The 72,089-nt window shown below is 33.4% G+C and overlaps 2 protein-coding genes across 2 annotated transcripts in view; both read right to left on the bottom strand.

The window, feature by feature from the left end:
* Positions 1 to 18,811: 18,811 nt before the first annotated feature.
* LOC113559153 (protein Wnt-1) lies at positions 18,812 to 44,765 on the bottom strand. The gene is made up of 4 exons (XM_026964772.1): positions 44,257 to 44,765; positions 35,484 to 35,746; positions 26,570 to 26,862; positions 18,812 to 19,904 (listed from the first exon to the last, which is right to left on the bottom strand). Exons 1-4 carry the CDS (start codon positions 44,367 to 44,369, stop codon positions 19,260 to 19,262), a joined length of 1,314 nt encoding a protein of 437 aa, XP_026820573.1. The 5' UTR covers positions 44,370 to 44,765; the 3' UTR covers positions 18,812 to 19,259.
* Positions 44,766 to 62,881: 18,116 nt separating this feature from the next.
* The window catches only part of LOC113557245 (protein FAM3C-like), a 10,022-nt gene continuing 814 nt past the window's right edge, over positions 62,882 to 72,089 (bottom strand). Inside the window, exons 2-8 of the mRNA XM_026962657.2 lie at positions 68,286 to 68,431; positions 68,043 to 68,192; positions 67,321 to 67,471; positions 66,679 to 66,914; positions 66,078 to 66,233; positions 65,901 to 65,996; positions 62,882 to 64,568 (exon numbers count right to left, since the gene is read on the bottom strand). Of these exons, the coding sequence (XP_026818458.1) occupies positions 64,465 to 64,568; positions 65,901 to 65,996; positions 66,078 to 66,233; positions 66,679 to 66,914; positions 67,321 to 67,471; positions 68,043 to 68,192; positions 68,286 to 68,431 (1,039 nt within the window). The 3' untranslated portion in view covers positions 62,882 to 64,464. The remainder of the gene's footprint in view (positions 64,569 to 65,900; positions 65,997 to 66,077; positions 66,234 to 66,678; positions 66,915 to 67,320; positions 67,472 to 68,042; positions 68,193 to 68,285; positions 68,432 to 72,089) is intronic.

Raw genomic sequence — 72,089 nt, forward strand, 5'->3', positions numbered from 1 at the left:
ATGTACCTCGGACGTGCATATGAATTCCGCGGGGTAGCTGGCCCGGCCGTTGACATATATACGCGCGTATACAATGCTCGCGGCCTTATTATGCGTTATATTATATTATTGTTATTAACGCGAAACGTTTCGTGCATGTGCCGCGTCCGCGTAGCCGATTCGCTTTCCGGTAATGCAGTTTTCGAGCGGTCGCGGGTCGAAGGGCCCCGCACCGCCCGCCAAATAGGGGTCGGGGCGCGGCGAAAACTGATCGCGGGACGAGCGTGACGTGCGCGGTGGCATGAACAAGCACAATGCACGTACAGGCACACAATCGCTGCAGCACACTCGGCCGCCGGCGAGAAGAAAAAGAAGTAGAAGACGGACACGATACGACGAATAATAATAATAACGACGACGACAACAATAAAGGAAATCGCGCGGGGCGAACGCGCTGAGAGAGAACGACGACGACGACGACGGTGGTGGCATAATAATATAATAATGTATAATACTATGTGTGTGTGTGTGTGTATGTATGGAGAAGAAGACCGCGCGCGCCATCCGTCCGGCGTGTGTTTGGGGTTGGTGGCGAGGAGCAGGGAAAAAATTAGATAGTCCTTTTAACAGTCGAAGGATTAGTATTGATCGAAATACATTTACGTTATTAACAACAGCATTGCTTTGTGGGCGCCCATTGTGGAGATTTATAAACCGAAAAGAAGAAGAGAAGAACCCGATCGTTTACTCTCGCGCGGCAGCTGCAGCTACGTACGCGTACATACATGCCACAACGACTGCTGCTGATGCTGCTGCGACGACGACGACGGTGACGACGACGAGAGGTAGGTACACGATATTGTTATTATACATATAAACACGAACACGACGACCACTACCACGGTAGTACATATAAATAATATTATAAATATCGCGCGCGCGCGCGCGTGTGTGTGTGTGTGTGTGTGTGAATGTGTGTAGTTATATTCAAAACGCGTCGATGCCGTGCGGACCTCCTACTATCCTTTTGTCGAAAACTGCGTTCCCCGGCGTACGACGGGTATAATATTTTAGTGGGTAGAGCACGTATGCGATACAGAGTGGAGGGATGTATTTTATTATATTATTTTATTTCATTATTTCGGGGCACCGGTATCTCATCTCTTCCGTTTCACGTACCCCGCTCCCGCTCGCTAGGTATACGCACATTTTGTTATAGGTAGGTATACATAATAATAATAATGTGTTGTATACGCGGACGCGCGCGCACGCCACACACAAATACAAATACACTCACACACGCACACAAACTCACGCTCACGGGCTAATCCGTATTGATCAGTGTAACTGTCGACAACTTTACATTGTTGGCGAGTACCTGTATATATGTATATACATATATAATACACACACACACACACACACGCGCGCACACCCGACATCATTGTCGATATGTGCATATGCATTGAGTATATATATATATATGAATACACACCGCGGCGCTCTATTCAACGTGCTCGATGTCAACAACATATTATACATATACATATATATGAATGATGCCCCGCCGAATAATACGATATCGAGCTGTTGTTTGTGTGTGTGTGTGTGTGTGTATGCGCGCGAGGTTCAAACACGCGGTATAAATGGTCTAATGGAATATGTGTGTATAATATATACGCCGTACTTACATCCGACTAATTTCTTATACTTAACAATATATTTTATACGTGCAGTATGCCTAAATACTTCTTATATTATACATTATACATCGCACACAACATCATCGCTGTATAGTGTCCTAAACGATAAGCGTATATAGTACACCTCGACAAAGCATTCGAAATCTAACCGATATAGTGTTCGCCGCTCCGATGTTATTGATATTATTGACAATACATCCACGCCACCCGCGTTAATACGTCATATAGGTAGTGGTATCATCCCTCGGAGCCGATCTAGACTCGTGACGGAACACTGCGACAGTTATGATAATATGACTCACGAAGAGCTGGTAGGAATTGACTCGCGCTATATATGTTACTTTGGACGGCATAAACACACGATTTTACTATTTAGAGACGCTCGCAGCTACATGGAGATTGTACATCGTATCAACTGTATAGTTTATTCTCGTTTAATCGAAATAACTGCAGCTGTTCTATTTATGAATGAAATTGAAAAAATGAGTCCAAAATTAAATCTACAACATACTATATAATTAATATTATTGTGAAAAAAAAACCAACTCTCCAATTAGCCATGAACGAGATCTATAATGACATCTAATGTAATAATTTGTTAAATGATATGAAATTATTTGACATTTTTATTTTTTTATACCTTAAATATAAGAATATTTAGAATATTTAGAATACGTAAAAAAATGAACGAAACTTAAAAAATAATAGATTGATATTATGGAAAAACCAAGAAACAGAATTAATCAATATTACAAGTATGAATCATACAATGCGTCATCTATAGTCTACACAAACCTGCAGTTAGTGAATAATCAATAATTAATAATGACGAAATACTCGTACAATATTACACGGTGAAATACTAAAATGCAAGTACATTATTTGATTTGAACTAATTTGAATAATTTTCGCAAAACACAACTTTTTATAAATTATAATCTGTTGGTTTATAAATTAATATGTCTAAAAATCATATTCACCGCATCGTTTTAATAATGACTTCAATCGCACTACCCGTCATCCGAGTAATCTATATTCGCGTGTTTTGTGTCCATCATATACTGCAGTATAACGATTACTGTCAATCGACATTGTACATTGCTCCTTAAGTAGGGCACGACTAATATGCTGAGTGTGATAAATGACGAGTGGAGCCGACCGCTGAATTAAGGTTTTCCATCACACGTCGTGATATATATAATAATGACCGATAAGCGTGTTTGGCGGGAGCGTGCGACACGAACAGAAATACGATAGCGGAGAAGACTTCGGGACTTTTAGCGAACACCTACACCGAGTACACTGCCCACACTCGTTTCACGTCGGCATACCTACCCAGATCGGTAATTATATTATTATGTCTTGTATTTTTTAACATATGCAAGCTAAATCTATATAATATTTATATATATCGAGAATCGAGTACTTTACTTTTAGATAAGGTAATCCCGATCTCTAGCTTTAAAATTATACACCGAGGTCAAATCCTCGAGACCTCGTTAATATAAACATAACTTTGCAAACAGAGAACACGTCGAACGGTAGCGTCTTTCGTAGCGACCGGCGAAGACTACAATACTATGCCGGAACTCGATAGTTTTAATCTTCTACGGGGGTTCGTGGTATTCGACTCATTCATTTGATAAGGTCATACTGTAATTGAATATTGACCCGCTGCATAGAGAAGAAGCAACGTCGTAAAACAAATCTCACATTTTATGTTCTCCGGCCGCGAAGTTACGATGACGGTAAAGTTATTAAACCATTGCGGGATGCCGACAAACTTCGGGGGAATATCGATATCTTAGCGGTTCGAATGGATTTAAATACCGGTGAATGATCGTTTCGTTTTTTGCACTGGAGAAATCCAATAATACTTTACGACTCAGCTATGGAAGTATTATACGTTTGCAAGATATGCGCATGTCGCTTTACGGCTCCATCGTATACATAATAATACTCGTGCATATTCATATATTATGATACTTTGCAGGAGTAATATATAAGTAGGTGCCCTGTGCAATAATAGTATTGATTGGTTGTACAATATTGTATATTTGTATCATCGTTTTTACCATTTATATACATATTTTATGTCATTACGATGGTTGATTATTATTTATTAATAACTATGGATATAATAATAGTACCTATATTATACATAGAAATAAATGCACTACGTAGGGGGTAAAAATCTTTACAGGAACAGCAGAAAAAAATGTGAGATCGTATTAATTCACAAACGATGTAAAGATTGTGATATTTTTCACCACCCTAAAATTTTTTTTTTCTGCATCCGCCATTGATATAATATAATATATATATATAAGGACATAAAGCTTAGGTACTCCTATAATACGAGTGAATTTGAAAAAAATCTGTACTTATACGTCTAATAACTTACTATGGGTATTTTTTTTTTGCGATCCACCTTTCTTCTTATTCACCCTATACGTATACAGATATCTCATCACATGCATATGGGTTGTGCAAGACCCGTCTGTGAAGAAAAAGGGCTGTTATTGCGATATGATTTCGTGGGGATTTATGTTGAGAATGTGTTTTTGTTATTACACGAGCGCACACATAGCGTTTGGTTGTATACATATATATATATATATATATATATAGTATATACGGTATTAAGTATATATATATATATATATATATACATATTATGTATACTCTGTGTTGCACCAGTCAGTGACGTGAATAGTTCTAAAAACGATAAATTCACTTGGGGCGTAAAAACGTAATAGTTTATTCTCATTGCTAATTTCACAATCTTAAGACCACACACTTCAGTGTTATGATGCCGTTATATACATATATATATATATATAGGTACATAGTAATTTATTCGCGTTTAGTCGATTAATTTTATCGCTATAATATACTGAAGTGTGTCTTTTATTTTTATTTTTTTGTTCGTAAATCAAAGTATTATTTAATTTACATCTTAAAAGTATATGACATCGTTTTTTATTGTTATGCGCATATCACATAAAATCAGAACACTGCACGATCCTCTAATCATAAAAATGTCTAGTATATAAATTTAATTAACAACAATATTATAACGAAAATCCTTCAAGTGTTGTATAATATTATAAACATAATTAAAATATTAATATATAGGCAATGCAATATACGTTTTAGAAACGCCTAGCCAGCTGCAGTACAAATTAAGTACGTGTCAGTTTTTAACTTGACGTCGCTGAAACCCATAACCTACGGTTATTATTATAATCCGGAAATTGACCTTATTTTAAACACATTTTTTTTATACAAATCTGACGTTAAATATTCTAATAAAAAAATATTTAAAATATGTACATAATATGCCTGTACACCTTGTACGTCACATTAATAGTCGTATCGTGACGAAAGTCTATACAACAATATACTTGGTTCGTAATAATATTATTATTATTACGAACGATTTATTTTCGTAACAGGCGATAATTGAACGAAACGCGTTTCGTCGTGGACGTCGACAGGCTGGCGGACTGCTGGGGCCCGCAGCGCCGTGCGAAATATTAAATTTCAACGGCGGTTCACGCCGCAAGGAAAAAAGAGAGAAATGTCATTCGACCGCTGCAGCTTTCGAAAACCGTATACATCTCGGGTTTTTTTTATCCACAGATTTTTGATCTAATAATATTTTTTCATCCGAAGGCCAGATACGCGCGCGCGCACCACTCCGTACCGCGCGAGACGACTGCTTACATAAGTGCACAATTGTAGACGGAGAGAGGGTACAAGAACGCGGTTGCCGACGACGAAAAATATACGCAGTTCAAGTATTTTATCCCACGCTTTGGACGGACAATATAAAACGGCTAAAACGAATGGTCGCAGTTATATATATTGTGTGCGCGCGCCTATATATATATATACATATATATATATTTGAAGCGGACGAGTAGCAGCGACGACGGCAGCGGCTTCCCACAGTTAAAAGATATTATTGAGTTCAGTATTTGTGTTTTTTTTTCCATTTCATTTCTGTTTCGTCCTACCGCTCGCCTTATATATTTTCCGGTCGTCGCGCGCCGCGTCTAATAGAGAAGATTGCGCGGCCAGCGCGAGCGCGCGCGCGCACGCCGGCCAGCTCTCGTCGGACGCTGCAGCGACGACCGGACCGGTGATGACGGAGAAGATGAGGAAATCGAGAGAGAGCGAGAGAAGACATCACGAGAGAAGCCAGTCGTTGGGAACAGAGACAGAGAGAGAGAGAAAGAGAGAGACAGAAAGACGGAATGAGCCGGTGCGTATGTGATGATGTGTATATGTGTGTAAGTGTGTGCGTGTAAGTGTGCTTATGTATATCTATATATAATAAATAAATTAAATAAAAAAACAGTAAACAATGTGACATTTTCGAACCGTTCCAGGAATTTCGAAACGTCTCTCGCGCGAGCTCCAGTCCGACTGATTAGCAAATATGTCTCGGGGGGGGTTATGCGTGCACACGGCCGCGAAGGAAACCACAGAGCGACGCACATATTTCGGCTCGCTATTGACTGGCAGAGAGCGGCGGCGGCGGTGGCGGCCTAACAGCAGCGGCAGCAAAGGCAACGGGCATCGGTGGCGGCGGGAGCCATTGTAAATTTCAAAGTTATTTTCACACGCTTCATTTATATATACGTAGTTATATGTCTACGTATATAGGTATTATATACACACACACACACACACACGCATATATATATATTATATCTGCCGAAGTCACCGAAGACGACCCCTTTCTATCCCTCTCTCTCTCTCTCTCTCTCTCTCTCACTGTTTATATACATATCTCACTCTCTCTCTCTCTCTCTCTTCTCTATTATTATATGCTGTCCGCTCTTCAATTATTATCATTATTATGTCAATTTCGCGCATGCGCAAAACGGAGATGAATTTTTCCCCCTACCCCGCCAGGCCCACATAAGAACCCTGGAACCGACCACTTGTCATGTATATGTACCGCCATTTATAAATTTCGCATTATTATTTATATACATATAGGCATACGATTTCTCTATGACGGCCGTCTGGTATATTATATATATACGCGTAACGTATATGTATATACGCAGATACCTCCCCCGTGATGTCCGCACATCACGATTGCTTTTATTCGCTCGCATATTTCTGGCCAGCCCGACCAATTACGTTATTCGTATAAATTTTTTATTTTTTTGCAAGCGTGAAAAATTCGGTGTATCACAGGAGACCTTAACGCGTTTTTTTCGTGTCTACCGACGGCGGCGGCGGCGGCGGCGGAGATGAGAACGACCAGCATTCAAAGAGCACCCGTGAGAAAAATTGCGACTGCCCTTTATTTCGACCGCTTGTATATTATTGTACGTTTTATATATACATACTCGACCGTCACTGTTAGTTTTTTTTTAACATTATATTAATCAACTGACATAATTATCGAAGTATTCTGTCTTTTTGATATTATTACTATCGCTATTACTATTATTATTATTATTATTATTATTTTTTTTTTGTACATTTCAAATCGGAAACAAATGTTTTGAATTGCGAACTAAATGCTGCTGTTATATATACGTATACACACACACACACACACACACACACGTCTGATACAGCGGTGTAGCCATACACTGTGCTACAGATACGAATTCGGGTCCAGTCACCCAACTCGATTACAATGAACATTGTTCGACTCGTATATTATTATAATATGTATATTAATATATAGTCGAGCTTGTATATAATACGCGTATAGTAAATGACGTCGACCGAATAACATAACGTCGCCAACGGACCATATCTGAAAAGTGCGAGTACACATTATTATAATAAACAGTGTGCCCATGCCTATGTGTATACTTTTACCCGGTCTGAACGTATTCTAAACTGCGATGACACGCTCGTCGAATACGAATACATATTATAATATTATTATAAACATGCATTTATCCGGACGGATCGTCGTCGCGCCGGACGACTACCTATGTATACCTATATTATGTATGGCGTACGACATATTATACGACGACGACTTTCCGGGGACGTCAGTTAACACACACACACACACACGTGGATATATATAGGTACACATTGTAAGCGTATATTACAGACCCGACAATGAATTCCGAGTTTCCACTGTGTGTGTGTGCGCGCGCACGTATACTATTGCTACTATATACTAATACGGACGTTTATCCGGGTGACCGATCTCCGGGCGAGAGACTATATATTATCGTAATATATACACACACACGCGCGAGCGCGCGCGCAAACGAATATTATAACGCTCCCAGAAAAGACGAAACGCGTGTGCCCCTCCACCGGTTTGATCTCTCTCTCTGATCGGCGGTTGCACACACTCGTCGGACACACGTTTATATATGATAAATATTTATATATATTAAACGTTTAAAATATTAACGATTCGAGCGAAGAATTTTTCGATCTAAATGAAATATAATCCGGCACACGAATACGCGGCATTCCGCGCGCATTAAAGGTTATACTCTGTTATAACGGCGGCGGGAACTGTGAAGGAATACGCCTATACGTGGTATACTGCCACCGCCACCGCTACCACCTATACCACTGTTTATATACCTATGACACGGTGAAGGGAAGCTGCGACGACATGTCCGATGTGCGTACATAATATTTAAAGGAGTAGCGATTTTCAACGATGTCTCGAGTAGTCGAATCCAATCCGGTTTTTCGGCGTCTCGGTCGACATTTCCACGACAAGCTGCGATGGTATTGAATAAGACGTGCGCCTATCATAATTCTCGTGTACCTACTCAGTAAGTATTAGTTATACATATATACACATACACTTATTAATAGGTGTATCCGTTATGTGCGAGTATACGATGATCCCGCAGGTCTGTATCGTTCGAATAACTCCGCTCATTGATGATTTGATCGTAATTGTATACATATTATTACGTATGGTGCACAAAAATGTGATTTAATTTTTATGTAAGTTAATATATACTCGTACGATGACGCTCGTAAACACAATTAATATATTTGATATAACGGTTGACAGAAAATTACACAGTTATAATATGTCTTTCTAGTAAATTATAAGACGAACAAATTGTGATAAATTTGAAAATATTACGCGGTACTCGAATATTAACGATCTGCAAAAAATGTTCATAAAATATCAAATTGTATACCAGCATTTTATGTTTAATGTACATAATAATGATATTAATACTATACTTTTACTGACTGTTTTCTATACTTAGAGAACTGATGGTGAAACATCACACTTGTTAATAATTATTCCGAAGTAGTGTAAACAGACAAGTCACGGAGAAAAAATAGAAAAATTTGTTTCATAGTGTTTACAAATCGTTCGAATGCAGAAAAAAATAATTTCGTTATGCTAACTAAATCGGTTGTTGGACGAAATACAATTTGTATAAAATATAAATGAGTGAATAATATAATACACTATTATAAAGTTGTAGAAGGTGTATTGTGAAAAAAAGAGGTGAACGAGAGAGACGCGGAAACGAATAAAAATCAATGACGGAAAAAAATCGATCGAAACTATATGGAAACGTCATGTAAGATTCGCGACTACACATCGAAAAGCTGAAGTTTAAGTTTGTTTCTTGAAATACGTTCATGTTGTATCTATAAATTTTTTTTGCAAACAAAATGCAGTTAAATCGACCTGCATACAATACTAAAAAATGCATGGCCTAAACTTCGTCACCCACCCCCCTCCCCCGAACGATCGATGTTGAAATCGGTTGTACATGCAGTTGCTGTATTCCATAGTGATTGACACGTTAACTGTAATAACGAGAAGTAATGCACAATGCACCTATATCAACAAAATATCTGATCACTAAATTCGATAATTTCGTTAAGAGTGACGTTACCGTATACATAATAATATGTATATAAGCGAACGATATGTTTTGTTGACGATAAGGTGTAATAAAAGGGTTTAGTTTTTATGTAAACGTTCCCACAGCATATAACACGCTTTTATTTTGAACTTTATCATCAGATCTTAAGTACTGTGGTGCGTCCCTTTGCCATTACTACTCGTTTCCAGTCTCAGGCTTTATCACATATACAATATAATACTATATGCGTATTATAATACACAACACGACTCGTCAGTCTCCCGAGAGTTCTACACTCGGTCACTGCAGTGCACAAGTGCATGTGCAACGTGCGGGTACCTATAATACCTATTATATACCTAACTATCTATATCTGCATATACTGTGTACGTATTTATAATATATGTGCGCATGTAATATATTAACACTTATAATATATAACGAGGGTATCTCGACGGCGACGACATATTTGCGCATTGTAAGCTCTCTGCAGGCGGAAAAAACTTCTCACCCGCCACCGCCACCCCAGGAATGTCGTAAACAGCAGTACTACACTGCAACCTTGAAACGGACACGGCACAAGGCTGCGTTTAACGCGTATGTATAATATATTTGTGCGTGTGTGCGTCTATACGCGACTACAAATTTATGCGCGGAAACGGCGTCTTCGTCCGCTGAGACATGCGACAGAAAAGCTCGACGGACTCTTGCGTATGTTTTTGAGTTTGTTTTCTCTTTCAAATATCAATTTTTTCCATTAGATGACGGTCTTCCTTTTTAAATTCTTCCCAGAGTGCGCTCAGACTTAGCCACCTATCTATATACACGCCCTGCGGCGTATGCTAATTACGCACGCAAAACGCACCGCGGACACGTGATTCACGGCAACACGGTTTTACGATTTCAGTAATGACTATTAAACCCATAAACATATAATCTTTTATTCGTAATATATATTTTTTTTAAATATGTTATTCATTTTAACCTCATACAGTCAGTCTAGTGTATGTCAATTTGAAAATATGTGTACGAGCTTTAACGTATTATTGGAAAATTACAACTCAAATACAGTCATAAGTAATTAAATAATAGTATATTTATTCCATTTTTTTTTATGAATATTTTCTGTTCACAATAATATACAATAGCTCGTGAGATAAAATCATTGTATTATACAAAATGCATTAACTTATTAGGTGCAATTAAACAATACATAATTTGGTATAATTACCAGCTGCACTAGCTGTAATGCATTTTTATATATGTGTATACAACAATACTGTAGTAGGTATACCTAATGGTGGAACAATGTTTTTATGTGTTTTGCATTTCACTATTCAAAAACAAGATTGTGTATTTTAAAATATTATCCATAAATTAGACCGTTAACTAAAGTAATTTATAAATTTCACTAACGACCATCAATAATTAACGCAACGCTTTTTGGAATACGTTTATATGGTTATAATTGGATTGTGCTACAGCCAGTGCTATAGCGACAAAATCTGCAGCAATACGTTCTAAAACAACTTATTATATTATGAAAACGATTTCGAATCTCGCTGAACGATGATCCGTAAATGGTCATCTCAGCCGCCGACATAATGTGTATAGGATTAAAATTAATAATAATGAATTGAAATAAACTCCATTTGGCCTAAATATCGGATATAAGTCACAATCGCGTCTATTTAACTGGACATTCGTATCGAGTAGAGATATCTACTAATCTATACAATTTAATAATGATTTATATTACGGTGAACGTATGCGTGTAAGTGTATATATATATATGTATTTATAAATGTATATTGTATATGTATATTTATAATTGGGACGTGTGCGTATTACGGTTAACTGACTGTCGGAAAATGTTCTTACAATCAACCGAAGTGAAAGAATGTTAATAGAGAAGTAGTAAGTATATATTATAGTGAATCGTATAGATTAGAAGAATTTGTTAACTATATGGTCGTTAATATCTCTCGCGCCAACCTATATAGCGGCGTACTAACCATTATTGGAATTTTAAGTTATTTAGTAGTCGCCGTTCAAGACTATATCGTTTGCGCAATTCAATTTAAAAAGTATAAACAGAGTGAAAACTTATGTTTGAAATCATTTGGTTGGGTTCAAATTCATTCTTCCTATTGACATCACATCAATTTACTATAATATGTTCCGTAATAACGCCTCATTAAAATAATGATATACTGCACTCGCACGTGATGATCGGGAAACTTATCGACCGAGTAATGGATACTTGAGTATTTGCCTGGCAATCTAAATAATTCAATACACGACTTCTCGCTGAATTTTAATTCGTTTCTAGTATAATTATTATACATTTTTATCAATATTCTTCACGTTGTATTTGACTCGAATCCTATATATATATATATTATAGGTATTTAATGCCATTAAAAACTGAAAAAAAAACAATATGAAAAATATGAGGCAACAGGAAGGGGTAATCTTAAATAAATATTAGCCGAGAACAATAAACATTCAATAACCCGTAATGTGTGATGTACACTCGAACACTCGACATAATTTAATATATTATCTATGTATCCGTAACCGTTGATATTTTCAAACAATTATTCTTTAATAACTTAACTTTCGGGCACGGTGCGTGGTTACGTTTAAATAATATGGCTTAACCTATAGCCCACGCGTTTCAATTTTGTATAGAATTTCGACCGATTAAAACGATTGCATATATGATTATAGTGTAATATAAAGTGTGCGGTTTTGATTCAGCTGTATAATAATGATTATATATGAAAGAAACGCTTCATCTACGCTTTGCAATGATATAAAACAATTATTTACGTATTTAAAAAATGAATTTTATATTTATTACAGATCTGAATTATTAATTGCAGTTTGTATATTTAGTATGCAGTATGTACCCATGTAAAATATACTAATATTAATAAACCAATAAAAATAAAAATATAATATCGTTATATAACTGATGGCGATTACTTCAACCAAAAGCCTGTTTACGGTGTATAACGGTTTGGTGATGCGTTTGATTTATTCAATTAGATTATATTATAATGTCATATGTATAATAATATGTAGTTAAGTTCATGACACTTATTATGTACAATTTACTTACGAATTCACATTTTAACGGACTCGAGATTCATTGAATACTGCGCCGAAGACGAAAAACATCACTACACAATATAATATAACATAATATAATCGCGACGCACTGTACTATACCTCTATTTGTATAATAATAATAATATAATGTATACCAAATGCGATCATTATTGTTGTTAACCGAGTGCGCGCATTACTCGTACACGAGGTTGTACGGTAGCGTTTGTGCGACCAGATGAAGACGAGCATGTATATAATAATAATAAATAATAATAATATAATAATAAACTTGCGTACAAAAACGGAGACACAGTAATATATCTTAACAATCGCCGTCTCTTTATGTGCGCGCGTATACCTACATAATATAATGTATAATGCGCATGTACGTGTATTTATTTCTTCTGTACGCGTTCTCCGCGGAACATAATAATAATAATAATATAATAATAGAAATAATATGTCATATCGTGCTCTCGTCGGTATAATATGGGCACCACATTACTGTATCACATTATATATCATACATTGTATAACACCGAAAACGGATACCGGCGGCAGTGCGGCCACTGCTGGTGCACCTGTTGAGTTTGACACCGGTCAGTGGCGGCGGAATTTTCGCATGTCGCATCCGCGTGGATATACGTATATAATATAATATGGTATGTCGTATATATATATATATATATATATATATAGTGCATATGCGTAGGCGTACTCAACATTATAATATATGCTTCGATATATCGTTACAGTATTATATGCGCATGTACATATGTATAGCTATATAGGTATCCCGAGTGTATGTATGTGTGTGTGCACTCGCCGTAGAGAGACGGGGTCGTCAATCACCCAACAGGTCCCCGCCGCCGCCGACCCGCGAGATCACGTCGTATTGTGTACACGCAAAATACAGCCCGGACACGACATAATAATATATATATATATAATCGCATATACAGAGCGCGTTGTGTTATATTATATTAAGGTTGTTTCTGCAGCGCGTGTTTGCCGCGATGAATTTACGTTTATTTTTTTGTTTGGACAAATTGTTTGCAGTCTCTATACACGTCGAGCCCGAAAAGAGATGAAAAAAAAAACGGTAAGCGATGCGTGTATATTGCACAACAGTGATGAATCGACAGACGATCGCGATGCAAATTCGTGCAGTGTACCTACGAGTAAAATAGTATTTCTCTATTATAATATACACAGCGACCACTATACTGTCTGGCATTTACGATACTATTATTGTGAGGTGATGTTCCTCCCGAAAATTATGAACGAAAACGACGATGGGGAAGTGAAGAGTGTCATCGTCACTGAAAATGACTTAAGGGTGGGATTAGATAATTTTAATATTCAGATATGATTTTTATAAGAGACTTTAACGCGGACGAGTATCGTTTATGGTGATTCCCAATACTAAATAAGTGTTTATACATTTATTATTATAATGTAATTTTGGGGCTCCAACAAATCAATAAATGCATTTTCTTAGATTATGCTGTAAAATGTTCTCATATTGATTAATATAACGGATGACATTGTTAAGATCTAGTTAAAAAAAAATTTAACCTGTAATTAATCATTATAAAGAGCCAACATAAAAAAAACTAATCATATCACCTATACACAATTCCATATGGATCCATTGTTAAATAAAGTCATAGGCAAGTTAAAAAATAATTAGGCCCTATACGAGTTGACATTTCGTGTAATTTTATTAAAATATTACAATGTGAGTTCGTCCCCTACTCAAATACAATAATTGAACAAATTTTCTTAATGTTTTATCGTAATATATTAGTATTATTTTAGGTGTCTATGTACTAAAATACTGTACCATTTCACGAGGTCTTTTTAGAGAGAAAATTGTCTGGCAGAAATATTTTATAAAATGTACGGTGACCGCGTGAGACGTGATTTCCAGCAATAGAATATTAATTCAACATTATATATACATAATATTATATATATAATACCCGTGTTGTGCGTTAGAGTAACTAACAATAGAATAAACGTTTGTGTTTCAATGTCAATGTAAAATAAGCCCGACAACACAGTGATCTGCATTTATTTATATAATGAGTGTTTAACGATATACAATTTTATTTCTCGATGTCCGTGTTTCAGACAAAGAATGCTGTTTAAATGGTATAGCTGCCTAACTTGGATTTTCCGTCGTCCGACGTTTATCCGCGTTCGCACGACGGACACAGCCGTGATTATGATTGATCAATGATCAATATAAAAGTGAAAAAATAACACCGGCGAGAGACGCACTTTGTCAAATAAATCGGAGGGAAAAATGACAAGCGGGTAATTTCGACCAATCGTTCAAGCCAAATCACATAGGTAGTAGGTACGGATTATATACAAATACAATGTACAAGACAGTGTATCGACAACAAGCCCGACGACAATACGCTCGACTGATCGTTTCTAAAGTGCCGCGGCTTGTTGTCCAATTTTCAATACCGACAATAACAGTGCCGAAATCTGGTTAGCAAATGTCATGGTTTTTGAACCGATTTTAATAATAATAATGCAAAATACAATCACATGTATATTATTGTATTTCATTCAGTTCAAGGACTGATTTGTATCCATACGACGATCAACTTACATTTTGACATATTTTTTTCCGCAGGTACACTATCTATTCAACTTAATGCTTAAATAGCAAAAAAAAATTTTATTAGAAATGAGAAATCGTTTGAACACTCGCAAATTCGATCGTCGTTCACGATACTTTTGAACATGAAAGTGTAAACTGTGATGAAAAAATAATGGATATAGAAATAGAACAGTATTATTTTATAGACAATAAAAACGGTTTCATGGCAATGGTTTATAAGGGTGCTGTTTTTGCGATTTTCTTGAACGTATATGTTATTATGATTGTTCGTGTCTATTACATTACTTTGTTTATATGCCGTCTATGCTGTTTATGTGGTCGGTTCGTTGAAGACACATTTGTATATCAGTGACCGTACAAAATGTTTATTTGTTTTTTTTTTAAGCGACGACTCGTGCAGTTGTGCTAATCGACTACGGTATACCTAATATATATATATATATATATACCATAAACGTATAAATATCAAAAAAACCGTGTGTGTGTATATATATATATATAGAGAGAATTCCTACTCCCGACGTTGACAATAATAATAATATTTACCGCTCACGGAATATGTCGCGGGCGAGGATCCGTCGAAAATAAATTAATTCGATGTAACAAAAAAAAAAAAAAATAAAAAAAAAAATAGAAGTAGAATATCCAGTGAAAGGCGATACGTCTTGGACCGGCGGTGACGGCGGCACTCGTCCCGCGGAGAAATCTGTTGGCATACAAAATACACACGTTCGAAATCCCATGACCAGACAGTCTGCTCCGTTTTATTATTATAATTTTTAATAGATGCATAGATATGTTTTTTTATTACTATACGGTACGAGGATTATTATGCTAAAATTCGATATTAACAATTTAATGAAGTCATCTACAGTGCGGATTAAGCTTGGAAAATAATCGGTTGGTACCTACCTGTTTTTTGTTTGTTTATTATTTAAGTATATTAGATTTTCTGTGTGTTATAATTTTTAGAACATGTAAAACTATAAGCATTCCAGAGGTATAGCGGTAATTAGTCTATGGTAAATTGTCAATGCATTAGAATAACAGTATAAAATAAAAATTTTGATTTACTTTGATGATTTGGATAAAATTATACGCACAAACACACGCGTCACACCCCCACATATGTTGATGTATAAAAAGTTGATTCTAAAGTAGCTATAAGCCATTGGCGTATAAAATCTAAAATTAACTAAAACTTTCAAATTTCGAATTTATATAAATAACTCAAAAAGAGTAAAAGAATTTCGAAAATTATATTATGTTAGAAAATGATTGTATAAACATCTGAAGAAAACTTTAAGTGTCTACGGTTATTCTCTTTTGAGTTATTAAACCAAAAAAAAATAAATATATATATATATATACAATCGATTTTATCAAAAAATGGATTTGCGTTATTTTTTCTTGTTTTTTTCTGATTATTTTGAAAAATATTGGAAATATTAACCTCACTTGAACATACGATCTAGATCCATTTTATTTTCTAAATTCACCATCCTCAAAATGTAAACTAAAATCATTATTTACACAGCATTGTAAAATTAAAATATTAATAATAATTTAAAATTTAAAAAAAAGAGTAAAATTTAATGATAATATTGTTAGGTCTTCCCTGTTTTAGGGGTTGTAGTGGCAGCAAAGGTATCCTGTTCGGACCAGTCGTCTGCAAACTATACAAAAAACAAACCACTATGTTTCTAATATAATATAATACGATTTTAAGACGACAATTTACCATAATTGTAATCTGATTTAAAATCGAACGTATATAATATATACGAAAATAAATTTTGAATTTAACGCGATAATTTCTTTACCGACGTATTATCTTTTGAATGGGATGCATACTTACATTTACTATTATCATCATTAACGTGAAGTTATAGAGATCTTGACGTTATAAAGACGATATTTTTTGTATAGTATATTTTTATACGCCCATGCGTGCTTACGATAAAAAGACGATTTTGAAAAAGAAAAGTCTTTAAAGCCCCCGTGATTTAATTAACGCTCCGCGCATTGTTATTCTATCGAAACGCTTCTGTCGTCGGCGTACGCGAATCATCGCGTAGTTAGGTTAAGTAAGGTTTTATTAGGTTAGGTCACGGTCGTGATGGCAGTAGAGACGGTCGTCGACGGGTACTCGAATATTATAATACCCGTATGGGGTAACGGCGGTATGGATGACCGGTGCGCCGGACGCGGTGCAAGTATTGTGCCGGTACACGAAAATCTGCTTAAAACGCCTCTCGTCGCTACGTCGCCGGTTGCGTCTACCGACCATATATGCATTTAAATGCGCGCAAGTATATTACAATGATATGCGTATTTAAGAATACGCCCGCACCGTCGTTTGTGTATATTATAGTAGTCTGATTATTCTTCGTCAAAACGAAACGTATACAGAAAAAAAAAACCTCTAGAAACCTTGGCGGCGCAGAATTAATAATAACCGTTTATCTCCGGCACAGCAACGCCACAAAAGTCTCCCGATCACGAGTGAGGTGGAGGGACAGAGTGAGCGAGAGTGATTTCAGGCATTATATATTTTGTTTCATTTTTTTTTCCTTCCACTCATCCTCATACTTAAATGGGAACTCCAAGGTCCCCGAGTATAGCGGATCCGATGAATACGAAATAAACGAGTACTCAGTGATACAAAAATATTACAAAACCATTTATTTACAAAACATGTTTATAGTAGGAAAGTATTTTTCAACAATATCTCGTCGCGGAGAACTAAGTATAGTGTTGTGTACTTTAGCTAAAATTAATGATTATTAAATAGTATACAAATAAAATTTTCAATTTCTTTTTTTGTATTTAATATTAATATATATATTATTTTAAATATAGGATTGCGTTTTGTGTAAAACTTTTTATCTATTTTTCCAATTATATTTTAAATTACATAAATATAATATAGCTAAAGGAACTAAACTTTTAAATAAGAATACTACTACAGTTATAAGAATTAATGTAACCAATAATAATAGTAATGATAATAATAATAAAAATAATATAAATTAAAAAAAAAAAAAATTTTTTTATGACAATGTTAGTTAAGAGGTACTCAATACTGTTCATAAAAAAAAAAAAAATAATAATAATAATAATAAAACAACCAAAATTTGCTTATATAAAAAAAAAAAAAAAATAATAATAATGATAATAAATTAATTGCATAATAATAATAAATTAAATGTCTGCACAATAATAATTACAAAATTACAATAGAAACTTGAAAAATTAAATCAAGTTCTATATTCTCTATTCATATAGATTTTAATTTGAAAAAAAAAAAAGTAACGTTTGGTAAAGAAGCAGGACGTACATTCAAAAATGCGTGTGTGGAATAACGGTTTGCATTCTGCAGGGTCTTGACGGTGTCATAATATTTTTATAAAAAAAAAAAAAAAAAAAAATGAAAATAGAAAGTAGAAGTATATTATAATAATAATAATAATAAAAAAAAAAAAAAAAAAAAAAAAAAGATCTCATGAAACGAAATGATGCGCGTCGTCGCGTATGCCTCCGTTCGTCCGACTCGCACAGACTGAATTATATTATGATAATAATATAATAAACGATTCGAAAAACGGGGGGGAAAACGGCGCGGACGGATTTTTGGCCGCTGCTCTGAGATATCGCGGGCGGACGAGTGTTGTTCGTTTTCATATAGATCGCGCGCGTCGTAAATGTTTATTAAAAATAAAATGGATAATTAATGTAAAATGGTTAAAGAACAGATAAATCGTGTACAATATAATATTATGATGATGATCGCACGTGAATACGAAAAAAATTACGTAAATCGAACATGCAACGTGTCGCGCATGTGCGTTATAGGAATGATGGTTGTATATATATATATATATATATATACATGGAATGATGTCATATGAGCGCCGCCGGCTGGTCCACGTGGGTGCGTTCGCGCGTGATGCTGCGAGCGGTCTACAGGCACGTGTTGATCGTCTTCCTGTACTGGCACACGCTGCACTTGACCTCGCAACACCACAGGAAAGTGCAGTTGCACCGCTCGGACACCAGGGCCTGGTGGGTCTTGTAGCCGCGGCCGCAGCACATCAGGTCGCACCCGTCCACGCCGATGGACGACTCGTTGCAGGCGCGACCGTGCGTGCCCAGTATGCCCAGGCGCGGGTTCGGGTCGCAGAACCCGGGCGACGGTTCCAGGTACACCAGGTCCTTGGTGCCGGGCGCCTTCAGGTCCGGGTTGTACGGTTTCAGCTGGAAGTTGTACCTGTTCCGGCCGCCGCCGCGCCTCCTGCCGCCGCCGCCGCCGCCGCCGCCGCCGTTCTGCTGCTGCTGCTGCTGTTGCTGCTGTTCGAGCTGCGGCTGCTGCTGCGGGTCCTGCGGCTGTTGCTGTTCGTAATGCTTGTTCTGCGCGTTGTCCTTGCTCCGCAACCGGCGCAGACCGCCCGCGTTGCCCACCATCACCCTGGACGCGCCGTCGAACCTGTCCTTGAGGTTGTCGCCGATCGAACGGAATATGGGCAGTCTCATCCAGCACGTCTTCACGGTGCACGAGCCCGACATGCCGTGACACTTGCACTCCTGTTTCATCTCCGATTGTACGTGCTGAAACATTAGAAACCGCGAGGTGAGGTTAACGACACTCTGCATGACATAATATAATATGGTAAAATTGTTACATAAAAGCAGCGGGGTTGTCTATATACATATGTATATGTGTATATATATATATATAAGGGTCGATCGAAAACCGTTCGAATTAAGTTCCCCCCTGTTTTTTGTTATACATTTGTTAATAATTAAATATAATTACGAACGTTCGATGAGTATATAAAAACCGTATTGTATCGTCGATGTATAATTAACATACGCGCAGGCAGGTTTGAGGGACAAATATTATTATATACCATCGTGTACCGGGGGAGGTGACAGTCCTAGTCAGGGTCCAGTAATATTATTATGGTCGTGCTAGGGCCATCTCTGCTGCAGAACCAGTCGAACGACGTGTAGCGAATATGACGGTATACATATTGTTATAATATTTCGATGTCACGAGTGGATCGGTGCGATACAACGAGAACAAAATCATCGTACGATTTGTCCAGTGGTTTGTCACCAGATCTCTGACCACACGGATTTCTGCGACACACGGTGCTACTGTATTATGGGCATGATATCGTGCCGAGACGACCTTGGAAACTCGTCAACGGGTCCATGGCCCACTTACGCGTCAGTCACCAGTTTGCGGGTCGACCGATTTTCCGAAAAATCTCGACTGCGGACGACCGCGGGACTTATATCCCATGCCCACACACACACACCACACACGCACATATGATTTATACAAAGTACAACGCGCTCGTCACAATAACACACATATTGTTACACGTATGTTATTATACATGATATATAATATTATAACAAAACCACCACGGCGCGATGGCGTACCGTGATTCCGGTGCGCAGTGATCTCACCGTGGTAGATATAAAGGAGGTACGCGCGTATATACATTATGATGTATACAATGTTATATATTACGTTGGTCGAAATTCAAAAGTAACGCGCGGAGCAATCGTCCGAAACTAATCTCGCCGTGTGCCACCCACGAGTCTTATACCTATCAATGTGTACCTCCGCGCGCGCATATATTTTACGAGAACGTGAATAACAAGAAAAAAAAAAAAAAAAACCAAAAACCGCGCGGAATAGGATAGGCATACTACGATAAAATATTGTATTATAGGCGTACCCGGGACGGTGCGCGTAAATTATAAGCACGTCAAGTGTTCAGCTGTACTATTGAAATGTATATAATGATATTTATCCAGCACCGCGGCGCGTATCGCGAAAACGTCTGTCGACTGGAAATTATTATTATTACTATTATTACTATCGCATCGTTTCGCTCATTGTCGGGGGAGACCGCTATTATAGAGGTGCAACAGTTTATGCGGTCGTCGCGGGTAGAGTAATAATATATTAATGATAATACATATTATTATTATTATTATTATAACGACACAAGCGGCCGTTTTGAACGGTATAAATAACACCGCGCGGAATAGACGCCACGCGGACAGGTATATACCCTCAGCTCACCCCCACCACCACCCGTTCGTCGCGATCGTCACAAATGCAAACGAACGCGCGATTGTATTATTATCGTTGTTACGTTATATTATTATTGTACATAATAATATATACGGATGTAATATCGTAGGTACCCCTCGGGCGGGCACACGGACAGTGGCCGAGAGAGGTTGTGCCCGTCGTCGTCGCATTATATATTATATTACTTTAATGTGCGTATTATAAATAAACGGATACGCGCATATCGATTTTAATCGTAAATCGTAATTAGACGGTTTCGAGTCGCGCGTTTGTGTGTGTATCGCATGGCGCGGCGGCCGGCCCGTCGTGGAAAAACTGTTGAAAAGGTAAAACATAAATGAGTAAATAATATAATACATTATTATAACGTAGGTAGGTATATTGCGTTGCAGAAGGTCTATTGTGAAAAAAAAAGGCGAACGAGAGAGAGTGCGAGAGAGACGCGGAGACGAGCGAAAATCAATGACGGGAAAAAAAACCGACCAAGACTATAGAAACGTCATGTAAGATTCGAGATCATATAATTGACAATGTCAAACGGGGTGAAAGCTAAAATTATTCCTCGTATTGTCATGTCAATTACACCGCTTGATGTAATGCTGCTGCCGGGCACACACACACACGCACGCTCGTGGGTCTCTCATCGGTCTATAAGTGTGTGGTTTTTTTTTTTTTTATATTTTTTATCTTTCCGTTCGTTCCCCTACGTCTTCGACTCGTACGACGACGCATATACATATATATATATATAACTATACGTATGTCGTCGTCGTCGTCGTCCGGTCCGCGTATATAATATGTGCGTATAATAATGTACAGGACAATTGGCGCGCGCACGCGTATTGACGATCTATCAAAGCTCCGGGGCTGCTGGTAATGCGGTACAGCGGCGGTGTGCGCCGTCGCTGACTGTCTTGTTGATAAATTTATTGTGAACGCTTTTCAATGGGGCCGGTGGCGGCGGCGGTGGCGGCTCGCTGTCAACCGCGATTATCTATTACGCAGCGCAGCCTTCTTCATTGGTGGTGACTATTTTCGCGACATCATCACTTATTCTCATGATATCATTGTCGTATAGAGGTATACGACCAGCCACATTATCGCAATATTATTATATACTGCTGCTTCTTCTATTTCGCGTATATATATATATATATATATATATATATATATATATGTACTACCCTACCACGGTATATAATATAATGTCCTCGTCCGATTCTTCCCAGCGGCTATGTGCGTATATACACTGTAGGACTCGTCTTCTCATTGTCGCACACTTTGTCGCATGCTCTCTCTACACACAACCGTCCCTCACCGCTCCTACATATATTATATAATATATAGTCACCCGTTCGAAACGCATTTAAATTTACCGACCGAGTTATACAACGTACTTGCTGTGTTATGTAGTACTACCTAATATATATAATAAATGAATACCGTGATAGTGTGTGTGTGTGTGTGTGTGTGTGTGTGAGACAATGTGAAACGTCTGTCGAGTGCCATCATTCCTCGCGTCGGAGACTTGAACGACCCGCGATTCAGTGACTGATTTCAGACTTATTCGTTCAGGAGTGTCAGGAGTGGTAAATCTCGTGAAATTAGCTTAAGCACTGACGTTTGACGGGTGTAACAAACACCAAAAAAAAAAAAATCCAAAAACCATTCGTCCGTTCTGAGATAAATGCTCTGTCGTTATTATACTGTACATACGCAAAAACGTTTTCATACATTATTCGTTTACCTATATTATGTTATATTAAAGCAATTGTGCAAGTACTTGACAAAAACTATTTCAATGGTGCACAGAAGTAACATTCAAAATCGAAGAGCGTGTAATATAAATAACATTGTTAGTTATATCGAATTTTGTCAGAGAAAACGTGGTCTGGCATGTATATTATTATAATATATTAGCAGAGCAGACGGATGGCGCTTAAACTGCAGTGGTGCAAGTGCAGCCGGATCGGTGCATCGCGCCAAATTCGGTGAAAAAGTTATATAGATAATACGCATGTTTGTATAGAACTCTAGGATAAAATTAATATAACAATCGATTCCCTAAATCCGGGCCGGGCGGCAGTGTGTACAGCGGCAAACAGACGTGCTCGCATCGTGTGCGCGTATATTACATACATACGTTTTACACGCAGCACGAACACAAACGCATAAATAATAATATGATATACATATTATAATACAGTGGGTACGACGTGTGATAGATAATATACTGCTCCGGGTACTACGACCGCGGTCGAGGTATGTAATACATACATATATATACGGTCCGTTTCGTATATAATATAGGTAGGTACAATAGGAAGTAATATAGTGAAATAATTACAACGAACGGTGCGCGGACGGCGGCGGGGAAACCGCACGCTGTGATATGCCGCCGCGACGACGTGGCCCGATCGTGGTGCGGTGCGGTGCGGGGACGGTAGGAGGCTGTCCAGGGTCCATTATAATATATACGGACGGGCGCGCGTGCGCGTGTGTGCGCGTGTAAAGCTCGCGGTGCGGTAAACACACTCGTGTGTGGGTGGCCCTCGACGACGACTACCGCGACGACTGTACGACGACGACGACGACGACGACGACTACGATTACGACGACTATAATACGACCACTACGACGATGACGACGACGTCCGTGCGGGGCGGCGGCGTTTTAGTCATGGCGAGCGCGCGCGGTGAGCGTAGCGAAATCCGCCGGACGCGGGGCGGCGGCCAGCGGGTCATGATGCTGCCCGCCGCAGCGTAATAATAATAATAATAATAATAATAATATACGGTACATGATAATATTATTATGATAGATGCCGCTCACGTTGTACGACCCGTCGCGAGGTAAATATTATATTATATACGGCGACGGCGATCTGTCTATATGTGTGTGTGTGTGTGTGTGCGTCTCTCGCCGGTTCCGACACACGCGCACACACAAATCTATTTAGATACACTTCTCTCGTGAGCCCACCACCGCCGTTGTCTCGCGCGCCGCCAGACCACACGGTGTTAAGAGAGAATAAATTAAAAACAATATACGTAATATAATAATAATAATACCGATAATATTATGTATATATATATATATATATATATATTTATGTGCACACAGGTATTCCGCCGCTGTGTGCGCGATGCCCCCACCGAGTTCGGTGATTTTTTTTTCTTCCTTGTTCTCGCGTGCACGAGCGATCGTTATTAATTGTTTTAAGTCGTATACGTCGCTGTGTGCTGCAGCTCGGCGGCCGTTTTATTATATTTTCCCTGTCAGCTCCGTCGTGGCCTTACCGCCTCGTACCACTGCCTACATATATATATATATATATATCGATATTAATATGTACGCGATCGCACATAGGACTCGGTATGAATACGGTCGAAAGCGATTGCGGGGGAGACGTAAGGAGACTTACGTTTTAAGGGTTGTAGCTCCTTATTACACACACTGGTGCGCATGAGTAAATGCGAGCTACATTATAGAAGTTCAGTGCTCGATCTCGTGATCCGTTTTAAGTATACGGTTAAAAAAACGTGAAAAATCTTCTGAGAAATGTAAAGTCGTGTTGCGTGTCAAGTCGTATTTTGTATTTACGTACGAAATTTTTACTGAAGTCGAAAAAGATGAGTATTGAAATTCAACAACAGCAGACAGATCATTAATATCGACTTTAGTGCACTAGAAATCCACAAAGAGTTTACGTATTTAAAAACGTTCGCTTGCGCAACAACAATCTAAAATATATTAACCTATTGGTACCTAATCTAAAAAAAAAATCTACAGTTAAATATTCATTGCACCATCTTGTATCACGACTTATACAGATGAATATTAATTAGCGTCTAGACACCATCATCTAATATTTATTCTGAAATAAACCCACCGGATGTATGCAATATATATTTGCACGTTATACGTGAACGACCACTATGTATATATATTTCATATAATATATCCGTTTCGCGCGACGGAACACTTGCCCGCAACATATTATATTATATATATTTATTTGGAACATAATATTTTAAAATGTAAAATAAGTATAATAATATTATTATGTGTTTTAACATAGACACGCGGTCGCCGCCGCCGATTTGTCGTATTTTCGATGTTTATGTTATATTTAAATCGAGACGACGGCAGCGGCGGCGGTATCACTGCGCGGAGGATAACCGGTGGCCCGGGCCAACCAGACGATGGAAAAACGGTCAACGGCAGCAGACGTGGATAAAAATGAATAATATTACTTCACACACGTACATACAATATTATGTGTGTGTGTGTGTGTGTGTGTGTGTGGACAAAAAATAAAAAAATAACAAATATGAAGAGTAAACCGCATACCAAACGACTAATCAAACTACTATATACCGTATGTGTGTGTGTGTGTGTGAGTGCAACAACGGTTGGTGGCGGCAGCGGCGGCAATATACCAAAGCCGTTCATGCGACAAAAATCTGTTGAAACATATTTGAAAAAATTTCCCGCCGGGATTCGGTTTTTTGTCATTTTTTATTTATCTGTTTTTTTTTCCGTCCCCGACTAGTGATTACTAGTTGTACTGGTGTTGCTCCTACAACTACCACTGCCGCTGCTACCACGTATATACTCTTGTGGCGCACACGTTTATATTAACAATTCTCAGCGGTGTGTCACATAAACGTTTTGGTCCGGGAGCGAAATTTTCAACTGACCCCTTTTAAACGTATTTTTTTTTTCGAATTTATTGCTGACGCACAATATACTGCTATAAAAAAATATATTTCCGCAATATCGTCACACTATAGTTATCGTTTTTCACCGCAAAACCGGTTAACCATATCACAACCCTGCACTTTTCAACTAAACGATGGAACAACCGAATTTCCTTTTCGGTTAAACATTCGAAATAATCTATTGAATATTTTTTAAATATAACAGGCTGTAGAACAATTTATAGAAAAATGGGTTAAGCAACTTTGAAAAAAAAAGTATTCTATCAACATTTAATCTACAATTTATATCTAGACCCAAACATTTGGGACAGTACGCCCTCGTATAGTCGTATATAACATAATAATATAATCATGATATGACATTTAATATTTTTCCCATGACATAACAGTATTTATTTACGATATCTAAGGAGACGTTAATTATTGACACTCACCATGCGGCCGGCTTCGTTGTTGTGCAGGTTCATCTTCTCCCGGAGGCTGCGGCCCCGCTCGCCAGTGTCCACGAACATCCTAGCGAACTTGTACCCGAAGTCAATGTTGTCCGAGCAACCGCCCCACTCCCAGTCCTTGACGCCCGGCACCGAGTTCTGGATGTACGGTCCACGCCGCTGGTGTGTGGTATCACACGTGCACGTCTCGATCACGCCCTCCGCGCACGCCCTGGACACCGCGTGCGTCACGCCCGCGCTGGTGATCGCGTAGATGAACGCCGTCTCCCTGAAACCTGTGGATCGTACAACGTACGCCCACGCAACGCGTATGTTAATAATTTCGTCGATAAATCGACCGTTTCGGATTTACAAAACGTTATTAAGTTGTCGGTGGGTGAAGGAAGTGTTGTGAGGCGAAGAGGAAATACCAAAATCGTAAACGAAAAACACTTATAAACGACAGTTATAGGTACACATACACATATATATATACATATATGTGTGTGTGTGTGTTTGTGTGTATGATAATACCCACACAGTCACGCGCACTACGAGAACATTTTTTTTACGCGCTTATATATTATGTCGTATAGTGCGCGCTCATGTGTGTACGGTCCAATCAATCAACGCGTCGAATCCACCAGAGTGGTAAATGCACTTTATATTTATATAATAATAAGTATATGCGCACGTGCTCGTGTTTGAACACAAATTCCGATCGCATACCAATACAGTTAATTAAGATGCACGTCAACGGCGACAGCGACTTCGACGACGACGGTTTTTGTGGCTACGCGAGATACTTCCGTCATCACAGGCGTCGTCTTTTCTGGACCGAAGAAACTCGTTTGCACGCGTGCACGCACACACATTTAAAACGTACTATCCGATACCCGAATATTAGATGTGATTCAATCGTATACTGCACTTTTTACGTAAACGTATATTTTTAATTAATATTAACTTCAGAGAATCAAAGAGGCGTTTCATACTAATATATTGTTATAAATTTCACGACAAGTCACCAATGAAACGTCAAATAAAGATAATATATACTATAATGTATAATATATGGTCTTATACGTTATACGTGATACTTATCTTGAACACGGATCGATGAATAATTTGATAAAAACATTTATGGTATCGTGTCGTAACGTTTATTATTATGTTTTGAATAATTATTATTATAATATTATGTATATTATATAGATACGATTATAAAGTGGACGTGTTTTCCGGAGCATACAAATATACCGAGTTGACATAATTGAAAATTGGTTTTAAAAAAAAAGTATGTGGATTGTGTATACGTTTACCGAGTAAACTGGACGGTTACTCGATTTCTGGCCACACGCGCGTCTGGATATTTATCGGCTCCAATGTAACGAAATCGCATCGATAAGACGGTAACTAACAATAATAATAACATATATTATCATATTGTATATTACTTGTACATAAAAATCAATTGCCGTTACCTAACTTTTTCCTTTGGTTTTTTGACAATAATCGTAAAAAAACTTTTATAATATATTTTTAAATACAGATAATATTTGTTGAATCGTGGGCGCAAACCTGTTCACGTTTTATACAAATTTAATCATAAAAACATTTCATTTGTCATTTAACTGGACCAATTTTTTTTTTCGTAGTGTACAATATTATTATTTCAAACACTAAGTTTATCATGACTATCATGGATACCAGTACCTACTTACCGCGGTATTATAATTATTTACAATATTACCGTATTATATGAAAAATATATGGCAGTAGTCCTGCTACTACATCGGTCCGTGCATTGTTCGCGTTTTGAAAACCGTATAAAACCAAAGCGTATACAATAGTAATAATGATCGAACGTCAGCGCGGCGTCGGCGATTACGCGTTATACTATTATAATATACCGTCGTTCTTACACGTTTACGACGGTCAAATCGTAAAATATGTATAACGCCTGTCGCGACTACATAGCATATATACTATACATTATTATTATTATTATTATACGTGTGAGCATTGGACGACGACGACGACGACGACGATACGGATAATTGCCATACGACGACGACTGCTGCCGTGCGTATAATTATATTACGGGAAGACCTGCGATGACGACCTCACGCCGCGGCGGTATAATATACGCGCGTACAGCAGCGACCGATCCCCTTTTCGGAAAACAGAAAAGAATAATAATAATAATAATAATAATAAAAATATAAAAAAAACCTCCCGACCTAAACCCGTCGAATAAATAACGCAACAACAATACCGCGACGACGACGACGATGATGATGACGATGTTATAGTAATATCGTAACGGTGGCGATTTCACGTGAGTGCTGCGGCTGCAGTGCGACGAGGTGTATATTTATATATATATGTATATATATAAAGTAGGTATGCGCGCACCGTGGGAGCGTTTTCGGACGTTCAGTGCATTTACACGGGGCACCACCCCCGCTCGTACGGGATTCCGCCACCGGCGCGGCGTCGCGAATCGGCTGATGGAAAGAAAAAAACCTCCCTCATCTGGGCACGAAGAGCATTGTGCCTACATATATATATATATAGGTACTTATTATTATTATAATATTATATACATACCATCATATGTGTTATGGGTTATATGCACTGCACGGGGTTAACAATATTTCATATTATTCTATACACGGGTAGGTATACGCGCGTATTACACTGCACGTGCAGAGCGCCTACCCATGCCTGCAATGCCACGGTCGTCGCGCGTGAAAAACGGGAACGGAAATTATGTACGGGACATAAATCTGCAGCAGACCGGTCGTATGCGAGACGCGTCGACGACTCACCCCCTCCCGGGCGGGCAAATCGATGCGATATATTTTTATTATTATTGCTGCAGCATACGGCCGGTGTATATAACGCACGTATATAACTTAAAAGGTGGGAAAGGTGTGTGCGATAATAATAATACGAGACACATACGTCCTTCGCGCTGTCCTATATATGCTCCGACGGTGTGTGTATATGTATACTGCTGCCGCACTAAAGGCTATTATTAATATACACATTGTTATATTATGTCACCACCACCGCAGAGTGGCTACTCGTATTATATTTCTCTCGTTTTTTTTTTTTTTTGTCCACCACCTACACCTATTCCGACCGTGCGTGTCAAAGCTTACGGGCCATAATCACCGTCGTCGACCAGCGGGTGGCCCAGACCCAAATACCTTCCTCCGTATAATAATATCATACGCGCGTTCTAGAACACGTTACGCGATAGTATATCATTATGCACCAGCGGTGGAGGCATGAAATTTTACCATTTTACGTATATCATAAAGTATATATATATATGTAGGTACCTACATTATTATAGTGTATTAATATCGTCGCGTCGTGCGGCGGTTTTCGTATATAGTTTTCGGACGCGACCGGCCGACCGACCGACCGCAGCGGTTAAACGATTACTATCGAACGATCTGTACACGGATAAACGCCAGCCCCGCAGAACATAATATACTGTCGTGTATTATATTAAAATATTATATATTATTGGTATATAATAATACGCGAAATCCGGTATCTGGACGCGGCCAAACCGGATTTCACGACCGACGCGAACGCGCCGCCGCCGTCTCCTCCGCGCCGCGGCAACGGAAGCAAACGGCGGTGGCGGCGCGGGAAATCCGATACACCGGTCGCGCGAGTTTTCCAAAAGCTTCGACGCGTTTCCGTTACTCCGCGCCGCCGCCCACTGCTACGCCCGCGCGTAAAGGTCAAACAGCCCCGCACACCGGCGTAAACGTTCTTCGAAAAACGGGTGCTCCTAACCGCACGCACACTGCCGTACACGTCTGCCGCTGCGCAGGCATAATATACTCTTCTCGTCGCAGTATAAGAGCGAATATGTACGACCCACGTTATAACTTATAATATTAATATTATTGTTAAAAACTATATTACGCGTTTGTTGTACGGTTCGTGTATATATATATATATATATATATATATATATATACGCGTTCATACACACCGCCACCGACAGGTATATATTATTAAAGTACCCGACGGAAAAAAAACACACACACACACACAAACACGTTTTTCTAAACGAAATAATTTGACTGGTTTACAGTGAGCGTGCAACCCGTCAAATAAAAGACACGTATGTATACCTTAAATCGTGTAATAAATAATATGCCCGGCGGACGGGCGATTGGGGCGGGGGGGGATCTGTTCGGGCACGCCGCGGGAAACCCTATGATGACGTTATTAGTCGACTAATAATCCGACGGTGGCGGCCGGGAGGTCTAATGTCAACACGTTCTTCTCTTTTCTTCCCGTCGTCGTCGCGTATACACACACACGCGCACGACACACGATTTATCCCCTTACTCATCCTCCGCCGACAGCACTCGTACGCGACTATACACACTATTGTTTTTTTTTCTTTTTCTGCGGTGCATTATTATTATTATGCGTACGACGACGTTGTTATGGTATTATGTTGTGTGTGTGTGTGTGTTATAAATAATAATATGTTGTATTATGTTATACCCGTGCGCTCGCGTTTATTATGATTATCATTATTAGGTATTAAATCGTACGACAGTAGGAGACTGGAAGACGTATAATATAGACATAGTATGATATCTCGTCGAGGGACTGCCGGTGCAGCGGGCGACGATGACGACGACGTCCGGTGGTGTGGTGTGTGTTCGGTCGGGATAAATGCGTTGCGGTTTCACCGCCGGACAAACGGGTTAGATTTTAAACGTTCGATTGATACGACATATTGTGCGTGATGTGTGTATGTGTGTGTGTGTGTGTTCGTACCGCTATATTTCAGATATATATATATATATTATATTAATACAACCTAGTAATATGTGTGTGTGTGTGTGTGTAGTAATCGTAATGCGTTTAGGTTCCAGTAGTACAAATTAATATATTATAGGCGGTGTACCATGGGTTGCGTGCGGTCACGTGACTTTTAAACGTTCCTGCCTTGGTTCCTATACGTATATATATATATATATATATAAACACATTCGGATTTGTATAAATTATATCGGTCCATAGATGCTTAGTGCTGATACCACATTTTTCATCCAACGACTTTATATGCGTTTTCCTCCGTGTAATGAATTTTCATAAGAATCCGATCGTTATCGTCCGAATATTATAATCGTCGTGTAACCGTGGTAGGTTATAATAATACTTTATCTGAAACTCACGAGTTAGATCGCACAGTACATGTGTATGTGTGTGTGTGTGTGTGTGTGTGTGTGTGTGTGAGAGTCTGTCTGTCTGTGCGCTATGTAAGAATATGTATATAGCTATTTATAATATATATAGGACGCGTGCACGATGGCGGGCGACGGCGGTCAACCGTCGTTGTCAGACAAATATCCGAACGATTTATTTTATTATAATAATAATAACGAAACGCTGTAATAATAATATGGTATTCGGATTTTAATTATTACGCGAGATTCGAATCTAAACAGTGTATTTATTCCACTGCCAAATATGTGTGTACGATATAAACAAATAAGAAAAAATTTAAAAAAAAAAAACGAATATTATGTAAATATTTAACATTTTTACCGTGTACCCGATATAATAATATACAGAAATAATATGTCAGCGCCGCCGTCAGCACGTATAACACCGAACGGCGGATAATTCGAATTTATTGCTCCAGTCGGTGTACATAATATTCAATACAATTGATTGCCGTCGCCGCCGAATCACGCGAAAAAACTCTTCGCGCTTAAACCCGTTTGAACACAATTTTTATCTTCCGGAATATGGCGCGAGGCAGGTAGGTACCAATATATTATTATTATATTTTTTTCGTGAAAGAAAAAAAAAATAATGTCCATTAAAATATATATCGTGGCGTCCGTATGTAACGACGTCGTTTTACATGCGGTTCACACGATTCGTTTACATAATTTAATCTTTTTTTCCCCTCAGCTGTCTCCTCCCCCCCGTGCGCGTCTACTAAAAATATAATATACTGTCCCGCGACGAGTATACGACCTATACTCTACAGTACGTATATAGGTACCCGAGGCGGTGGACACGTCGTCAAGCCACACACAAACACACACACACACACACACACACACACACATATACACATAAAGTCGGGCGCGCGCGACAATAATAATATTATTATTATTATATTTTCCAGTCGGATGCGACGTGATAAAGACACGTTTTTTATCTCTGCCTCTCGATTTTCCCACCCCGTTCACACGGTGATCGTCGACGACGTCGTATGATGGTCGTGTACGCGTTCGCGATAAAATCGTATCACGCCTGAACTGAAATGATACTTGGGTAGAAAAAAATGTGTGTGTGTATATATATATATATGTGATGGTATATAAAAAATTAAATAATAAACGAAACGGACGACGGCGGCAGCAATAACAATATACATATTATTATAACAATAATCGTCAGTGTATAGTAGCGGAGCGGCCTGCAGGTCTGCCCAATAAAAATAGTAATATATATGTGTATATACCTACACGACGGTGGCGCAAAGCAGGAAAACGCGTATACCTCTCTCTATTATATAGGTGGTACCTAATAATAATATTATATGTACGTAATAATATGTGCGTACCTATAAGTTATTATTATTATATTGTATATAGGTAATATAATATTATAATACAGAGATATTACTGCGTTGCAGAGCAGAGTACATAAATATCGCGGACACCCGGTCCCCGGGACGGGTAGGATACACGTATATATGATAATATAATATAATACGCGTTTGACAATAATATTTTTTACGATATTGGACGACCCGTCATCGTGTATATTATACACTGCACGCGTACGCAGGTATAATAATAATAATAATAATAATAATGTTTCCTCGTCGAACCAAAGTCGTAACGTAATATTATTAAAATGCTGGAAGTTTCGTGGGTTATATTAAACATTTAATGTAATATGTGTGTATAGTTGTTCGACCGACAACCGGAATATAATATATAATAATGATCGTGTATATACGCGTACGAAATAAGATTGACGATAACCGTCGATATATTGTATAATAAATAATAACACTATCGTTTCCCCGATCGTCTTCAGCTCTTATACATAATATGTGTATATATGTAATACCTACAGATATAATAAAATAAAATAAAATGAAAAAAATTTCAATCTTTATCCGACCACGATAACTTTATATTATAACGCAGAGTTCTCTTTATAAACATCGCCATTATATAATAATAATAATAATACACGCCAAGTATACCTCTACGTACAAAAGTTTTTGTGATTGAGACGAAAAAATGTTGTCTACACTTTCATACTACGTCGATTGATTGTTGAAACATTAAAACGGCCGAATAACGTTACGTTATCGATAGGTATATTATAATAATTAATACATCTTAGATCAATTGCCGTTTTGAATAATTTGTGGCGTATAATGGCTATATTATAATCGGTTGGTCGTTAATATTAATTTATCGTTATTTGTTCATCGATTACTAATAATTTAGTCCTAATAGCATTAAAGTAATATCAATAAATCAAAATAATATTTTAGAAATCTGTAATTTAGGACAAAATTAATTATACAATCTTATGCCACGCATGCATCGATGGCCACGATGCAATTTTATCGATAAACGATGTGTATTAATAAAATAATGACTTTGTTTAAAATTTGTATTTTATCGATGTTATATAAATTTTTAAATTTATGAAAATACATACGTAAAGAAACATGTCGACGGATTAAATGTCACGAAACGATATTTTACGTTTCTATAGGGACCATACTACAGAATACAGCAAACGGCTATGGCACGCGCGTGATCCAACGATAACACTATACTTAGTATATGTAGATGTGATCTGGGCGCCTCAGCGCATAATACGTGTCGATAAATGTTTATGAATAATTATTTTTCAATTAATTGTTTTTATTGGGTTTTTTTTGTCTTTATCTACAGGCATATCAATGTAAGAAAAAACAAGCGCGTGGCTTGTGTTTGTTTATTTATGTTCACTTTATTGGTTACCGAAAATCATGAAATAATAAATATTATAGGTATATTATAATATCGTGTAAGAATAATATTATAATACTGCATACACGTATACACGCATATATATATTATACTTCAATAACACTCTTGTTACGTCAATCGAATTGTTTATGTTCACGACGGAGAACACGAATATCGTAAATAATTCTCTTCATAATACACCATTACCTCGTATGTTATATACAATAAAATGATTTATATATTATTATAACAATTTTATCGATAGAGAGTATATGTACACATACGCACGTACCTCTATAGAAAAACTCCCCGCACAGACTTTATTATAATATAATAATATTTTATGTACCTTATTTTGATGGTGAACAATGAATAGCTTACAAGTATAATGCGCTTTTAGCGTAATTAACGTGAATTTAACGGTATCATAATATATAATATAATCAATACATTGTATTAGGTACAGCCATATGCCAATCCCAGGGCATAACTGGTTAACAATTTTCCTGGGTAAAAGCTTTGTAACTTGTATGTCATCGCCAACGTTGATGACGTAGTAGTGTTAATTCGCGATTAAGTCGATGTGGAGATTTAATGTTTTTTTGACAGGCTTCAACGATTCGTCATTATGTATATAGTGTACGGAGGAAGTTGAGTCATATTATGTTTTATGAATTAATATTTATATATATATATAATAGAACAATAAATTATAGTTCAACGACTAATAAATTATATTGTATTTTCTATAAATATATAGATAGGTTAATAGAGTTATTTATAATATAGCGTGATAAATTGTACTTGTATTTTATACGAGAAAATAAAATGGTCAATTTTAAAATAAATAATATAATATGATTTACCTCTGTCCACAATTTTCCCAAACAAGTTTTTGCCAGTTAAGAAGTTTTTAGTTGAACAGTTCCAACGCCTGTTCCGGAACTGGTGCTGACACTCTTGCAGTGCCATGTTGACGCCTCTACTGATTGCCTGTAATACACCTGGATGTTCTCGAATCATCCTCCTCTGTTTATTGCGTAATAACGTCAACGACGATGAGTCCATGAGCATCAAACCAGGAGTCATAGGAGCCAAATTATTAGGTTCGCCAGCTTTTGCAATTCCCCTATTGATGAAAATAAAATATATATTAAACATTTGTTGTTAGTTTTAAAAAAAAAGAAATTTAAAAATATTATATTATACTAAAAAAATTGATACCAAACGTCTTGTATTAAATACGTGATCTGTTTTCACTTATTTTTGTAAATTTTATTTTGTATCAATTACAAATTCTTATTATTAAATCATATATATACATATGTATGAGTATATTTAAATATTTTTATGTTTTAAACATTACATAATATGAATAATAACGTACAGTGCACAGCTACTAATATACTATAATATTTTCCATCACAACAAACTACGAAATAAATAATATAATATAATTCCACCATCACTTAATAGTTTATATTCACTCTATAATTCTCATTAAAACTATAATATTATCTATAAATTAAACGTTTATTGTTTAATGCATATAATATATAGCCTAAGTAGAATTTTTTTTAAATATATATATATTTATTCATACAATCTGAAGGATGTTTCCAATAAACGATCGATTTATTTTTCGATTTTTCTTGTACATACCTGGGGTTTTAACATTAATAATACATATTAAGCAGAAGACATACGAATGTAAATAATGTTTTATATACACTGAAAGTGATTCTACCAATGTATACAGTTATTAAATATACTATAATACAAGTTACTTAGCTAATAGTTAGGTAGTGTATAATATGTAGTTGACCAACGATAATGTTTAACCCGGCAATAATAAGGCTTTATTTACAATGAGTAAGTCGTATAACATAGATTGACTGTTATATGGTAAAACAATATTAGAAAAATATATAATATATATAATTTACAGCGTGTGATACAGGATTATCAGTTATTAATTTTCTTCTAACGTCGATATAAAAACATGTCAAATACGATGCGGACAACTCTACCAGAAGATTAGTTTCGCGTTGGCGCTATAAACACGTACCTATATAGGTGTGTAAATACAATATATGTGTGTGTCAGAAACCGTCACTTTTGCAATCTCATAACGATAATGTCATGTGCTTGGTGTATTTTATTATTTTAGCGCACGAAAAACACTCGTCTTTTGACCGTGCGATGACGACGGTCAATATTATGCATTGAGATGTTTCCTTTACGTATACAGTCACAATACGCGATAGGTCTGAAGTGTGTCTCGGCCGCCACTGTCAAAGTGTCGTCGTCGTTGTCGTTGTCGTCGTCGTCGTCTATAGGACGTGCTCGAGACGGGAATGAAGGGAAATCGACATGCCTGGACAATGGATCCAAGCACTCGAGATCGACGTATATGTGTGTGTGCGTGTTCGTAGACACACACACACACTTATGCCGTCTGCGTGGACATGAAGAAATTAAGCACATAATGGACAAACAGGGATGTATTATTTGTTGAACGTGTCGACGTATCGGCGGTATATATATTGTAAATGTTTGAAACCTACTGCGGAAAGGAATGAGCAGCAGCACAGTGTCGTCGAGAGCAAAGAAAAAAAAATGTGAAGAAAGAAAGAAATAACATATATTTTGTGTACAGTATTATCGAACTACCCGCGTGCGATGACCAACACAAGGAACCGCGTATATGAGCGCGCGCACACACACACACACACACACCACTTATAAGTTATAACATAATAATATACGCGTTGCAGCAGGTAGGTATACAAGATTATTATATTATAGTGTGTTGGTTTTTGGCATGTAATTTTCGAGGTGATGAGACTTCTTTTTTTGCCAGGCGTTATTATTTATATAATAAATAGTGTTAGTACGTATACGTTATACGACGTGACGTGAAAAAACAAAATAATAAAAATGTATATATTATATGCGCCTCGTGATGCATCAGAAAGATTTAGTGTGGCGCGTTATCCGACGCCGTCCGTTTACCTCGCACATTTAAAAAACCAAGCACGTGAATCATTATAATATTATTATTATTATTATTATTATTATTATCATTATTATTATTATATACATCTAATTTCGTACACGAATCGCACGTCGTCATAATACGTAGGTACCTACTCCTCGTCTACACCCGTTCGCCCGTTCAGATATAATACCGGTAATACAAAGCTCGTGGTATACGCGCACGCAAGACGGATAAAAACCTCATCGGCGAAGAAATATTATTCACGGCGTTTTTGAGTCGCGTCATCGCGCGCGGTCGACGTGACAACTGTAGCGGTGCGCGTGTAATTTAGTAACTTTAAAAGGTGATTATCGTAAAACGTTAACCGTTGACGTGCAAGATAAAAGATAAATCAGTGAGGAATGTTCCGGTAGACATTTACTTGTTTCTATAAACGGGGGGGGGGAAATGTATAAAGGTATATACAAGACAAGGCGAGCGGGCGCAGTAAGTAAGTGTATTATATTCATAACTCGTTTTATTTTCTCTTTCCTTCTTTCTTTTTGTTTTGTTTTGTTTTTTTTACCTTATAAATTTGTTTTGTTTTTGTGAGTACGAGAGAGGTAAAATAAAAAAAAACAGAGAAAGACGGAGAATACATGCGCGTGCGCGCACTCGCGTTTATATGTGTGAGTAGTGTAATTTATAGTATCACTAGCTCAACTCTAGCCTATCTCCCTTGATCATCGGTTGTCGTGGGAATATTCGCGTTCTGGCTTCATTCCGGTCGACATTTTTATATTTTAGGTCTCCTAATGTCGTTAATCATCCGATTCTTATTTTCTTCATATATATTTATATGTATAAACACACATACTCGCGCACACACACAGGTAACTTACACGGTTCACTAACGCGGCGCATAGTTTGAACGCGCGCACAAGACACGACGCGATACGACTTCATTGTAGTACCACGCGCGCGCGGTGCACAAAAGACTATGTGTACGGTTGGTTTCGATCCGATAGATCCGATAACGGACAAATCAGCCGACGACGGTCGTGTTCGATCAGCGACGAGTTCGCCTCGGGACCACAGCCACCGCCACCGTCGCCGCCGCCGCCGCCGCCGTTTAAAGTCGTCGGACGTCGACGCGTGGAGCTGTTGTAACATCACGAGAGGACGACGGAGACGACGACAACGACGACGACGATAACAATGGGCAGAAGACGATCGCAGCGGTGACGGTTGCAAATGAGACGAACTATATATTGGCCATTATTGTTATGTAATAATATATACGCAATACGCAGACGAGGCGAATCCACTACACGGCTGTCTATTTACAGCAGACTTACAGTATATATGTTATAAATTATAATACACCTAAGCGTATTATTATAATATGTGCTGTGTACAGATATCGGTAATGCGGTTGCGGTGCCGACAATGCTTTATGAGCAATCACGAGTGTTGACGACATTGCTCACGAATCGGAAAAAATAAACATAAGGCGATATCAAAGTGTAAAAAGAAAATATGTGTGCATACCTGTAGGTTTAAATGTGTTATTGCTTGTGGAATATAACTCGAGAAATTAACTCGATTAAATATTTATTTTTTTTTTTTATTTTAAGAAGAGTACTCCCCCCCACCGGCTCGGCGACTTTGACATCGCATGCTACCAAAAGAGCTGAATGCTTTAAGGAAACTTTTCGAAAAAATGCCAAGCATTTGAAAAATGTAATTACGAAAATTAAGCGCCACTTGTTAACTAATATTTTATACACATATTTTGTAATTTATGATCATTAATTTGAAAGCGCACAATCGAAAATGCGTCGGATTATCAAAATCGCAGCATATATTGTATATGTATTCTATATGGATCAGTTACGCTTAAAACCAAATTTGTTTATCTTAGGCCTTTAGGGTCAGTATATTAATTGTATTCCATATATTTTACGATAGATAAATCAATAATATTACGCTTACCTCATGTATGATAATTGTGTTATTAATATTAAATTATCAAAACATTCGACATTACTCTATAATCTATATTGTATGAATACTAAAATAATTTAAAATAAAAATTGTATAATTTATTGATCAATTAATTACTTAGTGACTAGTTAAATATATTATGTATTCAAAATAATAAAAAATATATTCTTGATGTATTTAGAATTTAGGTGATTAGGAACCAAATATCAGTATTGAGAATTTTATGAAATGCGATTATATTCAACAAAAACAAGTATACATTTGAATACCTACACATACGAATTAATCAAGTTTTTATTTTCATAAATTGTCTATCGACTTAGTCGGTTCGTCGCACTATACAATACTTTACAATAATGATACTATTAAATATACTGTTATGTTATGTACGTTGTAAAACTGTCATTTACTTTTATTATGTTTCAAATACTGTAGTATGTTGAGTTTAAACGCAATATTGGTAAAATCCCATGTATTAGGTATATATCTATATCACTGTTAATTTTTTCTCCCGCCAACGCGATCGAATTGTTTATAAAAACCCGGCACGGCTTTCGTTAACTACTGCGAGAGTTCGAGTAGTTAAACAACAATATTATAATATTATACTATTATGTTATATATAATCATTCGACTATATATATTAATATAGGTGTATTATACCCATAATGAATGGAGGTTATATGTGAAAAATAAAAAGTCGTCAAATATCGTATAATTATAATATTATACTTATGCATAACATTGAGAGAAGAAAATAATACTGTGGACGTTACGGTATTTTATACACGGCAAAAATGAATTTTCGTCGTAGACAAGAGCATTTTTATACTTCACGCGAGTAGACCACTCGAAATGGTATTCTACCGCCGCCGCCGCCGCCACCACCACATGCAGTGTACACTATAATAGATAGTGTCATTAGTGCAGCGCGTGAGCATATTTCCAAACGAACCAAATGTATATCTACACGTGTATTGTATATATTGTTGTGTTATTATTATTGGTTACAAATTTGAAGGGAAAAAATAGTAATAGCTCTACTACCTACCACCTGAGCCTGACATCCTAAACCGGAAATTAATTAACAAACAACATTTTTCGTCCCGTGGTATAGAGGTGTACCGCAGTAGGTAATTAGCGTTCTAAATGATTTTTACCTCAGCTTTATGATTATTATTATCATCGTTATTATTATGACGACTACTACCTACTATTACTACCACTTATAGTTATACTGTTGGCCACAGTATAACATAATGCATGCGCACTAGATGCGGCAAAGACGCGTAATTTGGAGTGCACCAGTCATATATTATCGAAGACGTCTACGGAGGGCGGCGTTGATATATATTTGTGTGACGGAAACACGTCCGAACAGATTGATGGACCTGAGAAAAAAAAACCTATAACCATTTTGACTGACTTACGAGTGTCATCGTGAGAGAATATCACTCGAGTACTTGTCATATTCTCATTATTATTATTATTGTTGTTGTTCAGTGACTTAAACTATCGAGAGAGTTAAAAAAAAATAATAAAATCATCATCCTTACTTGTGTCACGTGCATCAATATCGGCATATCGCTATTTTAATCCAGACGAATAAAATGCATAATTAAATCGTAGTAAAAATAATTCTCAGTGATGAGTGTAACGTACATCCTAATTTGTTTATATTTATTGTATAATATAAAGTAATATTAATGGTTAAACAATTATTTTTATAGAGACATTCGATCGTATTATTTTTCAAGTGTGTAGACACAGACCATTATAGTCTATATGTATATATAACAATGTGTTTATACAATATATTATATTGTTATAAAATAGCGAAAGGAAAGAATAAAAAAAGTACGTCTCAAGTTTGAAATAGATATGTTTAATATAGTAAACCTAAAATAAAAATCATAAGTACCTACTATTATACTTTTTAAACGTTTATAGCTATTCAAATAATATAATATGGTGTGTATAGCGCGCTCGCATTTGTGTGCGTGTATGACATCATCATTTGTTCAGCGGATATTTGTTTTATTTTTTTTTATTTTTAAGAACATTAATTATCTGCCTTAGATAAAAAAAAAAGATGCCGGAAAACGAAGCATATTGTTCGGACTGAAGGGACAGAAAAATGTTTCATCGAAATATGCGTTTTGTATTTTTTCATTCATATATCAGTACAATGGTTTGAAAGATTAAAAAAAAATGATAACGTAGAAGCCTCTACGTATTTATAAATGTATTGCCCTCATTTTGGGAGCGATCCCCCCCACGATCAGTGCAAATTGAAATTAATAGGGGGGTTCGACGATGCCCGCCTATTGAAACGCGTGCGTGTATACATGTCTGTCAACTATTCACAATAGTCTCAGATAGCCATCTAGACATACAGACGGCCACTTTGGGTGGGTCCCCTGTGTCTCTTATTAGGGTTCTTCTCAATTGACCCTGTCCACCCCTTTTAATGTCTGATAGATAATAAAAAACAATCGTTTAAGAAAAAAAATATCTAGGTAACATTATCAAATAATTCACGCTGAGATCGTGGTGACATTCCTTCCGGTTCCTATATGTCATAACCGTTGACTCGCACACTATAATAAAATAATAAGTCTTGTATTAGGTACCCAATTAGATTATACTAGAATTGTTTGAATGAATCGAACGGTATAAATTTCTCAAAAGAGTATTATAATAATATTATTTTCTATAGAAATGTATAGAATATGTCGGATCTTCTGCTGTTTGTGTTATGTGAATAAAAAAGGTTTGTCTTCTTTTCATTCTTATTAGATTTTTTTTACCTCTTTCGTTTTTCTTTTATATCATTTACACAACGCCTACCAGATATTGTTTTCTTTATTTTTTTTTTTTGTTCCCTGAATTTAGATGTGAAACAAATAAAAGGTATTATTCTTATGTTAACAAATTATTAACATATTATTTAAAAATTAGGCATTTTTTTTTTAAATTTTAGAGCTTATTAATAGGTATCATACTTTAAATATTCTGAAACAAAATATTATGTATTTAATTACTAATAATAATTTAAAAGAAACTTAAAAAATAATTTTGTTATAGTATTTAAAATACGATATTGTATCCTGCTGGCTGCAATTTGTATAAAAACTATTTATCGGTTATCGGGTATTAATTTATTGACATTTCGTGACATTTACAGATTAACTTTATCGTGAATTAGATAAGTTACATTTAATTTTTGATGATTCATTAGTTAATATGATTAAATTTTTTATATAGATACTACACATTTATTTACTTAAAGATAATGATTAAAAATTATAAGATTTAAATTATAAATAAATGAACCATTATTATATTTTCTTTATAAATAATTAGTAATTATCATCAGATAATATTACTCACAACATTTATCAGTAATCACAAAATAGTTGCATGCAATAATCCTTATATACATGCATAACATTTAAATTAATACTAAGTGTATCGATTAGAGTAGGTTAGCTATAGGTTAGTAAATTTATTTTAATTTTATTTACAGATTTGCACATTAAACAAGTTTAATTTTTTTTTTTTAATGAGCATTGAATTAAGTATTTTTACAGTGATTTAATATATTATTTTTAAATTTTTAGTTCTTTACACTAAACAATTTTTGAAACAAAAAAACCATTGTATAACCGTATGGATCTTATTTATAGTTATAGGTCAATATAATTTTGAGAATATTTTTATATTATTGAAAAATCGCATAACGCAATAAAACAATAGTAGTAAATGTATATATATATATAATAAGGAAGTAAGTAATCTTAGTAATAACTCCGTTAAAATATATATTCAAAGAAGATACGCAATAATGTATTATTACTTTCAAAAATAATAAATAAATGTTCGTATAATATATTAAAACAAAAATCTATTAACTATTACAAACGTTTTAAATCATTAAAGTTTTCTCAAAATCTTGTTAAAATATTAAATTAATATATTTATTTATTTTTATAAATGTACGTATTTACTGTTGTATAATTATATTTAAGTTGTTTAACTAAATTATATGTTATAGCAATATATAATATTATAATAAAATATGTTAATCACTATAGTCATGAGTTAAAAAAAAAATAATAACTTATCAACTATATTTTATGCCTATCACAATATAATTATTTGAATTGGGATTTGAGATACGTATATGTTTAAACATAACATATATCAAACAAATTTAGATTTAAAAAATATAATTTTGATTTTGTGATGGTTAAAATTGAGCTATGTGCAATATTATAATTCAAATATTTATATAGTTATAAATTATATTATAAATTATAGTAATTACATCATTGCTAAATATATAGTTAAAAAATAATAAAAAAAAAACATAAATAAAATTCCATCAAACATATTTTAAATTCGAATTAATTTTCTAATTTTATGAAACTATTAGGCACACTTAATGTATAATATTAGTAAAATACATAACATATGACCGACCACGCTTGATCACACTTAAGTAAATAGATAATGATATGATTAAAGTAAGATTCGTATATAAACGTGAAAAAACAAATAAATAACGCAAATATACGTATCTAGAACAATAATTATTATAAATTGCATAATATGTAAATAATGATATATATAACAACAAATTTACTCACCACCAATGGGTGCCTTTGTATTTTCCTTCGCGGTGTTTAGCGCAAGCTCTAGAGATCTCGTCGACCACGAGGGTCATCAGTACAATTGTTTTGATTATAATTGTGGCCTTCATGTCACATGTCTAGGTACCACAGATATGGGGTGGAAAAAATGTCCCGTCAGCACGAAGCGATAGGGACCGGCAAACGGTGACGGCACGAATACCGCGTGAGGGTGTCGGTGCAGAAACCCTCGGAAGTTGCTGAGACGCAACAACGAAAAAAAAAAACAATAAGGAAAAAAAAATTCCAAACGAAAAATCGAAAAACGGTATCGGCCGCAGTACGAATAATATATGTGAGTGATATACAAAAAACAAAATAACAATAATAATATAAACGCGAAACGCGATGAGCGCGGCCCAGAGAAACGAGTTTTCCCGGGAGTCTGCGAACGACTGGTGCACACGACTAAATTATACAACACTACGCGGTGATACAATCAGATGAACGCACCCCAGTCCGGCCGAGCAGAACGACTGATCGTGAATGCGCGACATCTCGGGTCGCAGGAAAACCGTCGTCCTCGTGGACCACGAAAAAAATCATCTCCGTCCGGGAGGATGGGCGCGGAGGACGAGGAGGAGGAGGAGGATGCCGGACAGGCTCCGCCCGCCGGCCGCCCACCGCCTCGCGACCCGGCCGCCGGTCGCGGTACCGTCGGCGCGCGCGCGACCGAGATGCAACGACGTGCCGGGCGGAGGAGAGACGGCGACGAAAACGGTCCGGCGGCGGTTACCACAGGTTATTGGCGGCCGCCGGAGCGGTTATTGGGCAACCGTGGAAGGGAGAACGTCGATCGTTTCGCGCACGCACGCAAGCACGTTGCAGGTACGCCTCTTTCCACTGCAGTCGCGGTCGTTGTAAAATATATATATATATATATATATACTATATATAGGTACACCTCGTTATGAGATATATTTAATATATAATATAATATAATATATATATATATATATAAACATATTGTGTGTGTGTGTGTGTGTGTGTGTATTTGTCTGTCTAGGAGTAGTTTTGTTTATTCGCGACGGAAAAAAGAAAATTAAAAAGTTTTGATATAATTTTAATATATATAGTCATTAACCCTGTAGGCACGTCCGTATATATATAATAAAACGCCTACATTATTATGACTCTTAATATTATAATATTGTAGAAATATATGTAACAGGTATCTATTTATGTGTAGACATAAGACGTATTCTGGCACGTCCAGCGAGTGTTTTACACTACAAACGCTGCACGACTATTATACATATACATATAGTTATTAGACCTTAAACTTTGGCAATGCTAAGTTTGTATATAAATTACTCAAAATCACACATATTATATATATATATAAATATATTTAAGTCAAAATCATGCCCATTGACGAAGCAATAAATTATAACTTAATTATAATAAGCTTAGAATATACGTAAACGCAACACGAGTTCAACGATACGTGTATATAATACATAGAATGTAGTACATATTCCCACATATTATATAGACGACGCAATAGGACGATTATTAGACCGTTTTCTGAACCTAAAAAAAAAACGCGACCGATTTCAATATTTAAAACTCAATAAGTCTCGTGAGTTTTTGTGGAGCTCTGCACATACCGTTTCGCCCATGTATTATTAAAATATTATATTGAGGTGTCGCAACATGTCGTACGTCTGAGCAGCAGCTTAATAGTTTCGATCATTTTTTCACTGCCGTATTGGCACCTTATATACCGTAGATATATATACTTGAGAACCATTACGGAAAACCACCGAAAATTCGAATTTATTTACTGTGAATATATCAATAATGTATTTGTGATGTTTTTAAGACGCGCGTTACACGAGTTATAAGCATTATAATAATATGACCATGTTCTGCGCTGCAGTGAAAAAGAGAAAACTAATATCGGTCGAAATAGACGGTCGTCGAGCGAGGATAAATCTATAATATTATGTATTTATAATATACCTACCGCGACGCGCGAGTCCAAAAAACATCAGACGCGCATACATACATACATAATACGCATAATACATTATCGCATCTCCGCTGCGGTAATTCGTGACGGTGTCGTACAGCATCGCGTGTATTCGCGACGGAGATACACCGCGGCCGCCGTCGGTTAATTCTTCAATAATAGCTTTTCGCACGGACCGCGTCACGCGTACTCGGCACGGTCGTAATGATATCGCCGTCGTCGTCTTGGTCGCGTAAGATGGTTTTTTACGAGCCGAAACGCACACACACACGTCACGCGACATTATATGTGCGACGGCTGCGAACGCACTTTGGTACTTGTCTGCCCGTATATACACATATAAATTTAGATGGAATACATATATATATATATATTATATAGCTATTCAGGTGCATATATAGGTATATATTAATTATACTACGTATATATGTTGTAAGGCGGTGTACATATACATATACAGAGATAGGTATCATCCTATTATATGCGATGGCCACCGTGGAAAATAAAAATCGCAGGTTTCAAACCGTTTCGTTTTGGTGCATTTTTTATACCCTCTTAAATGTATTAATATATTATTCGACTGTAGTATCAGCTAAAGCCTATATATACATAATGTAAAAGACACATATGCTTGTGACGGACACCGCCGACGCCATTGAAAAAATACACGCGAGTTCACGAGGCTTATATATATATATATATATATATTGGTAGAAATAGGTATACCAGTCGAATACAATAATATAATACATGAGTACCGAACACTCGTCCGTTATAATTACAACATCAATAAATATAAAAATACATATGTACCACTGCAGCGTGTCTGCATTTAATATATATATATGCACTCGCCCACGGCGCGGTGAATTGATTCCATAGTGATTCTACATATGTATATAGATATTATAGATATATACACTGTAGATATAATATTTGTGTATAGTGAAATTTATACATATAAATAATTGAAATACACAATTGGATATAATATTATTTTATATTGTTCGTTAGTCTTTTAAACGTTTCGTCGTTTCGTTACGCCCAACTATTACGATATTTATCTATATTACCTAAATAATATATTATATTATTTCCTCGCACGTCCAGTAATAATGACGACGTTTTTCTCTATCCCACTGGTTTTTACCTCTAGCGTATTATATATATATTATAGAGTTCATAAAATTTTACGATCGGTTTCAAATGTTTGAATCGGCCCGCTTTCCAATACAAATCCAATGCTAAAACTTTACGATTATCTTTTGTATTATAATTGGTGGGAAATTAACACAAGTCGTTATTACTATATATATATATATAATTATAATTTTTACATATACCCAACAATTATTTGATGTATTATATTATTTCATTATATGTGTATATAGGTAGTATGAACAAAAGCGAACCGCAATTTTTATTTTTACCATAATTATCGAATTAAAAAAAAGCATTATTTATTAGTGTTCTCTAGTTGTATTCAGAAGTTATAATATTGTTGCTTATTATCAAACGAATTTCGTACATAATTAATAAATATAAATTATTTAGGCATAATAGTATACTATGTATTATAATATGTGTAGTGTACCTATATGTAGTTTTATTTTTGTCGGACATCGTTGCGTGATGATTAACACAACGCTCGCGTGTTCGAGAATGTTGACTTTTTATAGTATAACCAAAAGTGTTAAAAAGTAACACCAACACCCAACGATACATACTTAAACTATCATTATCGTCATTCGATTTCTTAGAACGACGAAACCAAGTTCAAATCTTATACACATATTATGTATAAACTACAAGACATATAAGTATACGAATATACATATACCTGTATTTGACTAGCATGAATCATATATCGTATCGTGTAGGTACGTCTTGAATGTTATAATACAGACAATAAGAATATGTAGGTATCTATTATTGATAATATGATATATTTAAAATATATTAAGTGTTTAAACGTTATTTTAAACACTATTGGTATTTATTTATAAATTATTGTGCACTACTCAAGTAATTCTATGCTACTACATATAACACGTCGCAATATACGCATATTATACAATACTTAAACGTCTTGAGACATATGTACATAAGAACACAGAAATCATTACACAAATTAATTAGCATGCTCGAGTGCAGGACGTATTATTATTAGGTACATCTAAAAATGGGCCATTACACAATGTGTAATATAAATTAATAACTGCACCGGGATCCGCGATAAAAAAATCTGAACTGTTAAGCTAATATTCAACGTTGATACTCAGAATATTGTATGTTATAATTTATAATAATGACCTGTTATTACTTCATATTATTATATTATTCAACAGAAAATAAATAACTTATAAGTATATAGCCTGTAGAATATCCAGTATTATCGACAAATTGATCCGTAGGTACCAATTAATTAATTATCGTCATTATTAGAGACTTGCGAACTACAATGTTAGGTATACATTATGTTATCGGTTTTAATTTTTTGTCTGACTGTCATACAGATACACATGTAATAATATCATAACAACAATTTATTATATTCTTGTATTGTCTATATACACTTATTATACGTCATCTAATTTATAAACATTTTAGTTTTGTTTATTTTTACAAACAAACCCCCCTGTTATATTAGATAACGTGTCATCTTGTTCATTTACTACTAATAATAATGATAACAACAATAATCGAGCGCGATTTTACTTATTTACATTGCGTACACGCAAGGCTTATTAACAACTATACGCCCTACACGTACACAGTACACACATTGTAAGCAGTAGGTACATAATATGGTTGGCCTGTAAGTTTGCAGCAATATTATAATAATTTATTATAATTACCCCTATTTGTTTTGCACCTTATTGTTAAACCAAATTAATTACGAGTAACCGGTAGATACACTATAACTACATAATGTGTACACATTCATAAATAATTAATACGGCAGTACAATATTTTTTTTACCTTGCTTGCCTGATCTGCGTCAATTATTACCAAACCATATATACACCTAATACCTAAGTAATAATACATACAATTATGACACTATTCAATTGGTCATCAAAATAAAAAAACGTATTAAAATGTAGTCATCTTTATCATATTATAATATTATATATTATAAAATTAACGATCAATTAACGAACCCGTAATCCTATATTTTCCAATTATATTGGAATCTAGATATAATATAAATATTATGTTATAATTTTATTTTTAAATTAATGAAATAGTATATTATATAATGAAAATTAGAAAAAAATATAAAAAATAAACTTCACATCATTATATACTTTTAAAGAAATTATATTAAAAATGTATTATATTATCAAATAATTATATAGAATTAATCTGACCTAAATTATAAAAATTCAAGAAACAACATTATAATACGATAAATAATTATACGAATATAGATAACATAATATTATAAATAAACATATAAAATATGACTAATAACATTTTACAGTATATGAATGTTGTATACAAATTTGATCAACTTAAATTTAACCATTTATATATTATTTTCATAAAGTTCTTGATGAAATGAATTTTAAAAATTGTTAAACGATTACCTTTAGTTGTGTTGTACAATAACTACAGGAAATTAATTTCCCTCTCCAAAAAGTTACGATCAACACAATATAAGTATTAACATATTAATGCTGTAGTATAATGTATACGCGTGTAGGTAACTATAATCTACTTAATTTGACTTAAAAGAACTCATTTTTATTTTCTTAATTTATGTCTCGAGGATATATATTTTAACTATAATAAATAATGATTGATTTTCCTTGATTAAAATAAATTTGAGAATCTGTTTTTTTTTAAATTATTAAATTTAAAAATACATTTATAAGATAAACATAATTTTGTTTAAAACTTATTAGTGTATAATAGTTGTACTATATGTATATATTATATAACGAATAATATACTGACTTTTCAAATGATGTATACAGGCACGAGGCGGTCAGGTATGTATTTAAATAAAGATCATATTACCTATATAGACATAGTGTAGGTTAAAATGGAAAACGATTTTTTGTTTTAGTGTTGACATTACTTTTTAAATATTTAGTTATCATCTACTTATGTGCATTATACCTATTGAAACAGTTATTAATGTCATTACTATATGTAAGAGGATATAGGTATAATGCCCATAGATAAAATATCTATAGTTTTGAACAATGTACACGTTATATAACGCCAAAGAATTTACTTATTTTCACTATACTACGGTTTGAGAATAATATTTTAACTTAAGAGTTAAAAAAAATATACAATCCAATTCATGCCGTTGGCAGTGTTTCATCCACGCGTGATGAAGTTAAACCTACATATTATTATGTGATCATCATATTGCAAATTATTCATTTATATCCACGCAAATAAATGGACGCATGAACCTATAATTGAAATATGAAACATGAATATATAAACCGATATAATACGCCATAGACATAATTGTGGAGGAAGCTATAGAGGGGGGGGGCTTAGCCCACAATTTAATCCATAACCCCCCTCCCCAGTTTTTTAAACTGATTTTAGAATATTGAAATTAATTTTGAGGTCCGTTTACTTGTCTCTAACTTATTTAAAAAATTAGCCTCTCTCCAGAATTAAAGCTCAAATTACGCTTATGATAATACCTAATAATTTTGAACTAATAATTATTTTAATCAGTAATTTATTATTATTAGTAATACTATCATATTCATATTTTATGTTTTCAATTTATATCAGGGCCAACTTTACAGATGGCTAGAATGTAGTAATACTTATAAGATATAATTTATAGTATAAGTATATTTTTATAATTTATTAGAAAAAAAAATGTTTTATCTATATCATCTTGTCGATCTTATATCGAGCGATAAGACGAAAATTTTAAGCGATCGTAAGGTATTTGTGAAGTATTTGTATACCTACCGTTTTACAAAGACCTCCGACTTGTATACTCACATATTATACTTACATAATATATATATATGTATGTATGTATATCATCGATGATGGGTCCTGAAACACCAGAAGACAACGAATGTATATTGTATATTCTGGAGGGAGATTTATGGAGTTTTTCGTGGGAAAAGTACACGAAAATATTATGCTAATGAACCGAATAACCTGTAGATTTCTAGGTGATTTTTTTATTATTATTATTTGTTTATTTATTTGTCTACCGAAGCGACCTCGGATATTAACAATAGATACAAATCACCACGGTTCGCGTAGGTACACTGAATACGTGCATTTTTATAATATACTGATACTCTACGGTATATACCATTGACGAATAGACGAGAAACGAAATTGATATCCAAGGACGAAGATCCAACGGACGTATAATATGTATACAACGCGCGTCCTTCTCCTCGTTCATGATTTCTACCCATCATAATATTATCCTATAATATATTGTAGCGTGTAGACGTGATGTTTTGTATCTCATAATATCTTACTATACCTATATAATTTATATATGTTATTTATATATATTATACTTTACAGTAGTATAACATAGTTGATGAATTATGCAGCTGGTGTGAAAACCTGAAGTAAAAACTACAAAATTATATAAATACGCGTTGTTCGTAGAACGGCATGGTTGCTGCGGCGAGTTGGGTAATTTGTGTTTAATAGTTGAACGGGAATAATAAAATTAAAAAAACAAAACAAAAAAAATTCATGATGAAAAACTTGTTTATTGTTTTTACTTTTTAACCACTGTTTAGAACATTCCGATGTTACGTATGGCATGGGATAGTTTTATAGTTTTTTTTTTCTGTACGCGCAGAGACATAAATAGTATAAAAAAGGTATTTTTTGAATTGTTCTTATTATATTATCATTAAGGTTTACCTTGAAACATCGAAACACAATAATTATATAATCGCAAAAGTTTAATAATTAAGAACGAAATAAATAATACCCATTCGAGTGGACTTTAATAATTTCGCAGCGCAATGTCATGGTATAGGTAGGTATAATACTTAAGTTGGTAATAGTTGTTATTAAATCAATCTAAGAAAATTGTATTTGTAATATGATAAATAAAATAATTAAACACGAATAGAAAAATTGCTGTTTTAAATGATTTAATCATTGTAGCCTGTGATTTACAAGTGATGTAATTATAAACAAAAAAAACCATAAATAATATTTTTTCTAATTAAATTTGAATGCATTTGATTAAATTTTATAAATTAAATGTTTACATTAAATAAAAAAAATAAATACAATTTATAACTATAGTATAAATAACCTACATGATGTAAGTACCTACATGATTACGTGAATTAAATTAATGAAATTAAACAATTAACATGGTTCTTTAGATATACCTACGCCACAAAATTATTGGATTAAACGTAACTTAACACTGCAATATAATATAGATATTCATATATTATATACCCATAACAAATTACTTTTTTACTTACATATATATACATTTTCTCTTTTAAAAATAAAAATGTATAATAAATGTCATTTAAATCTATATTCATATGACAATATTGAAAAAATGACTACGCAGTTTTATAAATTATTACTTTGTAAGACATTAAATTTAATCACTGTGTTTTCTTGTAAAACAATATCATCTATGTATAATAATATAATGTAATATCCATAATAAAATAAAATTAGCAATAAAAACTTATTTTCGTAAATGAATATATACCTAGTTATAAAGTATATATTAATAAAAAGTGATCCCAAAATTAGTGTTTAATATTAATACACAGACTACAAACCCAGAAAACTATAATGAGCCTGTTAATAACTTTGACATTTTACTTAATATAAAATAATTGTATTTGTTAAATACGATAATAAAAATAAATAAATGTTATGAAAATACGCATTTAATACAGCTATAATAATAATTAAAATAATATTTGTGGTTGGTAGGTGAATGTTGCTCATATTTTTAAACTCGTTAAGAAAATTCAGATCGAAAATTCAAGAGCCATCAAAATTTAAAAAAATATATTTTTTTTATGTATAGTTAAAACATAATATTATATATTTTGATAAAAGGAAATATAGCAGGTTACTTAAGTACTTATCGAGTATGTTTCATATTACACAAATATAAATATTATTTGTCTTACATTTTTTCCAGGCAATTTTTAAGTAAAATTCATTAAGATTTCATTGATTTTTCACTATCCTTTAAAATTATATTTTGCTAAAACTTAATTACTTTATTCTCAGTTTCTATATTAATATTACCTTACAAAATGTTTTATTTAAACTTCAAAAATAAATTTTCCGTTTTCCTATAATTTAGTACAAAATATAAAATAAACGCTATTTATTTCGTCCCGCTGTATTGTCAAAATATCAACATATTATACCTGTTATCATCTTGTATTCCTACATTGTATGTCAGGTGTTAATAAAAATTACTTTATAACTCGTTTCGTACCATATTTACGACCTAGCAACTCTGTGTGATATAAATGTATGATCTCTTCGAGAATTTTGAAAAATAAATGCATAATGGTATACAAAATAATAATATTGACTCCGTCTTAGAAGTGCGTATCACTAAATAATTACATTCATAAATTCTGGTTTAGCTTAATTTAAATATTATTTGAGTGAACTTACGCACTTGTAAGGTTAGATAAAGTAATAGAACTATAGAACTATACACACCCACAGGTGAAACGTCTTCGTAATACTTAATTTTGTCGAATGTCTATAAACATATAACATGATAATATTATTTTAAAGTAAATAAACATTTTGTTTGAAAACTCATACGTTATGACATAAATAAAAGTTGGATTTTTTAATTAAAGGTTCTGATATTTAACAATTCTTACAACTTACTTTCTTTTAACATTGGGAATGTAATATATTTTTGGTAACCGAATTATTTTTTCCACAGTTTCACGGGTTCACCTATGTATACATTTGTATAATATTATTATATTTGAGTTGTAAATTGTAACTACATACTGCGGGTATATTATGAAAAATCACATTTTTTGATCTACACCGCCTGAAACTTTCGGTATCCCGTTCCAAGGATTCGAATAATGTCGTATACAAAAATATGTCTTTATATTCATGTAGGACAATTGCAGGTACATCCTTTAATGGCCTTTAGACAGAGCGGCAAAGCAAAAGATCTTTTGTGATGTGCATACGGTTGATAAAATAATATTGTCTTATTGACACTTGTTCGTATAATATGATAATATATGGCTCGTGTACCTTAATATAGGTATACTATGATCTTGGTTATAGTGCAATAAATCAATCGAACCGTAATAAATTGTAAATCATAATTTATTAATAAATGAAAAACGTGATGGTACAACGTTTGAACGGATAATATATTTTATAATATACATATAATATACAGGTATCTATTATTGTACAAGTATAGTCTGGGGAGGGCTATAATTTTTCTCGAAATCTGTGCGGCATTACGCCACCCACGTTTCTAATATTTGGACAATTCTAAATTCTTTAATTTTAGTATTCATTATGTAGGCGTTACATTTCTAACCTTTTACAATTTAAAAAAACACTTAAATAACAACCAACAGGTATATACGGTTTTGACAGTACATCATATTGTGTATAGGTAGACAAATACTTTTTTAAATACATGCCTAAATATTGTATGTACCGATATAAGCCACTTATTGTTTTTGAAACTTTTCATTATTGATGTCTTCAATGTTATTATAGGTAGGTATGTCTTTAAAATTAAACTGTTTTAATTTATAATACATTACCTATAATTATAGATGAGCTATTAAACATATTACCATGGTTATAGACAACAATAGACTATTCATAGTCGTACTCGGAAATCGTAATATTGTTATTTTTTTTTGAGTTATCGACAAAAAATCTAAAAAAAAGATATCGATTATCACAAAACTATCCGACTGACCGAATAACAAAAAAATGAGATTATTTGGAAAATGTGCACTATCGCATACTGTAGTTTTTCGTTGAAACGAAATAATAAATTATAGATACGACATTTGGTAGTTATTATGCGATAATACAATGTCTATATAATATCAATATATTGTCTGTTTGCAATACATTATCATAATACAGTTTAGACTATATACTAGCGAAGTGGTGTTGCCACGACTTTTCCATCTTCGTGTAGTACGCAAGGCACCTACACCTACTGCGACGAATGCACCGCCATTAAACGATTGTGACTTTGAACGCAAAGAGGGGAGAGAAATTTTAGACGAATAAGTGTCAAGACGATTGGTGAATTTTATTAGGGTTACCGGAAGGAATTTTCCCTCGAACCCCGAACGCAACGCACGTCCCGTCACCCCTCCTCATCGTTCAATATTTTCCTTTCAAAAACGAATTATTGTCGCGAAAAACGATTAAACCTTATGCGACTCGGCCTCGCGAAAGCACGCGCGACGGCTTCGTTCTCGAAGACTCGTCGTAATAACAAAGTGTGGGTGTAGATTACGCGCGTGCGCCCAGAGGGGAAACGGCGGCGGCGGCGGTGCGTATATGATATTATTATTATTATTATTACATTTTATAGAGACAAGAGTGTCGGTCGCCGGTCGCCGCCGGCCGGACCACACGCATTCAGCGCCACCCAATATCATGATATTATACACGTATAGTGTGTGTGTGTGTGTGTGTAAACGTATTTATGTATATATATATACGTGTACGGACTCGAGGCGCGCAGGTGTCCGTGATTGCTGCCCGGCATTATTATTATATTATTATTATATTATTATTATTATTATTATTATAGCTATTACTATATATAATATTATATATATTTTCCCACCTTTGGTAATTTTTTTTTTTCGTCTTTCACCGCGGCGTTAATTCTTTCTCTTTCCCGAAATAAATAGTAGCCGCCTTGTATATATATATACGGTCACAATCGAGCCGATGATGACGGCGGGATCAATGGAAATCTCGTGTATAATATAATAATATATGATACGATATATTATATATTGTAATACACATCGCCATAGGATCGACGACGCGCGCGTTACATTATAATATTGTCGATCCTCCGTACATACAGGCATATTACGGCGTTGTACAGGTATGTACAGCACTACAGTGTTCTATACACACTTTATTGCGACACGCATCGGTGTATATAATAATAATAACTTCGGCATTACGATATGATATAAAAGCACGAGGGGTGCAGCACGCGACCGTCCTAATCCTCCGTCCACACCCCTACCCCCCCCCCCCCACCGTAAGTCGAAGATTTATTAAATTAAACCATCATCCCCATCACACACCCGGCACCCGCCGCCACCCACGGCATGCCCGATAATGGTGTATACCTATGTATTTATTGTAATAACGTGTTCCGTGAGGGTATTATTATATATGTGCATATACGTGACAACCCTCGGACGTCGGCGTCGGGTGCTGCTGCGACAAAAACGCATCTTGTCGTATAAAGAAAGCGTATTATATATCTAAACACGAGTACGCAATACATACGTTTACGTGGGAAAGGTGTTCGTTAAAGCGAATATAAAAACGTTAAGGAAACGAATTGTATATGTATATGTTTTTAAAATCGTTATACGGGGAAACGGCTCGGTGGTAAGCGCCGCTCGCGCCCCCATCGCCGTCACCACTTTTTCGATTCGCTTTGATTCGCCGCCTACGCTGAAATCGGGACGTTTGTATACTATTATATTTATTATTATTATTAGGTATAGGTACTATGGTTATATTATTATTGTTATTATGGGGGTGAAACGCGGGCCGCGTGCATCCCCAAGCCTCCGTTTTTAAATCAATCGGCTCTCCATTGTCGTCGGCGCGATGACGTTTTTATCACTTGATATCCAATAATTTAGAGCTTCACGGTCGAATCGGTTACCTGGTCAATGGTACGTACAGTTATTACAGAGTGCCGGCACTGCTGTTGACGGTGCACAAAATCATCTATCCATTCAACATACATATTATAATCTACATAACTACCTATATATATAATGCGAGTATATATACATGTATAAATAAAAAGCGATTTGTGTACATGTGTGTTTGTGAGTATGCTATCTCACTCATTTTCTCGGTTTCCGAAATTTGGTACAAGGGAGTTTAAAAAGCGGTAAAACCGTGGACTACGGTCATATAATTTTTCACGTGCAACGCTGTACAGGATCAGCTAGTAATAACACATAATAATGCGTTTAACAAAAATTATTATAGTACGTTTTTATGGAGCTTATAGATTTGAAAAATAACGAACCGGTGCCAAATTTTGAACACGTCTTATTTCTTGAGGCTCGAGTGTTATTTATTTAATTTCTCTACCCCAATTTATTGATGTAGGATGAAACACACATTTCAAGTCACGAAAATCGAATATTTTTTTGTTTATGTAAAGATTTTATATTAGTCACTAAAATAAAATTTAAAAATAAATGTCAATAAAGACCCGCAATGTATTGCTATGGAATTTTAATTACATAATATATAATTTATTGTTTGTTATTCAAATATATGTATATCAAAAGGCATTGTTCAAATAATGTCTGTGCCTTTTATAGAATAAAAAATAAATAATTCACTGATTTTGATAAAAATTTCTAAGATTGTTCTTACGGGCGGTGGTAAACTCTCCCGGGTCAACATTTTCAAACTGAAATATACACTGAAATTCAAAGTTGCAATAAATTAAACAAAACAAGTAAAAACCGTAATACAAAAAATAAGGGAAAAACTATATCTCAAAAAATATTAGATTATAGAAATAGATACCATATAAGTCTTATATGTGTATTTCTAATATCAAAAAAAAAAAAAATTTAATTTATACATTTTTATTTTATTATATATTTTGTATTTATTTTGTATCTAAGGTTTTTTTATGAATTTTTATTTTTTTATTGTATTTTGACTATAATATTGTAGCTCATAGCAGCTAAAGGCATTAATTTATATTATTATTATTATTAAATGATTGACTATTTTTAAATGAAACTTAAATTTATATAAGATTTATTTTATGAGTTTTATTAAATTAAATAAGTAGTACTGAAGACCCGGGAAAGTTTACATATTTCCGTCGGGTATAGTACTGGAGTAGACCCGGGAGAGTTACAATCGCCCGTTCTTACAGACATCAGGCAAATTTAGATAATTATATGTACAGTTTGGACTACCTTTGAAAATATTCTCGAACGCTGTGGCAGATAGTCCATCTTGGAGTATATACTGATGCCGATTTGACCGTGAACTGCAGATGAGTTACACAAAAGCTTCGATACGCACTTACGCACAGCGTCGTATTTGTTAATATTTTCACGTAGTCGGGTCATACGACTATAGCAATACATTGTAATAAACATATTAAAATATATAATAATATATATTATATTATTTATGCGCGCACGCGATATCCACCGATTTTAAACCGGTTCCGTCTGCGTAACAATAATATGATAAATGTGTGGTGTGGGTACGCCGTGCGCGCGTTGCACGACGATTTTAATAGTATAATATGTATGATAATATTATTATTATTATATTATGTACGATTTGTATATTGTAACGTTATTTTTACCGCCGTGTTATAAATCCGAGAGAGCGAAAAATATAAAAATAAATCATAATAATAACGCGAGTTCGTAATATTATTATTATTATATGGGTACGCCGTACGCGTCATAATACTAGATACTACTACATAACATCATTATGTGATATACTGATGATATGTATTGGATACGGCAAGTGATGTGCGCGTATCGGAAATTAACGGAGTGTACGCTATTAGGTACATTTTTTTTTTTTTTTTGTATTATGATAATATGATATTGTATTGGTATCATATACATTAGTTGTAATATATATACGCGCACGGAATCGTAACGAATAATCGTAAATTTTTTGTGACGTGGTAAATCGTCAATACTGAATATGCAGCAGATACGCGTGTTTTATTAATTATATAGCAGTATCGCCTCACGAGAACGCGCGTCTGCGTTGTTGTATCGCTTGCGTTGCTTACAAATTATATACAATGGACTCCGTGACGAATAAATCACTTATACACTTGTCAACTGAGATTCCATCGAGATTTTCATTATTATGTATTAAATCACACTGACATCGTGGCTGCAGTGATCTATTCTAGTAGTAGTTATTACTCTATTGAGATAGGACGCCACACCCGCGCCCATGTCTTGTAAACGTACAGGTATAACATGCATAACCTACACATAACACAGCAGATTTATGTTGAGCAGTCCCGATTTTGTGTAATAAGTCTTAACATTATACAGTGAAATGACTTATAATCAAACCTGATGGTAAGTTCGTTAACTATATGTATTTCAGAGGTCGGCAATTAAATCCTTTGACGGTCCGGATATAATTTTAAAAACGACTTTCGAGGGCCAGAAAAAATTTCAATATTTGTTAATAATTGTTATTTTATCGTGACTATTATTATGTAAACAGCGATATTCGATGAACACCGTCGTTTAATCTCCAAATACGTGATAGAAATAAATTAAATACATATATTATGTGCGGTAAACCTGCAACATTAAAAAAAAATTGTTTGGCGGTCTAGTTATTTCCCTTCCACTGGATTTGGTCCGCGGGCCATCCATTTTCGGACCTCTGTATCCAAGTGTTTTTCTTTACGATATCTTAGTTTTTAAGTTATGGGTAGGTATGTAAGATATTATAATTTTCTTAAAAATCAAAATGTCGTTAAAAATCCACGACAATAGGTACACTGCAGTTACACCTTAAGTTTGATAATGGGATAATTATTGATCCTACTATTAAAGCTATAACTATACAAAGAATAATATTTTTAATTTTTATGAGATAGACATGACGATTTGTTTGATTTTTTTTATTTTATTTTATTTTTTATTCATTTTACGAGACAAGCTCTTTAACACGATGTATGATATAAAATAGTAATCAGAATAACCAAATATAAAATACACAATACTTAATTTAAATCAATAGGTGCTGAATATAATAATACGAACTAGTGATGGGCGATTCTCGAAAGTGAATCGATCTTTTGAATCGATCTAGATCGGGAAAAAAGATCGATCTCTAAATGAATCGTTTCACAAAAGATCGATCTAAAAACATCGGAAATTTTTAATCACTAAATGTCGCGTGATATTCTAGTTCTCCCTTGTCACGCCCGAGGTCATAACAAATAACAATTAATATATAAAGGTTAGTTTAGGTTTCCATAGTCCATACTCATTAATGTCAATGCGAGTACCCCTTACCTAGTCCCTCTTGGCTCTTGATTTCGGAGCGCGTATACACTGGAAAGGTCTTACGGGTTTTGTGCCTATGTGCAATTGTGTTTTTGAACTCACCACTTCAATGGACAGTGTCCAATTTGTCACAGGAGAGAATGATACATCTAAATTTTTAAAGTGTTTTTAGTAAATAAAAGTACATACATCTGATGTCATTAGGTTATTGAATTTTTTACTTTATTTTATAAACAATTTAACGGACCTAGGTCCTTAATAATAATATATAATTGTATATGAACATTGAAAAAGAAACAATAAAAGATAAATAAAAATTATTACAATAAATTAATGTTACCAATCTCGAGGCTCGCGCTATAGGAGCCGGGAACATTGTGGTGGCACTGGCATTTAAATCGGCAATCGACAATCGTTTAGTTTTAGACTTTAGTAGTTTAGTCGTTTAGTGCCTTTGCCCTTTAGTATAAAAGACCGGATCGGATCGACGATGCGATTCAATTTTCACAAAAATGTTTATTCGTTTCACATAAAATATCGGATCGACAATTCGATTCGATCTAAAATGAATCGATCTTTTAAAAGATCGGGTCCCGGGGATCAATTCAAAAGATCGATTCAGATCGCCCATCACTAATACGAACGTATATATAAATACATAATAAGATATTAGTTTGAAAATATAATATTATGTAGAGCTTTCATCCTAAAACTTTCGCGGGACATTCAAAAACAAATCGGTACATATTTCTTACTTATAAAAAGGTACGAAAAATAAATTTTAATTTCTAATAGCATATTTGTGAGTACAATTACCAGTTTTAATTAATACATTTGAACATTCGATATTAGTATCAAGAATATGATAAATGAATATGACGGCATCGGTTAACTTACGTCTTACTTTACATAACTGAATAAAAATTGTATCTGCTACTAAAAAAAGTCATTAGAGATAGGTAAGTTTAAACGAAAAGCAGTAGATTTTAAGAAGTTATTCTGAATATTGTTAAGGCCTTTGGTAGTCGGATTTTATCTCCAGATAAGTGAACCAAACTTTATACTAGACCTAACAAGAAAAAAGTATAGCATTTTTTAGTTTATGAGCGTTTACAAGTTCACTAGAATTCCCTAACATAAAACCTAGCATTTTAAATGCTTTATTTATAACTATATATTAGTGTTATTAAAAAAAAAAAAAAGTATTAGCAAAGAAAACACCAAATCTCTAATAGATTCAATTTTGTTAATGATAATAGTATTATTAATTTTATAATTTAAAATTATAAAATATTGTTTTTCAATATTAACTGGTAATAAAATTGTGGCTACACCTGAATTTATTCATATTTGCTTAAGAGTTAATAACATCACCTTGATTTTTAATAATTTGATACAATTTTGTATTATCGGCGAACATACATTGACTAAGGAATTAAAAAACAGAAGGTAAATCATTAACGTACAAATAATAAAACAATAAAAGCTCTGGGGTACATTAGAGCTTACAAAAGTAACAATTGATAGAGAATACGGAAATTAAACTATTTTATTTCTTTTTTCCTATTGTTGAAACATTATCTGTAATTATTTAAACTATTTAATTAAATGTTCACATTTAATTATTATGTTATAAAGGATCTAATTCCGTTAAATTGTTTATAAATAAATATATATACCGCCTACTACAAAAAGTTAAATAACTCAATATTTACTGTATCACATTTTAGTTCAGATAATTGTGCATTTTCAAAAAATAATTTAATTAGTATTCTATTTGAAAAAAAAAATGTCTTTAACAGTTTAAACATCCTAAAAAGTTCCAAGAATCAAAATATGACATTATTAAAATAAAAATTTAAGTGAGCATCAAGCATGATAATAAGTCATTGGTTTACTCCATAAAATATTACCATTGTTCTATTCCATGTATTAGAATATTATTTTAAAATAAATGTGATACCTATATGATATAAAAAAATATTATTTCTAGTTATATAAAAATTCAAAAGTGATTGTAATGAATTTCATGGAGATTTAAATTTCAAACCGTCGCTTCCTGTAAATACTAAATACAAAATAATTATATAACAAATATATAGGTACCTATATATTAATACTATCACTTAATTTAATTAGAGGAGGTATAATTTTAATTTTTAATCCAATACTTGTCAATCATAAATATTTTTAACAATTTATTAATAATTTTAAATATAAACATTTGAACAAATTATACTATAGATACTAATTTTATTCACTATTATATTTTTAACAAAATATTTAAATATGTATAACATTACTTGGTTCCAAACCATTATCCGTAAATACATGATAAAACAAGTAGGTTAAATACTTTAATATTTAAAACAAATATAAATATATATTAAATATTATATCATTGTAACTTTTGTAGCTACCTATATCTACCTCTACCTGCAGCTATTTTATTGTTAAACATTTTAAAAATGCAAAAACATAAATTTTAATTGCAGTCTTGAAAGTAGATGCACTGTTGTGTATAATAATGCTTATTATTTCTTAAGTTTGCTTTAAGATAAAGAAGATAACAAATAAGTTTAATTTTTGAGTTGACATACATATTAATATATTATTGTAATTGAAAACAATAAAATATATCTTATATTACCTACATTTAATTACTTTAATTACCAAAATACTCTTTGATTACTTAGCACTGTGCTTGTTATTGATTGTATCGAAAACTTTGTATTAAGTAGCATATGCTTGTATAAACTGAAAAATTAGTATTTACTTCAACGTACCTATATCATGTACTATACATGTACTTACGGGTAATTTTTTCAAGAAATAGTTGTGAATGAAACTTGAGTAAATCATACTTGACATTTTACATTTATAATACGCCAATGCACATATAATAATATATATTAATCCTGTCATAAACTGTGGTTATAGACATTTTATATTAAAAGAAAAAAAAAAGGAATTGAAATCAGGTATCAAATAAAGCGTTTAAAAGGCACAATAATTTTGGAGGTTTTGCACACCGCATTTTACATGATATAAATAGGTATATATGTGTATTGTATTACAATGTCACTTCGGGCAGTCTACCCACATTTTTGTTCGATTATCTTCGGATTTGGTGTGTATCCTGTTTATAATTTACTTTTATAGGTGTCTTATTCAGAAAACTTAGCCCGTGTGAAATCGTTTAACGCGCCCAAAGAACAAAAAAAATGGGGAAAAAAAGAAAGAGATAAAGGGTCGTCGAAAGGGCAATCGTTTGATTAATCGTCGAGTGGTCTCCGTCATCGACGCGCTGTATACCGCAGACCGCTGCCGCAGCAGTGTTATGTAGGGATTGGACACAATATGTTTGATATATTATTATAATATGCGTGGGCGATATTCCGCGTACCACCGTGATGGAATTATCATCATACTCGCTACTATTTTTATTCCTCAATAGCAAAAATAACCTATATAATATTGAATTGCATATCATGCATATAACAATAATATATAATATATCAATATATACACGTATGCCTACTACGCTCATGTATATATATGAACCTAAACTAATTGGCGCGTTACACTGCGTAGTATCGTTTGTACGCGGCATATTATAATACGTAAAAGAGACACATGTATACAACGAATAAACCGAAACGAAATAAAATAAAACGAATTATATCGACATAAGTATTTGTCGGCAATAGAATTTCACATATTAAAAATCCCTCATAAATATAATATATTACTAAAAAAATACATCGTATAAATAATTTTGTAAAATTAGCTACCCCCTTGAACAACCTACAGATTCGCTACTGGTATATCAATAACATATTATAATATTGGTTATAATATATTATAACAACGCGGTGGCGATTACCCTATTTATTCCGTTCGATCGAGCAATCGACTAGTTGTTGTTGTTCGATGACTTTCTCGGGACTCACTTCTCGAGTATTCGTAACTAACGCTTTCGGCGTGTTCACTACCTGCAACGTATTAAATATTATATCATTATTTCACCCGTCAATCACGCGGATGCGATGGTGGTGGTGGTGGTGTTGGTGGTATTAATTATTCTATTTACAATGATAAATCGAAGATGAAAAAAAAATTAAAAACATAAACGGATATAAAATATGTGAGTATACTCACTATAGTGATAGAAAAATAAATTTATCAACAGATTTATACGCGAATCGAATGTAATTAGCCGAACGATTGTCGGTCGTGGTCACTGATTACAAACAAATACTCAATATATCGATTTATCTATTTGTTAGTAATTTTTAATTAATATAATCGTTTAGGTTCGAGAGATAAATAAATTAATAATTATAGTTTGGTATAAAAATGTTAGTTTTACTTAATCTATTTCTTGGCAAACTGTTTTTAATTTCTACCAAAACCCATGTAAATATATTGTGAATAAATTAATGTCTGCAAATTAATAAGTATAAAAAAACTATACTAATTTAAAGGCAAATGTCATTAAAGCCTTAACTTATTAAAAAAAATAATAACGTTACGTTTTTTAATTATTTAGTATATTTTTGTGAGACTAAAAAAAAATATCAAACGAATAACAAAACATAGATAAAAATTCAAAGCATACGAAAATGAAAAACTTAATCTGCGTACACATATAACAAACATTTTACAATCATATTTAATCGTACGTTCGCCAAAAAATGTTTTCTCAGATAGGACGCAGCTTTGAAACAAAATTTTAGATTTTAAGCGTAGTGAATTCTATTTATTATTTTATGTCTTACGTTTGGTGTGCCTAAAGACACTTTTTACAGTAAAAATATTGCTCCATTCTTCAACTTCAAGGGTGATTGCTGGTCAATTGGATATAGTAGGTAATTTTTTTATACATGTATAAAAACTTAAAAATACATTTGAAAATTGTATTAAATACAATTTCCTCATAATTTGATTTTAAAGAAAATCATGGAAATTATATTATATATAGTTATTAAGACGTCATATATTTTCAATAGCAAAGGCTTCAAATTGTAATAAAATATTCCTCACAAGTATTTCTTATAGGTTAGGTTCATATCTACATATGAAGCTAAAATTTTATTCAAAGTTGGATATTTGATTTAATTATAAATTAACAACGAATTGACAGATAGTTAAATTAAATGAAATAATATCATAATAATAAATGATTATAGTATATACATGTATGATTTATTTTTGAAGAAAATACTATAGTATTTATAATCAATGTTATTACGTATGATTTCCTATATTATAGTAAATAAATCAACTTTTAGTATCAACAAATAATTAAATGATTCATAGCTTACTTTCATTGCAATACATTGTGTACTCGTCAAATGTGTTATTACAAAACGACAATTGTTGATTAGATAAATCATCGGATACAATTGGATTTCCTGTTACTGTAAATCGAAAAAAAATCATCCCATAACAATAATCCATATTATAATGGTTGACAATAGTCAATAATATTCCTAATTTACTTTGAAATGGAACACATAATTTTTCATCTAATACATTTGCCCAATTGTTCTTATGCGAGTATGTAATTTTTTCATACGGCGTGATGCCTTGAATTCCTTTTTGTGTCACCATGTACCATTGGCATCTGTACCATAAGTCTTGAATTTTCCCACTCCCTGAGTTGTTATTAAACAAAAAAATATCATTGTTATTGTAGGCTATGTCATATTATTTCCACTTAAATTAATCTTTTAAAATGAAATTATAAGTGTTTTTAGAGATTTTTCCAAATTAATAATTATTTTCATGCAACATTCGTGTAAAATATACAAGTATACATAAAGAATTTGAAAAATAATAATACTCATAAACCTACATACGTTATAGATGATTTATAATTTTAATATTTTATTACTGTTTGAATTGTGTATAGGTACGGTGAAAAATTATTAATGAAATACGAAATCAGTCTGAATGTGTATAAATATAAACCCATAATAAATACAGTTTAATATATTAGACTTTTATCTTTAACTATTCTCTTTATAATTTTTTTTTTTTTTTTTGTTTAGTATGGCCCTAAATTATATTGTTTTAATAGGTACACTTAGTTATACTTACCCATATTATATAAGACATTTCTAGTGTTTTTTGTTAATTTTTTAGATGCCTCGTCGAATGTAAAAAATATTACTACATCCCCAACGTTAACCATGTGGTCAAGCCATTCATCTAAATTAGAACTATTATACTCATACGTATCAAAGTTTTTTACATCCATGATGGTATATGTAGTTGACTCTATCACAGCTACGTTGATACCACGACCACCTGCAGTCCGATTGAATGACATAACGCTAAATACATTTAAAAAAACATATAGTTTTTATACCAAATACTTATTATTATGTAAGTAAAAAATATTTATTATTATATTTTTAATTCTAGTGTTTTAATATTTTTGTATACGATTCTGAATCCATTGTTTAGAGCTGACACAAACAATTGAAAGGGGGGCTATATTATATAAAATTAATCACTGTTTACTAAAACTTGAATCATAACAAGAAAATATTAGGTTTGAAAATGTATTAAACATTTATAGAACCTAATAATTAATAGATATGAAAATCAATAAAAATTAAAATAATTGTAAAACTATTATTATAAATGATTAACGATAATTATAACGATAAGTATTTTAAATTTAAACTACGACTATTAAATATTATACGTTTTTAAAAATACAGTTTTGATACATACTATTTGCCCATAATACACAACCTCGGAAAGTCGGTTTTATTTTTTCCTGTATATATATGAATTGGAAAAGCATTGTCTGAGCAAATGGTTTGTAATCCACAATTTGGTAAAATTTCGATAACTTCAATTGTCGGTTTTCCGTTATCGTATCCTAAAATTACAAACATAAATTAATTATAATCTGAAAAAAAATTTATTACTTTTTCAGATTTTAAATTTGTTCAAAAAATTATTATACATAATATTGCCAATTAAAATAGAACACTAATTAAGTATGCCTCATCTAAAAATATATTAATACTCATTATGAATTAAAATTAACCTCGGTAGGTATAATATTTCTGATATTAAATATTATATGTGCACATTAGTTATTAACCGTTAAATTATTAACTAATATGTAGATATATCAGTCAATTATTAATTGACTGATTATAGTAGGGCAAGAACTTTCATGCATTTGCATATTTTTTCTTGTTAACATTATCGTATGCTTAGTAAGTACAAAATACATTTCACAATATTGGTGATCAAATACTCAAAGTTTTTAGTGCATATTTTTACATAGTTTGACATTTTTGGATTTACGATTTACGTATAATATCTACTTATACAATAGGAATATTATGCGTATATATAATATATACACAAATACACTATACCTACAAGTTATTTTATAAATTAAATATTTAATTACGCATAAATTTTACGTATTTACCGACCGTATAACGTTTTAGTAGAGTTCCATGAAGTCTTCATGATCGATATGGAAGATTTTTCATTCTTCAAGTGGAAATAATCCATGTAAAGCGACTTGTATAGTAAGACAACCATTACGATGATCAAGCAGATAACGAATCGGAATGACGGACCTATTTTATATAAAAAAAAAAATAACACATCAGGATATCAAAGAAAAAATAACATTATTTCCGTGAAGTTCACCATCGTTCGTATTGGCTTACTCGACAGGATGTCGCAGAGCGAATCGTCCTTTCTCGTTCTGTTGTAACCATGATCACTTAGATTATCGCCGGCCCCGTTTCTCAAGTCACGTACAACCGGCAACAGGCTCAATGAGTCCTTTCTCTTATATTTTCTACTAAAATTCCTAATAAGACAAATATATTTTTTAAGTGTTAAGTAATAATGATTAATTAGTATTTAATACAAATACAAATGTGGTAATAATTAATTTCAATAATTTAACATATGCAATTAGCAATTTATGCAAGTAAATACATTATACTGTGTAAAATAATAATATAATAACAATAAATTATTAAAAATTATCTATATTCAATATTATATTTGTTATTAGTATTATTAATATGGTAATTTTTTATTTTAAAATGAAGAAAAATTTACTTTTAATTAGATTTACTTAATGTTTAAATTGTATCGTATTTATTGTTAACATAAACAATTCGTTCTGATTTATAAAATATATTGAGTGTATTGGTACACCGACATGGAGTAGATTACTATATAGTATATAATGGCAGTATTCAATTTTAATTCAATGTTTAATTATTGTGTACGAAAAACGATAAATATCAATCAGCTTATATTTCTAATTATAATGTTTTATACATTTATATTGATATTATTAATTTATTTTTATAATATAAATATAGCAGGTTTAAATTGAACTAATTTTTGTCAAAAAAAAAAAAATCGTTTATTATATAAAAATTATTATAATAACAATATTGCATATACAAGAAATATGACTAGCTACGTATTTTATCTTACAGGTTAATATTTACGGTAGAACTTTGTTTAAAAAAGTTCATTCCATGGTATAAATAGCTTAAGTATCTTTATAATTGTATTTTATTGTGTTATAAAAGTTGCAAAGTAATATGTTGAAACGAGAATAAAATCTACATGAGATCAAAATATAACAACAAACAGCTGGAGTACCTCAACCAAAAAAAAAGGAAAGAAAATATAAAAATTTGGAGGAGCGGTTAAATGCTGTTGTAAAAGGATACGACGAAACTAGTAAAAATAAATATTTAAAATCAATAGTACATAACTTGGTATTATAATAAGTATATTAATAATTTTTAATATAGTATTTTAATATTTATTTAAGCATTATTTAGTTAATTTTTTTGTGTTCTATAAATGTTAATAATAATTGTATTGTATTAATGCCTAAGCAACTTTTATATATAAAAAAAAAAAAAGGTTTAAATTTTCAGTTAATATTTACGTGGGATATTTTATCATGGATTATTTTCGTGGGGATGTTGGTTTTTGAGATATTTTTACCGGAATACTTTGGCGTGTCACTGTCAAAGAGAGTACTCTAAAAATTAGGCTATTCACTGTTTCAAAAAGTAACACCAGGCACAGAAAAAAACCCACTTCATTGTAAAATCAAGAACTACAATTTAAAACATATATAATGACAATAACAATATACCATTCATTCATCGAAATGTAGATTATAAAAACCTTCTAATACCACGACCTTATATTAATTATATATTATGACTAATGCATGTCTTATATCATCGCTATTCGCTACTGTTAGTTTATTATTATTATTATATATTATATGATTAGTGATTCTCCATAAGATAAACAATAATTATTAGAAAATTAATGGCCCAGCAGTAATTTATTCACGCTTTGATTTTTTTATCTTTATTTATTATTCATATGTCCAAAGTCTGACAAACAAACATAGTATATTTACTTTTTATAAAATTTTCACTGTGGATTCTATTTCAATATCGATGATTATATTTAATAGTTAATAAAATCCTTTAATAAGATTATTTTTATGATATATTATTAAAATTGTGTTAGATATCAATGTCCCAATGTATTAAGTTTATTTTAAAATTAAATTTAGATAATTAATAATATTTTAAATAAAAGTAAAATCAAAATGTAAAAAAACTTGTCCATTATAACAAATATACAACATATTATTATACTGTATTATATTATTTCATAATTAATACTTAAAATATATAAATAATAATATTATTACAATTATTTAGAACCTTCACTTTTACTATGTACGTGATTACATAAGTTGTATTGGATTAACATTTATCATAGTATTTTTTAAAGTTTTTACCTATCAAAATAACTTTACTAGATATTATAGATACTTGAAAGTTTAAAGTGCAATACATGGTTGATATGCCTATAATATATGGATTTATTATGTAATTGTGTAAATGTTTTACATTTGTATTGATATAGAAAAATAATAAACATAATAAAAAAATATAATATTTTAAAAACCTAAATTATAAAAAATAATTTAAATGTATTTCGATAGGAGTCTACTATGACAATAATTAAATAATGATCTAGTTTTAAATAAAAGTGAGTATTTGATACATTTATACTAGGGTAATATTAAATCCCAATAAATTATGATTGTTAATATTTTATTTTAACAAAATTAAATAATATTTACAGTATCATAGAAACACGTGTATAATTTTGATTATAAACTATACTGTAAGTTGTTCGTAAACATTATTTATAATTTAAATATTTAATCTTTTCATAATTACAAATTAATATATTTTTACGTATTACAAATTTATAATTTATAACATTTATTTTTATGTTAATTACTAACTTTTCGTTGTTATTTATATTCAAATAAATCGTAACTAATATTATCATAAATAATATTTTATAATTTTATAAATTTAATTTACAGTGACTAATGTAAAGAATTAACGCTCTTATAATAATACCTAGTTTAAGTTTAAATAATATTATTTGATTTATAAATGTCAAGGCACTTTATAGGCAATTTATTCGACATTAATACAAGTAGTTTTGCAGTGCCTGCATCGATACTTCACGTAGTTCATAATACTTAATGTTACAAGCTTTTAATGTATAAAAAAACTTTATTATATTAAAGTCAAATTAGGACGTACAAAAACGTTTACTAATAAAACTTAAATACTGAATAGCTATAATCTTTATTTATACACCGATACTTCTATTGATTTATTTATACATACTACTTAATTTAGGAACCTACTTAACATAATATCATTCTTTTTTTTTTATAATAACGACAAAACAAATAGCAACACGGCAAGGGATGTATATTTTAAGAATTGGCGCAAAGAGACAAAAAAATCCACCCAATCGTACAATTTTATAATAAAATTAACAATAATGTAAAAAAAGTTTCGTCATGGAATGTGATTAAGAAGTAGAGGTTAAATCACTTCCGATGCTTAATACTATTAAAGCATTTATGTCAATGATAATGATAATATTATTAATTATGGTGAAGCAATTAAAAAATATAATGTTAATTATAAGAAAAAAGTGAATGGAGTTATAAGAGGATTAAAACAAAGCCAGTTTCTTAAAATCAGTCGCCTCCTCAAAATCAACTATACGTGGGAAACAGCCCCCTGTTGTATAAATGTGATTTTGATTACTGCTATTCTCGATCAATAAAGAATCATCACTTAAAAATATATATCGTAAACACTATTTTTGAATTAACTTTATACATTCGTCGAGTACATACCTTTATTATTATAATTATTATTATTACGTATAACGTTATTGTCCGATATTCCGTGTGTACGCAGTTTCGTTGTTCACAATCGTTCGTCGATTGTCATCGCAACTATGCCACACGTAACAAGCGTACACGGCGTTACGCACGATATATATCAATATGAAAAATATGATAGATACGCTACCCCCCCCAAAAAAAAATAAAAAAATAAAAAGAGAAATCTGCTGATAACCAACGC

Source organism: Rhopalosiphum maidis, chromosome 3, assembly GCF_003676215.2.
Source record: "Rhopalosiphum maidis isolate BTI-1 chromosome 3, ASM367621v3, whole genome shotgun sequence".
Classification (NCBI taxonomy): Eukaryota; Metazoa; Arthropoda; class Insecta; order Hemiptera; family Aphididae; genus Rhopalosiphum; species Rhopalosiphum maidis.

Bases quoted from the DNA above. Each gene is read 5' to 3' on its own strand.
- LOC113559153 (XM_026964772.1), bottom strand. From the start codon at position 44,369: ATGAAGGCCACAATTATAATCAAAACAATTGTACTGATGACCCTCGTG. The intron at 35,747-44,256 runs GTGAGTAAATTT...TTTCATCAATAG, and splicing joins TACAAAGGCACCCATTGGTG to GGGAATTGCAAAAGCTGGCG. The intron at 26,863-35,483 runs GTAAATCATATT...TACGATCCACAG, and splicing joins TGGGAAAATTGTGGACAGAG to GTTTCAGGGAGACGGCGTTC.